Source organism: Amphiura filiformis, chromosome 12, assembly GCF_039555335.1.
Source record: "Amphiura filiformis chromosome 12, Afil_fr2py, whole genome shotgun sequence".
NCBI lineage: Eukaryota > Metazoa > Echinodermata > Ophiuroidea > Amphilepidida > Amphiuridae > Amphiura > Amphiura filiformis.
Genome location: NC_092639.1, coordinates 26,329,568 through 26,387,123, shown reverse-complemented (window position 1 = coordinate 26,387,123; position 57,556 = coordinate 26,329,568). Strand labels below are relative to the sequence as shown.

The 57,556-nt window shown below is 35.8% G+C and overlaps 1 protein-coding gene across 1 annotated transcript; it reads right to left on the bottom strand.

The window, feature by feature from the left end:
* Window positions 1-23,122: 23,122 nt before the first annotated feature.
* On the bottom strand, window positions 23,123-53,357 carry LOC140165992 (uncharacterized). The gene is made up of 2 exons (XM_072189354.1): window positions 52,398-53,357; window positions 23,123-23,906 (listed from the first exon to the last, which is right to left on the bottom strand). Exons 1-2 carry the CDS (start codon window positions 52,932-52,934, stop codon window positions 23,859-23,861), a joined length of 585 nt encoding a protein of 194 aa, XP_072045455.1. The 5' UTR covers window positions 52,935-53,357; the 3' UTR covers window positions 23,123-23,858.
* Between the last annotated feature and the right edge of the window lie 4,199 nt (window positions 53,358-57,556).

Sequence of the window (57,556 nt, the reverse complement as noted above, 5' to 3'; positions counted from 1 at the left end):
TCAGAGCTGGCCATTCAACAGCGGATGCCCTCATTTATGTATCCCGCGTCTCACCAACACCTTAAACAACAGAGAAGAAGCTCGTGTTGTCTGCCTGGACATTAGCAAAGTATTCGACCGAGTTTGGCACCCTGGACTCCTGGAAAAACTCTCTGCTCTTGGCTTCTCTGGAAAGCTGTTAGCATGGTTTACTGACTACCTCTCGAACCACTCCATGAAGGTATTACTGAATGGCAAATCGTCCCGTCTGAAGTGGATCAATGCTGGTGTCTCACAAGGATCCATCCTTGGTCCCCTCCTGTTTATAATATTCATTGATGGTATCTCTCAGAGGCTGACAAATACTTCCATCTTGTATGCTACCTACATCACTGTGAAAGTTAGATGCAGTCCAGAGGCGTGCAGTTCGCATCATCGATCTCCTAGGAGAAGAACTTTCCTCTCTTCAAATTCAGCCTTTGTCTCACCGTAGAGCAGTAGGTGCCACTACTATGTTCCAGTTCAAATTCCAAGATCTAACCTCGTTAGTCATGGGCGGTCTTTCATTACATCTACAGCCCGCACATGGAATGCACTCCCGCCTCACATTCCTGAAATTGTGAAACGGTCCAGCTTCAAAAAGGAGGTTAATAGCTATCTAGGCGCCAACCTGTCAGTTTTATCGTAATGATAACAGCTGTTAATGCCTTGATATGTCTTGACATAAATACAAAAAAAATATCGACAGGTTTTTCTTCTTTCTCGTTCTTACCTTTTTCCTGTACACACTCTCCCATAATACACCCTTCGCACGAATACTGCCTGCAATGATATCTTATATAGACGCCAATTGTAAAAGGTGTTCCCATTCCCGGAATGTGTGGAAAACAAGACAGTATCTCGAACGCGTTACGGTACATTAGTGTTCCCTCCTGCTTCCTTCTCTCTGTCTCTCCATTTCTGTATCTCTCGTCTGAGACAGGCATCCGGGACGGGTCGTCTTGGTCATGCTGTTCGCCATTATATTTATACTATTAGATTTAAATTTACAATAAAACTACTGATGTTTTCAATTATTTAGGCTTACGACGTGTTTTTGTTTTGTTTTGTTTTGTTTTGTTTTGTTTTGTTTTGTTTTGTTTTGTTTTGTTTTGTTTTGTTTTGTTTTGTTTTGTTTTGTTTTGTTGTTGTTGGTGTTTTGCTTTATTTTTTTGCTTGTGTGCGTATTTCATGAACGGTTAAAAGAGAAAAACTCATATCGGCCATTGAAAGCGTTTATCATGTTGATGATAAGTATCACCAGTTTGTAGACCATAATATTTCTGGGTTTATAATACACTTTGCTTTAATACAATGGATTAATTTATTAGTGTTAAGGGAACAACCCAAAAGTTCGATGAAGCCCTATAAACGAAAGTCCTTTCGTTAGAAGGCTAACTGACTACCTCCTCCCCTCTAACGTAAGTGACAAATATCGAAAATTTCAACCCGTATATTCATATAGGATACTGTCAGCCCTGGCCGTCGCTATATGGTGCATGTGGTTGTGGAGGGGGTGCGACAATGCTAGGATATTGATCATGTTTATGGAAGAAACGAATATTGCATTCAATTTTAACATATTTTTCATTCTCTTTTTTGGCACGGAAAAAATAGGACTTGCTGGATTTTCAAATAAAAAGAACGTGGTATGAAACACAAAACGTTTTCGACATCATTCGCCAAAGGTTAGAAAAAGTGGTCAGAAAACGTTTAAATGTCGGGTTATATAAAGGGTATATAAAGGGTAAAAAAAGGGATTTGAAAACATTTTGATAACCTCCTGCAAATATTCTAACATAATGTTCTTTAAACAATATTTAACAATAACTTTTTGAAAACATTTTAGAAATAGTTTTGTAGTATGTTTTCATACATAACGTTTTTTCATGACGGTAAAAATGACGTTTATATAACCAGGAGATGAGACTGCTCAGGTTAAATGTCGGGACCTAGGTCACAATTTGAGAAGAAATGATAGCCTATGCCAAGTTCGAAGTTCCCTAATCGGTCCATGAGTGACCAAACCGTTCCTGGTAAGCCGTATATATACTTCTATTACAGTATATGCAGTCTACATGTTCTTTGTTGACAAGGGGCAGTCTTCAGTGAACAGCTCTCTTTTTCAGAGCCAACAAACCTTTCAATTTTTCTGTAGACAAGGGGCAATCTTCAGTGAACGGCTCTTTTCAGAGCCACCAAAACCTAAGTTAAATTAGCAGATAGGCGAGATCTGCTTAATCTCTGTGGACAAGGGGCAGTCTTCAGTGAACGGCTCTTTTCAGAGCCACCAAACCTTTACAATCAGCAGATAGGCGAGGTCTGCTGGGTTTCTGTAGACAATGGGTAGTCTTCAGTGAACGGCTCTTTTCAGAGCCACCAAAACCTTTTAAATTAGCAGATAGGCGAGATAGTGCTTAATCACTGTTGACAAGCGGCAGTCTTCAGTGAACGGCTCTTTTCAGAGCCACCAAACCTTTAAATTCAGCAGATAGGCGAGGTCTGCTTGTTTCTGTAGACAAGGGATAGTCTTCAGTGAACGGCTCTTTTCAGAGCCACCAAAAACTTTTTAAATTAGCAGATAGGCGAGATCTGCTTGTTCTCTGATGACAAGGGACAGTCTTCAGTGAACGGCTCTTTTCAGAGCCATCAGTAGGCAAGGGGCGGTCTACATGTCTCATTGTCCTGAAGAGGTCAGAGCTACTCCTGACGAAAGCTTGACAGTTCTAAACTTGTCTGACGGCGAACCCGCTAAAAAAAACCACCAATTGTTATGAATTCCCGTCGTAAAAGCCTATCCCACAATTTCCCTGATATAACCCGACATTTAAATGTTATTAAAACGTTTTTACCAAAACCAAAACCCCAAAATATAACATGTTTAAAACGTTTTGTGTTTGCTCGGACAGTTGCTTTAAAAATGAACTTACATGACGTTGCAGGTTGCGAGTACTGCACTCCATATTGATTTGAAATCATTTTGAAGAAGCCACTGTAAAATCTAAATATCGTACTTCGGAAAATACTAAAACTTGAAAATTATATTTTAAATCCTTAAAAAAAGATAACCTTTGACCGATGTTTTAACTACTTTTTACAAACGTAATCGGACTTTCTGACCCCCTCCCCCCCTAACGAAAGGACTTTCGTTTATAGGGCTTCATCGAACTTTTGGGTTGTTCCCTAATTGGTATAATGATAACGCATTCACCATTAACATTGTAACAAAATTGTTTCTTTTCATTATAGCAAAAACAATTTATTCTACTGACGTTCATGGTCCACCCATACACGTGCGCGATAAACGATGTCAGTAATCACACCGTGTGATTTTCACCGCCCATAGCACGATCTGTGGTGGCACGTGAGCCGATAGCCGAGGTTATTTCCATGTTGAATGGTCAGGTCAGCGTTGATCATATCATATCAACAGGCGCGTGCAAGACACGCGCATTTCTAAACATTGGTAACGATTACTTTCAAGTTTTGATCTAAATAGATTGCTGACAGTCAACAGTTTTAACTGTGTCAAAGGCTATTGTGATAGTTTTACACGCATGGTAATCATGTACTTTTTTGCATTCAATTTAAACTGATATTCCGAGTTCATTTACTTTTGCTGAATTTACAGATGAGTAAATGGTAGCTTAATTTGTCCAAAACATTGCCACAAAATGTCCACCTAAACTGTTTTATTATGATTCTGTCTTCGACCGGTCCATGATTGGGAATTATTCATAACAATTAGTCGGGACAAAGTTTGAAAACTCACGAATTTGTCACATCAAATTCAATTTAGTTTGACAATATCGACAATATACTAATATTCTAACATGAATCAAGTGGCCGACCCTTGAAAATGATTAAGCAACATCGACGTTCTTGAGTGGGTTAATAATGTAAAAAGTGGCCTTGATCAGCTAGTATCAAATTGTCAATCCCTTTGGCTATTATTATGAATATACTTGAGTCTTCAGATTGATTTGAAATCACGTGTCGCGTAAACGGAGTTAAACGTAAATTGTAAATGAGGGATATGCGAATCACCTGCAAGGGGAAGAAAAACACCTGCAATCGGTACATGGAACGAGGCGATTGTGAGCGAGATAGACGGCATGCTTCTTGCCCACTGGCCGACCCAGCTTTTGATCCAGTGTGGAAAATAATTAGGAAGCAGTATACAGCGTCTAGGTTTTATTGTATCACGCAATTAATTGAAATAAATAAAATATTTGTTTTAATCCGTTGCCAAATAAAGTAAAATGATAATGTGTCTCTTATAGACTGTTAGATAACACTTAAAAAACCCAATTCAACGCGTTTAGTACTTTACACGTTGAAGCGTTTAAAAAGTATTATTACTAACACCTACAGACCCCACCCTAACACCCGACCCACACGTATAATCACCCCACCCTCACCCAACGCAAAAATCAGTAATAAAAGTATTGCAGAATTTATAAAACATATATGGTGTTGCTGGTAGCGGAAGAGCATGTGTGTAATAAACACGAACGAAGAGTCGTTAGGAACCGCACACCCTTATTTACATCCATTAACATCTCATTGCTTGTTGTAATTATACATGTGTTTCAATAACATTGACTCATAACTAACCATCACTCTCCTTTTTTGTTTTCTTTTCTTTCTTCCAGTGCAATGGGTTTGAGTACGGGGAAAATCATGGTGGATACTACTACTAGTAAATGCTTTCCATGCAGTCGCTGGATGTATCAGATGGAATTGTGTAGTAACAACGACAAACAATCGCTGAAAGCTTGGGTATACCCTAAACTTTGACTAAAACTGTGACTGACTGCTTGACAATTCACTTTGATCATAATTATGGGAAATGTGCATTATTACTTTGTAAATATTATAATATTGTAAATATTTCTAAATGTATTAATATTGATTATGGAAGATTTTATGAATAGACATCTTTCGAAAACATTTGAAGAAGAAAAAGAAGAGGCATTTCACTTCCTATGGGGTAATCAAGGTCATAGAAGACAACATGTAATAAAGCAGATCTTCAGAGATTGAGAACTTTACCTTATACCATGATACTGCATGTTTATGTGTACTAAAATTCGGATATATCACTGCCCAAGGTCTTTTAAGGCCTTCGCTGGTGGTACATTTTATCGAAACAACAGTAAATGGTGACCACGGGCCACAGTCAAAGTTCTTGATGATAATGAAAATACAAAACAATGGAGAGACAATGCGAGATATATCGTTGGAGAGATATCGTTGCTCAAGAGATAAAATTCATTGACAACAATTGCTTCCGGATATTAGAGCCTCAACGATTGCTTAAAGCGTATCTTACTGGAAGACGACATAGAGTGGTCATAAATGGCGTTTACTCTTCTTTGTTTTCAGATGTTTCTGGAGTTCCATAGGGGTTGATTTTAAGGCACCTACTTTTTATTTTGTTCATCAATGACTTGCCCAGTTTTGTCCAAAATGTTTGCCGACGATGCCAAATGTTATTTTGATGTTAAATACACACTTGATTGTGAGTGCTTCGAAAGAGTTTAATTTCTGCCCTTGAAGTGCCAGGTTATAACTTTATCTAGAAAGAAAAAGTCAATTTTATTTTATTTTACTATAGCATGAATGGTACAAGGTTAAATGAAATCACAACCATTAAAGATGTATTAACAAGCACAAAGTGTGAGTCAAAGGATTTGTTTTATTGTATCAGGCAATTAATTGAAATAAATAAAATATTTGTTTTAATCCGTTGCTGAATTTGAGCTTTGTGGGAGACACAATTTTGGCTTTATGCAACACTATTCTGTTATTATCAAATTTATAGGGCTTTGAAGTGATATGTCCTAAACTTCGTCAGCAATTGACATAATTTCTTCACAGCTGAAATACACTTGCAATGTACCAATTTTTTGAACATGGGAAGAGCTTAAAATTTGGCTCTTAAAACTACTACGTACTCAGAAAGTTTGAATGGCCCCCTGAGGTCACATCTTATAAACTTACGGTAAAAAACAACTGCGCGGATTCTTGGTTGTTTTTTATGAACTCACTTTTTTTTGTGTGTACACTACAGTAAGTTTATAACATTTGGCCCAGGGGTGCGTACCACTTTTCAGAGCCATATTTTTTTAAAGCTCCTCCCACTTTCAAAACTGGTAGAGCGCAAGTGCATTTCAGTTCTGACGAACACTTAGTGGTATTCAAATAATTTTCTCCCATAAAAAGTAAGGGTAAATTATGTAGCTTCAACTATATATATCATTCAGAATTGATTTTCTTTCAAGCAAAATTCTACCTTCTACTAAAATCAATTTCTGATTTATAATATAGAGAGTAGAACTTGTATAAAGTTACATGTGTTACAGTCTAGCAGAACTGAAGTTCGAAGGCCGAATTCACCTTTTCGTAGGTCCACTCAAAGTTACACAAACACACTGATCTAAAATTCAAAACAAAATTGTTCATTTCCAAAAATACAGTATGGTCAATGCTTACAGTACATAATAAACCCTTAAAAATCACACGGATCTTACTACAAATAAACACAATCCCCCTCTCAACATTTCGTCATAACATTGTAAGGTTTCGTTTTGTACCAATAAATCTAACTTTGAAATAATTATATGACTGTTTACTAAGTGTTGTGTGAAAATAAGAGATTTCCATGACTTCAGGGCTAAATGAGCCTAAATTGAAGGCAAAAACTGCCCTTTTCAAAAGTCACAAAGTAATCATATGCTTGTCACAAAGGTTAATTCATGGCTTGTTACTATTGGAAAACCCATGTGGTTGAGTGCAGTTAAAACTCCACACCAAGTGAACATTTACTTTAATGTGTATCGATCCTTGGTGCAGAGCTCAGCACAGTGAGTTGTAAGATGGCCAGTTCCATTCCTTGTCCCAATACACATTGCAGTTAACAAGCATAGGCCTACTTCGTGACTTTTGGAAAGGGCAGTTTTTTTCTTCAATTTGGGTTCATTCAACCATGAAGTCACGGACATCTTTTGTTTTCACACAACACTTAATAAACAATCATATAATTATTTCTAAGTAAGTTTTATTGGTACAGAGTTTTACTTTACGATGATATGACAACATTTTCAAAGGGGGACTTATTTCTTGTGATGTGTTTATTACCAGCTTCTTGTTCTTGATACAATATTCTGTTGCGCATCCATTTTACGCGACGCCAGTATCATAGGCGTGCAGCGTTTACCGCTGCCGTGACGCGGCGCAAGTGCTACGCGCTCCGATGCGCTCACGATAGTGGGCGTCTTGGATCGCAATCCAAACGAACTAAGCTAGTTTGGCGCGGATGGCCCCCAGCTATGGCCGACTTAATCCAAATGGAACCTAGACGCTGCATATTAATCTCGCACTGGATCGATAGCTGGGTCGGCCATCGGGCGAGAAGCACGACGTCTAGTACATCGCGCGCGATCGCCGCAATCCATGTAGCGATTGCAGGTGCTTTTCTTCCCCTTGCAGGTGTTTCGCATATCCCGCATTTACAATTTATATTTATCTCCGTTTACAATTTGATACTAGCTGATCAAGGCCACTTGTGGTGTGGTTTCCACATTATTAACCCACTCAAGAACATCGATGTTGCTTAATGATTTTCAAGGGTCGACCACTTGATTCATGTTAGAATAATTTAATGATTTTTAAGTGGTTTGGCAATCCCCGAACATGCCCCGACTTATATTGTCTCACGATATTGTCAAATTGAATTGAATTTGATGTGACAAATTTGTGAGTTTTCAAAATTTGTCCTGACTATTAATTTGTTGAATCCCAAGCATGGATCGGTCGAAGACACAGTTTAGATGGCAATTTTGTGGCAATGTTTTGGGCATATTAAGGATAGCTCCCATTCATTCCTTCGTTTATTTCCATATATAAAAATATACAACTACATCAAAATTATATCAATTACAATAAAGTACAAAAGACACACAATATGGCGGAAAAGGGTATATTATAGGAGAGTTTGTTAAGGAGAATAAAAGACGTTTGTAATGCCATCCCATGTCATAATTACCATCGACACTAGAATCCCTAACATGTTCATTTATTAAAGCATGGTTCTTTGACCCCGATATGTTTCTACATAGATAGAATGATTTATATTATTTTGTTGGATACAAAAACCCATACTCCACAATTTGAGGTCATATTTTGGATCAATCATTGTTAAATGGAGCTTTATGAACTGCGCCGTGGAATATGATGGTATTCTGGTTCATATAATGCGACTCATTATTATAATGACATTCATAGAAGATCCCTGTCATCCACAGGTCCAGAAAAAATTTCTAAATAAGAAATAAATTGAAAGTCGACTTCAGCGCAAGGCGTCTATTGACGAGCTTACGAAAAGAAAAACATGCCTCAGATAATATGCATAGCATTACCCCACTTTACATCATGATCAGAAATGTACGCGATATAATATACATGCATATAGTTGGGATATAATTAGATTGTGCAGAATTAGTTATTGCTATACATTTTGCATTAAATTTTATATTTTCGTATTTCCAGTTATTTAGCATGCATAGACCACAATGACTTCAACGGGTTTGTTCCCTTAGAAAGCTTACAAAAATATGGATAGCTATACCGTATTGCAATTCGAGCGCAGTACCGAGTCAAGAAGATGAGGTTATTTACACGAAGATGTCATAATTATAGCACACTTGACTTGTTTAACTGGATGAGATATATGAGTAAGTCACTGCCATAGGCTCTTATCCATAGTCCCGTCAGCATTACCCTGTTTATATTATATCCCAGCTCCACTGCTCACTTTCAATCCAATAAAATCATGACTTCAAATGAAATGCCGAGGGCACAAAATCGTTCATATGTGACTGGACGCGGCGAATCAGCCGTAAAGTCGGCCCAGGTCAATTTTGTTTTATTTCGTGTTTAGAAAATGTATACCATAAGCTTTAAAATGGTATATCATTTGACTTCAAACGATATCCAAAAGCGGGGTTATGATTTGTTGAACTCTGTTCCTTCGACAAAATTGTATTTTTTATCGGTTCTACATGTGTCTCTTTTTCTATATTTCTGGCAATAAATATCCAACAGTCATAATTGGCGGTCATTTCAAATCATCCCCAAGTCAACGAGGTTCAGAAGTATCCTCTCATTGTTCATTGTTGATTATACATACCTAGACAAAATACAATGCTTTGTTATCTACCACTTGAACAGGATTTAGCCAAAGCAAACAAAGACAAGTACTATTCTATAGAAATAGGTAGAAGCTTATTATCTTCTTCAGCAGTAGTATTATTGATTGATTTAAATAGCGTTTGATAAGATACTTGTCGCAACGAATTGATACACCTATGAATACGACCTCCACATACATTTTACACTTTAACTCAGAATACAATTTGCCGAGTTTACGGCTGATTTATGGCACGCGAGACAAGACAAAAAACGGCGAGACTTAAAAAATGACGTCCAGTTTAAAAAATGACGCCGAGAATAAACAAAATTAACGTCGAGAATGAAATGATAACGTCGAGAATGAAATAATAACGTCGAGTTTTAAAATACAACGTTGAGTTCAAAACGATGACGTTGAGATTGTAATATGTTTGTTATCAAAATATTTAACGGGAACTCTGTTGTGTCTTTTCTGTGTTAAGTACTTCTCCTCCTAAATCTCATAAATTAGCATTAATTCAAAGAATTTGATATGCCTTGTCATGATTTTATTTTTGTAAAATAATTACTAATATAATGAGATGGTTCGAAGTTAATTATGCATTACTAAATACAATTTTAACATAATCATGTTCATTATGTACACAGTCACATACTCATGATTATATTGCTAGACTTATTGCCCGGTCCCGGACTTATTGTTAACATAACCATTATAACGCGAACAATGTATTATAAGTAAGAAGAAAGGGGTTTGCATTTCAAGAACTTTTAAGCAAACATTTCATGTCGTTTAGCGTATCGTTGCATCAAAGATTTTCATATCGCATTACGGTTTCGAGTACAGCCATTGTAATATATAAAATGTTGCTAAAATCAATTGCATATGATATTTATAACTACTATACATCAGACAATTATTGCATGATTCTGCTCGTTACCGGAGCATATATATTGGCGTGCAAAATAAATATAAATTAACAAACAAGACAACAAAGGGTATTCTATAACTTTATTAAACCTTTTATTTTTTTAACATTTATAATTGGTCGTATGTTATCGTAAGCTTTCGCAAAAAAATTAATTTAATCTATGAGTATTTCGTTCATTGCAATAATCATGATATTGCGAATTACTATTCCAAAAGATTGTAAGGGAAAACATTTTAGATGATATTCTATACACAACAAAATGCATGCTTAATTCGCCCAATACATGTTACTGTGCAAATTCTGCATTTTAACTCGAGAAATCACAGAAATATGCATGTTCGATCATAACTAAATAATGCATATGTAAAACCCCTGATATCTCAAGTTAGCTAACTTTATTCCCAGGGCTTAACTTGTATTTGACGTTACTGATTCATAAAAAAAATCTAAAATCGATACAATAAATATATAAACTATTGCTTGGTGTTATAAGAACCATACAGAGAGAAGTATAATGAATCCCTTGAGTTGGCAATCACCTGCTCCAAGTTCCGGGGTTTTTTTTGGCTGCTCTTGGCTTATGCTTCCATGCCAAAGTAGAGATATTTCTCTCTTAAAATAGTCTGTGGCCTGACTACCCTAAAAGTATAATTTGGTTCACCTCAAGTTTGGTAGTGACGTCAATGCTTTTTCGCGGTTGCGCTGTAAGCGTGCCAACAAATCGCCTCTGTACGGGTGCGTGTACACTCAGCGCGTTTAACTTTCCGCGCGCAATTCGATACTGCGGCGAGCTAAAAATACGCACATACGTCAATACCAAACTTCAGATGAACCAAATTATAGCGTTACCCGTGCATGGCCTCTAAGGAGCGTTTTTATTTATTTTTAAACTCTTTACAAGAGTGTTCCTAATAGTACTTCTGTATCGATTGTCGGGAGCAAGAAATTAATCAAGCCTTCAATTCTTAACTAAAACATTTAACAAATGGCTGCATGTTTCTTGTATTGCAAACAGTTCATAAACAAGTCTGAGGCAGTTAGAAAAAACCAAAATGGGTATCAATATCACGGGTATCGTTGTTGTCCGGACAGCCCTTCTCTTAATGGTGTTATTGTAGTCAGAAAAATAACATGCTTAGAAATATCAAAGAAGCATGAAGTGTCCATGACCGAAATGTAATCACATGTACGGAATACGGGAATTTAGTATCATTATTATTAGTGTTTTAATAGTGTTATCATAATAGAATATACTAAACTAACACCCATCGAAACTTTCAAAAAATATCAAGATAAAGTTTTGTACAGTGCCCACCACCACTTGTAAAACAAGCGCTAAAAAAGAAAGGGGTAGTTAGCTGGGCTGGGTCGCTTTATTGGTCCTGTGTTATTGGATGTTTGTGTACATTTGCTGCTTCCAATAACAAGCCAACTTTTTAAGGATATTCATACCATTTCTCGCCTGAATTACGGTAAATTGTGAAATTATGACACCACATAATAACAATTTATGTTATCAAATGTTTTATTTGTGCTATTAATGTAATCTGTGCTTCTTAATAATATAGTTGTGATTTATCGCGAGCAGCTAATACGAGTTCTTTTTTCACTGATGGTAGCTTTCATGGAATGGGCAGGTGGTTCGGTCGCTTGGCTGCACTTGGTTGTGCTTAATCGTAGCACGAGCGACGCATTCGTTAAAATGGGTACGATTTCATAAGAATTTGAATGAATAAGATGAAGGTACAAATCAAACGAAAAGAAAAGAATGAATACAAGTTCAAATACCTTCATGTGAGTATAATTCTAATAACATAAAACAAACAACCAACCAAGAAAACGTTAAGTATAACTAGCGAAATAAAGTGCAATAGATTTTAAGTATTGAATAAGATTTCACCTGCAGTTAAGTAGCGATTCAAAGGTATTGTTGTCGGAGCAATTATATAAAAACCGAACCGCATAATCAATTTGTTTTGTATGAGAAACAAACAACTGAGAGACAAACAAATAACATTTTCAAAGACGTCTCAAATTATCAATAACCGAGTGAGTTGTTTGAAGAGAGTCTGTGTTTTTCATATCTTAACAACAAAGTACTCGTACTATGTACGAATCGCGTCTTTTATGCGAGCTTTTATGACTTTCATAGAGGTTGCGCTTGAATGTACCAAACCAGAAACTTTGAAGAAGCAAAACTTGATGGTCTCCGTGGTCAAGTTAAATCCTCAAACTATTAACTTGTATCAATGTTAAACCTGTGAGTGGGTCACTATTAGGGACGCACCATTAGATTCTCAGGGGGGGGCATGGGAGTTTGGGTCCGGCAGAATTTTTTTTTTTCGCCGCCGAAGGCGGCGGAATTTTTTTTTTCGCCTCCAAGAGCACCGAATTTTTTTTTTTAGCCGCCTTCGGCGGCGAAGTTATTTTTTTTTCAATTTTAATGTACATTTTAATACAAAGTTGGGTGGGTGAAATTTTTTTTTTTTACTCATCAGTGAGGCAAAATTTTTTTTTTTTTTGTCTCACTAGTGGGCAAAGTTTTTTTTTTTCTCACTAGTGGGCAAAGTTTTTTTTTTTAAAAAACTCCCATGCCCCCCTGGAAATCTAATGGTGCGCCCCTTAAACATGCTAAAAGCCAGCTTAGATCTGCCCAAGGCACGTGTCACCATTTTCTTTTCAAAACGGACGTGTCCACTTGTGGCTACAATTTTATGACGGAAGAACATTTCATAAGAGTTAAATGTCTTGAAGGCAAGATATATTCTGCACGTAAAAATCGCATACAGCTGCAACGTTCCTAGCTGCCTATCCAGTCCTCCCTGTCTGTATGGTCTATAACCAACGGATACACCCAGACGCTGTATAGTTAAGTCGTAGGAAAATTTCTTACCAGTAAGTCATTATTCAAAAAGATGAGGATAGAGTTCAATTATTGTAAGAAAGATTAGCCCAGCACCTATACAAGCCAGCTTGTTTTATGAGTTGCTGGGCTCATTTTATCAAATGCACAGGAAACGTATTGGAATGATAGTCTTCTTGAGGCTACTAATTTGAAAAGGCACTAGTTAATACACCAGCGAGTTAAATCAACTTGAGTAACTTGACGCTCTAGTAATTGACTACATGACGACTGTACGGCTAGTTTCGCCGCCTTGTTGCCTCTGGCGCGTTTCTTTAAGATGAGCGAAAATTAAACAAGTTAATGGATTCAAGATAGAAACTGTTTCTTTTCTAGTTTCTTTCAATCAATAGAGTTAACATGAAAGAGATACTTGTCACTTACGGCTTTGCCTGGCTACTTTGAGCACCATCTACGCAGTTAGCATGGTTATTAATTGAAAATCCTTTTCTTTTGCTCCCTAATATTTTCATAAGCTCGAGTGTTAGACAATAATGCTTATTGTAGCTGTTGATCAAAACGGATTAGTTTCTTGAAATGTAAGTTTTTTCATCGCATCTTCCTTGGGCAGTTTTAAACATCACTATTGACAGGTTATTGAATGTGCTTTGTTAGCATCTCACACTTTTTTCTCAAGAATCATAGTTTATTGAGGCTATTAGGCGATCCTTTTAAGTATATTCTTTCACCCCATATTATATACCATTGGAACCATACGTTCTACCTCCCTCCCAATTTGCGGATCCATGCCTAAAGCAGGCTACTCCTTATTTTGATATAAATTATTGTATGTAAGTTTCCTTCGTTTGAAATTTTGAAAGTACATATTGTCTCCTTATTGTGATAATCGTTAATCAATAAATTATTCAATACGTGAGATTAATTACAATGCTTGCTGAAAGACCCATCAACATTAATATGATTACGTAGCATCAGATAACCAACGATATCCTTCAAGAGAACATCATTAATGTCAAAGAAGTTAACATTAAGAATATTTGCCAGATTTTTCAAACAAAGATATGACTGATACGTAGATGATGAGTATAACAGAAGCTTTTTACAGAACCAAGTATAATCTAAGACAATGAAAGAGAACAAGTGAATACAGTACTAAACTTAACTTCGTAAAACAATGTGGTTAGAAATTGTCGACGACTCGTCAGTGGCTACGAAAGACAAGAGTCGCGAGCAGAGGCTACGTCAAGACTTAATGGTATTCATTCGGTTGCCTTAAATAAAATATCAAATTTCAAAGGAAAACACATTTTTGTTTCTTTCCTTCTTTCCCTCTTTCCTTTTCCTTTTCACTGACTTTATTTCTTATATCATTACCTCTTTCTCAGTTTCAAGTGCTTTAATAATGTTAACTCTCACTTTTATATTTATATTTGTGCCGTTATTATTTATTATTCTGCTCTCTCCTCTTTTTGGACAACATTCTCTCTAATCTCTTATTTTTATTTTTGACATTCAACAACCCATTCAAATTTGTTCCTTTCCTGTTATATCTTTATTCATTCCCTCTTATATTTCTTTCTATTTTCTTTCTTCTAAGTTTTCAGTATACAATTTCTCTTAACTTGTCCCCGTCACTTTTATCCAGCCAAACAAAACTATTATAAAAGTTTGCTGAATGCTTTCTGAATTTGCAAATACATAGATCGCTATCTTCTGATAACAAGCCTGCATGTATAATTGCTTTATATGCCACAATTGATTTAGGAAAATATTGGTCATTGATAATGAACTCGTGTGTTTAAGCTTTTAGAATGATAGCGACACAGATAATAAGCAGAAAATAAAAACTTGGTGGCAATGTGGAGCATTCATTTCACGGATGAGTACCATGATCTTCTACCATGTCTACTATTATTGACAAATTCCACGTATTCAACTTATCTCTGATTTGCTCTAGAGATAAATACACACAAAACGTCGTGATTTATCGGCCATTACTAGATTGGACATGTTTGGATGTCACTTCAATTGAGCGCTGACTTTTGTATATTTTCTTGAAAAAGTTGGTCATAAAACGCCATAAGCGTACAAATTCAAATAATGTGAACTCTCTTTACAAGACGCAATTTTTACTGTGGTTGAAACGAAAAGGCTCACATACTGTTCGTACTTTACCAAGACTGTCCAGAAAAAAACTTGAGGTACAGTGCATTTGGTGTCCACAAAGTAGTGTGGACACTAGAGTATTTTTTTCTAAGAATAGAGCAACTTAATGCCGCAGCGATTCGAGTAGGGATCCATGAGGAACTAATGTCATTTGATTATGACAATTGTTGCAGGAGCATCACATTATCTATGGCGCTGTGGGTAGTACTTGAACTCTGACTTAACAAAGATCACCGATCATTTTGTAATTTATTTTGTTATTGTTGATTACGTGGATTACCTGACACAAACAACTCCTAACAACCGAAGAAAGCCTGAAAAGGGCGGTTTATTCCCAGCACCAGAGCCGAGGATTTAGACAGTTATGCAGACATCCTACTCATTAAAAATCTGACTGCGAGATACAATCAAATTAAAGTGATCACCATTTTGAAGCGATATACACATAATTAAACCATCTCATTTTATAATTTCACGATTTCACAGTTTGCCTATTAAAGTATATTTGGTAATACCGTACCAAATTAAGTAAAAAATATGAAAAACGAATGCATACATTTTAAAATCACTAGTTGATTTCTTTTCCTGAGTCATTATAGTTATTGGTAATATTTAGATTTCTGCAAGTAACACGTTATGACAAAAAATGGACAATAAAACACAAATGACCTTCACAAGTTTACTTGAAACTGTTATTATCTTAGTTTTGATTATCGCTTTGGTTACACTAAAAATATTGCTTTGGTAACACTAAAAATAACATATCTACCGAATAAATAAATATTATGGTGCAATGTGGTTTGATACGCCGTTATTACGTTAAACCCAATAAAAATAACAACTTCTATGACTACTGCCATTTTAGTTGATACAACATCCATATTTTTTATCATATCATAAAGTCACCTGTCAAATCTGTCGTCTTGGAAGTTGGGATGAGTTCATTCGGTGGGTATATAAACCGCAACTTGAGAATAGACTAAAGGCTTTACAATGGAGAGACGAAGTAGCATGTATGATGTTGTTATGTGTGGTAAGATAATTATAATGCTTTACTATGGAATCAACGATAATATTAAGGAAGTCGCAGAAAGTATTGTCAAGGTGTTGGGATGCAAGTACCCCAATAAGCACCACTTCATGATACGCTTGATTTAAAGAGATCAAATACATTTTTTATTATATGAGTGATTATTATTTAAAACGTTATCATTTTATGCTCAGCATGATTTCTTTATTTTGTGTGGTTTGAAGCATGTTTTCTCTCCTTTTAATTAGCTACTGGACATTAATGGTGAAGCCAAATGGAAAGAAAAAAGGAGTCATATTAATAACTACAGCTCACGCTTTTTGTCGGCATCAAATAGGTAATACCATATTAGTATCAACCTCCTTTGTAAACATTGTTGTAACAAACATTAATTTGGTGTAATTATCAAACCAAGACAAGAAAGAATAACAAAACATTAACAATATAGATATTATAATACAAAAGGTTCAAATACTAAGGTCGATTGATAACGATCATATCATTTATAAAGCCAAATTAGCTAATTTGTCAAATTTTTGATTTTGACAAATTGATAAAAATTCATAATTGGAATACTGAGTTGAACAGATTATTATTTTTGACAAGGCTCCCAGATAAATCAAACTAACAATTGAAAATATGAAAATGTTTTGCAATGTTGTATTTACATGTTTTCTTTTGTAGTTGAATTGTCTTTTTCATCGCTTTCCAAAAAATCTTTTGTTAAGATTTGTTTACCAATTCATTGCTTATATAAATAGTTATTTATTTTATTTATTCAAATCACTTTATCTATTATTTTTGTGTAATATTTAAAATGGATTGTATTTAATTGTCAAAGGTATAAACATTAGCATATTATTCTATAAGTTACTTGCCGTTTTATTTAACTGTTAATGTTGATTAATGTTAATGATAGATCAACATATTTTTTCGATGTTCATATTTTTGATAACACTTTCTTAAAAGTGTTATCAAAAATATGAACATCGAAAAAATATCAAAAATAGCTTAAAAGTTTTTAAAGCTAAAACATAACATTATAAAGAATGATAAATGTAGTTGTAAAGCGAGTATACACTGTGCTGTTGTAAAGAGGTCCAAAGTGAAGAAACTAAAGTGTATTTTTATCAGCATTTCACGATAAAGAAATATGAATTGACCATATTAACAACGGGATTCTTCACCTCAAAGTTTATAGTCATCAGCACATACAAAACATAAACATGAATTATGTACTGTTTTGCAATTAACTTGCCCCATTAGCACTTAAAACATAACATAAAAGTACTCCTGAATCACAATCTTAGTTGCAAAAAGTTCATTCTCCCGATGGAGGAAATTGACTTAACAGCGGGGTTTTTACCACCTTAATAGTTAAAATGGTAAAGCCTCGCTAATGAAGCGAAGTCACACAGAAATAAGCAAGTCCACAAACACGATTCGAAAACTCGCAATGTTTGTCTTATTCACGTGTCTTAATCAGTTTCATTGCACTTGATTTGGTATTAATGAATCGACTAATAGGATTGCAACCAACTAAGCTCTAACTTTTTTGCAAGGACGTCGTGAATTTGATTTTAAAAATTCACCGTGATAATACACAGATAAATGGTTGTTAAGATTCTTTTTTTAACAAAGCATTTGCTATACAAACTGAATATTATGAAGTAGGTTGCACTCGCCTTATTGGCTCGATATGAACTCACTTGAAACTTTTCGTTCAGTTGAAAATAGATTTCAATGCAAGTTATTTCGGCCGTTTTTTTAATATTATGCAAATGATGCTCTATGCTACACTACAGATGTAATATCAATAGAGCAGATTATGATTCTTTGTAACTCTTATCACCGTGAAAATAAAATAATTCAAACTTTCAAATTCATCTGTAAAAAATAAAAAAAATAAACTCGAGTGCCTGAGAGCAACACTTCTACACTTCTACACAAAACATTAATCATTATCATACTTGTTGCATTGCACTGGTAACAACCTTTAATCGTACTGTCGCAAACAATAATGAAATTAGTGTGCTTATAAGATTTATCTCAGTTTTTCTCCTTTGTGAGTTAACGTGCGTCACATTGTGTTGTGAGATTACCATGATAACGTACATCCAATTTTTATGGCTATATAATAGCATTAAAAACAGGGAAAATATGACACAACATCCAATGGGGGAATAACATAAGACATATAAACAAAGTTAAAAACCCGACGTTTCGAAAAGACAAAACTTTTCTTTCTCAAGGGATAAAATAAGAGACCTGCTCTCAGTATAGTGGAGACCAAAAAAAAAAAAAAATGAAGATAAAAAGCTGCATTGACTGGAGCATTGATTATAACAGCAAAAAATAAAAGAAATCTGAATAACAGTGGAGGCTTCCGTAGACCAACAAATATCAAGGACTTGGTTGTTAGATCATCTCTCAAGATCCCCTCTACGGAAGCTCCTGAATTGGGATTCTCTCCGTGCAACAAATGTGCTGCCTGCAACCACCAACACACCAGAGAGCAGACCAAGCATACGACTGCTGGTGAGACATTCCGCAGCACCATCACTGGAGAAAGATATGATATTCAACACCCTCTCAACTGCCAGTCTACAAATGTCATCTACCTCATCACCTGTAAGAAATGTGGTCAACAATACATCGGTGAAACTAAGAGAGCCCTGAAGACTTTCTTTTATTTTTTGCTGTTATAATCAATGCTCCAGTCAATGCAGCTTTTTATCTTCTTTTTTTGATCAGAGCTGGTCTCCACTATACTGAGAGCAGGTCTCTTATTTTATCCCTTGAGAAAGAAAAGTTTTGTCTTTTCGAAACGTCGGGTTTTTAACTTTGTTTATATGTCTTATGTTATTCCCCCATTGGATGTTGTGTCATATTTTCCCTGTTTTTAATTTTATCCATTGCTAGTGTGACACTATTGTATCCTTTTGGATCCATCCTTTGGTTCCCCGCTGGTCAGTTGGAACAGATTTTCCCTGTTTTTATATATATAATAGCAATTAAAGAACTTTACCGGCTGGTTAAGTCGTAATACACGTGTACCTTAAATCCGGAGTTTTGAATCTTTTAGCCAATTATGGCATATTGTTAACCAATGTAGAGTAATTCTCCCACACTTTTAATCTCCATGTAATTATTTGTGGTTGGTAATGATAATTTGAAAAAGTGACCGTGAAAGACAAATTGTATGTGAAAGTTGTTTTTCCGTTTCCCCATGTTTCCTTATTAGAAATGAATACCATCATAATTTTAAAAAGTATTAATTAATATCTCTGATAAATATCATAACAAGGGGTAAAAGTTAGCGTATATTCTGTTTTGATCTATTCCCTTTGTTCATTTGTCTGGGTTTTTTTTCTTCTTCCTGGTTCGGTTTTTTTTTCTTTCTTCCTTGCTTGTTTTTTCATTTTGATAATCACTTTCATCACTTTCAATCACATTTTAAAATCAATTAAGATCTCAAAAATAATTTACCCCATTTAAGCCGTTTTGAATAGGTGACAATGAATGAACTCGATATAGAAGTAAACACATTCGTCTACAATGCGCAACAAGCTTGTTAAAGTAACAAGCGCGTTTTGTATGAAAGTATGCCGTATATATTATGTCTTACGTTTCTTAAAAAAGGGAGGTTCAGAAGTCACACAAACTTACAACTTTACTCTGAATTACTCTGAATGTATTGTTTGCTAAACCAGGAATATGAATTTACTTGTTATTGTATTATGATTTTGACGATTTTGACTTACTAAAAAGTGAGAAGACACTTTGTAATGGAAATATTTAAAAAGATTGTCTTTTTACAATTTCATAATCAGACTTGGAGAAAGTGATCTATCGATTCATGAGAGGCAACCTAAGATAATGATAATTATAATTACTTGTGTTTAAAAGACGCCAACTCTACCTCTAACCGTATGTCCACACAGAGGTTTCATTTCCATTATTCTTTATCTTTATTATCTAACTCGCAAGTCATACAACGTGTCTATCATATAAATCTAAAGGGTTTTTTTTTTCAAATTAAGAAAACAAAGGTAAGGTATTATAGTACCTTGGTACGGTTCCCACGATTGCTTTTTCTTTATTTATTTTATTTTTCAGCTTTATAAAACTCTTTTGGAATTCGTCACACCGAATAAATTCCTCGTGTGTGGATGGGTTTATGTGCGCTTATGCGAGACCGTGATAAAGACCTCAATTAAGTATAAAAATAGTTTAATTATTGTTGCGTGTACCTTAATGAGTTTGTAGACTTCTTTCAAGGGTAAAGGGATAGTCATACCAAGATAGTTTCTTATTTCTTTTTCTTATTTTTTTCCTCAGTCTGATCTTAGTTTGAATAACAAAAGCATATATCAAATTGGCATAATAAGCTGTGATTTATCAGCCGAGTACTTGGCAACAATTGTCTTAGTTCTAGTGTAACAATCTGTAAGGAAAATAATTACTCATACGTTGTAAATTTAAGACATGAATATATTAATTAATTTATAGGCAGATAAAGATAAAAATGGGAACTAATTTAATTGCGTCTGTGAATAATGTATGATTCAACTTAAATGATTTGACAAATAAAAGGTGTACTTTTGCATTGGTGAAAAGTATTACGAATTTATGAAAAACTCAGTTCTTAAAAAGTAATGGCTCTAGGATATAGAATACATTAATGTACTTATGGTTTTATTAATATATCTGTCTGGTAAGCATCTGTATTTGAATAGGATTATGCTACTCTAATAAATCTGCTGACCCTGACTTTGGTCCTAACATTGGAAACTCAATCATAATATTTCCCCTAAAAAATTATGATAATATACACATGACGTATGACAAATTAAACTTTAGACAACAGAGTAGTCTTCATAATCAATAACTTAATTTTGTTTATTTGATTGATTGATTGGTACCATCATTGGTATTTAAGTACACCGAGCATACGGTTAAAAATATATTTCACACAGCATCAATAACAAGTTTAAAATATAAGAATAGGTGGGACGAACATGTGCATATCCCCTCTAAGATTACCACACCTTTAGATCCAAACGGGAGGGGATATTATATCAACCAACAATTTGTGGACATGCAAACAGAGCCTCCTCATGTGCATTTGTTGGAAGAGACAACATTTGACGCAGACACTAAGGAATAAGCCCAATCGCCATTCTAACTTCCGGTTTTTGAGAGCAGTTTTGGGACACTTTGACCTCTGACATATCGGGGAAATTGACGTACTTATTTTTAATTTACTTATTATTGTCATAATGTTATCATTAAAAATACTTCAATAATTAATTTATGAAATAGTAATATTTTTTATATTTGTTTTAATCATTATAAAACATTTTACATTATATTTTGTACGTAAAAAATCCAATATTTCTGAATTTTCCCAATAGGTCAAAGGACAAAGTGTCCCAAAACTGCAAAAACTGTCCCACAATGTATTGGAAACTTCCAATGCCGATTTGGCTTATTATTGTAAAGACGTGACTCATGGACAAACTATAGAAGTACAGGTTACTGGAAAGGGGAAGACAAGACCTACTGACCCTAAATCACAGCGCAAGTTAATGACTGGGCCACTAAGTGCGAATGTGTATTTTTAGCAAATTTTACATTTTAGTGATATTTCAAGAAATTAAATGCCAAATACAGATCCTTTAGCACACACTTTGTGCTTGTTAATACAGCTTTTTCAACACTCGATGTGAAAACTCAAGCTTTGTCTAGTAAGTATTAACCCTAACACTGACCCATGCTTTTTGGTATCGGAAGTCAGAGAAGATCCGAATTTTTCAATAAGAAGAAGAATTTTGACTTGGCACCCCCTGGGATTCGAACCTTTGACCCCTCGCATGCCAAGCGAACGATCGCGGACCGGTAGCTGCTCGGGTTATTGCTGCCCGGCCAGCAATTCCGTGAGCATATCACACTTCGGGTGATTGCGTCATCGCAGACCCTGGGATGCATGCATGTTATGAATTTTTCATCGTGGTATTTTGTGGTTTTTACTGGTGTTAGGGGTAATGGACACTCTAATCTGGAAAATTACATCTTTTTTAACCCTAACACTGACCCATGCTTTTTGGTATCGGAAGTCAGAGAAGATCCGAATTTTTCAAGAAGAAGAAGAATTTTTGACTTGGCACCCCCGGGATTCGAACCTTTGACCCCTCGCATGCCAAGCGAACGATCGCGGACCGGTAGCTGCTCGGGTTATTGCTGCCCGGCCAGCAATTCCGTGAGCATATCACACTTCGGGTGATTGCGTCATCGCAGACCCTGGGATGCATGCATGTTATGAATTTTTCATCGTGGTATTTTGTGGTTTTTACTGGTGTTAGGGTTAATTAATGCCTACAATTCCGGTCATAAATAGTTGGAACATTTGTGTCAAAGTAGGACTGTTTAAAACCGTATTTCTGTTATACTTGACATACTAAAATATCGATTACTTTGGTCTGAAGTCTGAACCCTTCCCTACTACTACAACCCTCCTACTGCCACACCAATCAATGTTGGGTGTCTCCTGGGGTACATGAACAAATAAAACAACTACTAACATTGATCGGGGAATGGCGGCATATTTAAAAACCCATGTTAAAGTGTTCCAACACTTATGACCGGGATTGTAAGTCTTTAATGCTTGTGATTTGATTCAAACTTTCCATTCGTGCTAAAAAATCATTTGCTTTACTTTTTCTATAAAAGGTAATGACCTGGCATATGAAGAGGAAACTTAATTCTTTTCAAACACTCACAATCATGTGTGTCTTTAGCATTCAAATAATATTTGGCGTCGTCGGCAAGCATGGCAATTATGCATTTTAGAAAATAAAAGGGCGACTCGTTGATGTACAAAACAAAAATGTAAGTGCCTTAAAATCGACCCATTCAGAGTGAATGCCATTTACGACCACTCTCTGTCGGCTTCCAGTTAAATACGCTTTAAACAATAATTTAAATGAGTCTTTTACATTCGGGTTCACATCCCTGTATCAGCAATCCAGAAGCGATTGTCAATGAATTATATCTCCGGAGCACCACCGATATATCTTCGCGTAGTCTCTCCATTGTTTTGTATTTCTATTAAGAACTGTGGCCTGTGGTCGCAATGTATTGTTGTTTCCATAGAATCACGGAATGCTTCGATACAATCATGGAATGTATCATCAGATATAACTGAGTTTCAGTAGACATGTATATAAACATGCAGTATCATGTTATCATGTAGAGGTCTCAATCCCTGATGATCTTACTTATTACATGCTGTCTTGTTTTCTACAGATGCATGTCCATAATAGATTCGATCCTCCAGTCCTCGAATACTCACGCACGGCCGCTCCACGTATCGAATAAGGCAACGTGAAGGATTGTGGGTGAAAAAAGGCGCCGCCATTAGAGGCCAGAAGGATTCAGGCTATGTCCATAAAGTCTTCTATCATCATTACTTACATTTAGAAATATTTACAATATTATGATATTTACAAAGTAATAATGCACATTTCCCATCTGATCAAAGTGAATTGCCAAGCAGTCAAGTTTTAGTCCAAGTTTAACTTTCAGTGATTGTTTGTCGTTGTTACTACATAACTCCATCTGATAAATCCAGCGACTGCATGGTGACCATTTACTAGTAGTAGTATCCGCCATGATTTTCCCCGTACTCAAACCCATTGCACTGAAAGAAATAAAACAAAAGAGAAGAGGAGAGCAACGGGTTAGTTAAGAGTTGAAAAACATGTACATATAAACATCAAACAGACAAAATAATGAGATGCTAATGGATGTAAATATTGGGTGTAGTGGATATCGTCTCTACGTTCGTGTTTATTACACACATGCTCTTTCCATTATCAGCAACACCGTGGTTTATGAATTCTGCAACACTTTTATTACTGAATAAGGCTTGTTCGTTGATAAGGGCGGGTGGTGTTTAATATAAATGTGTGTGGGTGGGTTGCGGTGTGGGTACATGATGGGTTAATGTGCAAGTATCTGTTTGAAATCCATGGTACGAGAGTTTCGTTCTCTTTATTAGGCCTTTTAAACGACCTTAAAGGCATAAACAGAACACTTTTTAAGACTTCAACACAATATATTTTAATATAAACATGTTGTTAATAATTGTTATGAAAAACCCTTGTAAACGAGTTGTAGTGTTAATCGTAATCGACGTGTAAAGTGCTGAAATAAACGCGTTGAAAAAAGGTGTTTGCGGGAATTTTTTACAGTGTACAAGAGACATGTTGTCATATTTGGTAACGGATTAAAACTAATATTTTATTCATTTCAGTTAATTACGTGATACGATAAAACCTAGACGCTGTATACTGCTCCCTAATTATTTCAAGCACTGGATCGGTAGTTGGGTCGGCCAGCGGACGAACTAGAAGCATGCCGTCTATCTCGCTCACGATCGCCTCATTCCATCTACCGATTGCAGGTGCTTTTTCCCTTGCAGGTGATTCGCATATCCTTCATTTACAATTTACATTTAACTTCGTTTACGCGACACGTGATTTCAAATCAATTTGAAGACTCAAGTATATTCATAATAATAGCCAAAGGGATTGACAATTTGATACTAGCTGATCAAGGCCACTTGTGGTGTGATTTCTACATTATTAACCCACTCAAGAACATCGATGTTGCTTAATGAATTTCAAGGGTCGACCACTTGATTCATGTTAGAATAATTTAATGATTTTCCAGTGGTTTAGCAATTCTCAACCATGCCCCGACTTACTTTGTCTCATAATGTTGTCAAATTACAAATTTGTAGAGTTTCAAAAGTTTTCCCGAATAATGTTTTTTTTTTGTAATGTTATGATCATTTCCCAAGCAAAAACAGTCCAAAGAAAGTATCAAAATACAATTGTTGAATATGTAAATTTTGTAGCCATTTTAGGGGACATAACACAATTGTTTCGTTAAAATAAATGGTCAACACATTCTAAAGAATTTCGAATAGATTTCAATTACATAACATCAATTATCACACTTATAATAGCCTTAAAATCTCAGGTTATTATTCAAAAATAAATCTCAAACATTGTTTATGTTGTCTGGAATTAATAATTGCCATAACAATAATTTTTGAAACATTTACAACTGTTGATTGTCTTAATGAAGCTTAATGAGTAAACACGTTAGAAACTAATCAAAAATTTAAAAGACTAATCGTAACCAATATATCGACATACGCGTGTCTTGCACGCGCTTCATGATATGACCAACGCTAACCATTCAACTTTGAAACAATCTCGACCATCAGCCCACGTGCCACTCGTGCTACGGGCGGTGAAAATCATACGGTATTACTGACATCGTTTATCGCGCATGCGTTTGGGTGGACAATAAATGTTAGTAGAATAAATTGTTTTTGCAATAACGAAAAGCAACAATTTTGGTTAAAATTGCAATGTTAAATTAGTTACCATCATACCAATTAACACTAATAAATCAATCCATTGTACAGAAAGTGTAATACAAGCACAGAAATAAGACAGACTATGAAACTTATCATAAGCGCTTTCAATGGCCCATGCGAGTGTAACTCTTTAACCAATTGCCTCGTTTGATGAAACATGCATACAAACAATCTTAGGTAATACCACGTTATGAACGTGAAAACGTTGGTACGCTATCATTGTTCAGTGGATTTATGAACTACGCCGTTGAAAATGACGATATTTTGGCTCATATAATGCGACTCCTATAGTCATGATTGTAATGATATTCATAGGAAATCCCTGTCATCCACAGGTCCGGAAACTGTTTCTGAATAAGAAGTCGGCTTCCGCGCAAGTCGTGTATTGACGAGCTTGCGAAAAAACACCTGCCTATAGATATACGCATAATATTAACCCCCACTTTACATCATGATCAGACATGTAGCCGATATACATGGATAAGATAGTTATAGGATTGTGCAGATATAAAGTCTGCACAAAAAGTAACTCAGCTGTTATAAATACGCCTATAGATTCAGAACTTATAATTGTTTCCACAATATTGTTACATAGAAAGAAGGACGATTTATTTACGCGCATTTTGATACCCCGGTTGTCAAATATCGCTCAATATTAACAACACAGTAGTGCTTTTAAAGAAAAATACCCGAATTTAAAAGTTGCAGTTTACAGCGATCAATGGTTTTTACGCAAGCATTGTGGCACGTAACACCCTCCATTTATCTTCGCGCTGACTTCAAATCAATACAAATAGCTGCAACTTTTAAATTCGGGTAATCTTCTTTAAAAACACTGCTGTGATGTTAATATTGAACAAAATTGGACAAATGGGGTATCAAAATGTGCGTAAATAAATTGTCCTTATTTATATATCTATATATTTATAACAGCTGAGTTACTTTTTTGTGCAGACTTTAGTTATAAACTATGTCGTCATTGCAATACATTTGGAAACAATTTTATTTTCAATTATGTATATTCGTATTTCCAGAAACCACACTATGGTTGTAATGAAGGTGAATATGGAAAGCCTTGTGAGTTTATTTTACGAAAGGTAGTGATATGAAGTGAAAAATTGCAAGCCAACGATTTTACATGTTATATAAGAGCTACTAATATGGTGTTGATTTTTTGTAACAAAAAGACCTGCAGCAGATACCACATCATAATTTTCATCGGTAATATAATGCATTTAGATTCCCGTTTTACAATTAACTTGATATGTTTATAGTGTAAAGAATGAAGGCAATTCGTACAAAAGTTTAGAAGGCGTGTACAGTGGGTTTATTGTCCTTGCAACGCAGAATTCAAGACCAAGAATCGAGTGACAAAATGAGGTAATTATTACACGAAGATGTCGTAATTAATTGCACACTTGACTTGTTTGACTGGATGAGACTTATGATTAAGTCATTACCATGGTCTCTTATACGTGGTCCTGTCAGCTTTGCCCTGCTTATATCCTAGCTCCACTGCTCACTTCCAATCCAATAAAATAATTACACTTCAAATAAATGCCGAGGGCACCAAATTGTTCATATATTTGTTATCAAAATGTTTAAGGTTAAAAGAAACCGGAACTATGTTGAGTCTTTTCTGTGTTAAATACTTCTACTCCTAAATCTCATAAACGAGCATTAATTCTCGCTATTCACAATAAAGGGCGCCGCCAACAGTTTGCGATGTAATCGTGATGTATCATGGGAAAAGGTCGACATCAAGTACGCAATACGAATATTACCATGCTATTACATAGGAACACGTGACAATATTTTTTTAGTTTGTCAAAATAAAATATTGTCACGTGTTCCTATGTGATTTGTAATAGCATGGTAATATTCGTATTGCGCGGACTTGGATGTCGACCTTTTCCCATGATACATCACGATTACATCGCAAACCGCTGGCGGCGCCCTTATTGTGAATAGCGAGAATTAAAAGAATTTGATAATGCTTTGTCATGATTTTGTTTTTGTAAAATGATTATAATAAGCGGATTAGAAGTTAATTGTGCATTACTAAATATAATTTTACCATAATCATGTACATAGTCACATAGTCATGATTATATTCCCAGATTTATTGTTAACATAGCGTGCATGAACAATGCATTATTAGAAGAGAGTAGTTGTCACTTCAAGATTTTTCATGTCGCACTTGAAGTACAAGTGTTGTTAAATCAAACATTTTATATCGTTTGTGTATGGTACATTTAAGGTTTTCATGTCGCGTTGCGGTTTTGAGTACATTCATTGTAACATAAAAGATCTTGTTGTATATAAGATTTCTATGTGCTGAAATATATTATAATTCATTTATTTATTAATATTTCATCAACAGATCAAATAATTATAATGTCGTGCTGTCATCTAAAGTACACGTACAGTTGTATACGCATTGTTATATAAATGATATCATGTTGTGTTAAATTGTGGTAAAAGTACATGTTTTTAATTATTACGTCCCGTTGCCGATACAAATACACGCATTATTAAATGCAAGATTGTCATCTTGTGTTAAAAATGCATGCGTAATACATCAAAGATTACCGTAACAAATAAATATATTACATTAAAGAATTGCATGCGTTGCCGAAATGTTACTTGAAACAAATTAACTATGTGTCCTTTGACAACCAAGACAACAAAGGGCATTCTGATACCTTAAAGTGATTCAAACTTTTACAAGTGTTTGTAATAGACGTTATCCACTTTGCTCATGTGTGACTTCTAACAAAAGTTCCCGTAGTATTCCTCATTCAAACCGATTCAATGCACGACCTGAGTTACCTGCATGACTTTGGCGGGCTATTTTGAAACAGTCATGGTTGCACATGCAGATACTTCTTTTGAAAGTCCTAAACAAGGTATAGCACAAGGTATAGAACACGGATAACATCTATTATATGTTATCGTAAACTTGCATTTAGAAAGAAACTTTCGTAAATTAATTAATCTATAACAAGCGAACGTGTGTGTGCTTTCTTGAAGTCGTCACTTCATTGTCATGGAATTGCGCAATTACTGCTTCGTAAATCTTAAGCTTAACACTTTGAATAAGGAATTATTTAAATAACACAAAATATATAGAAAGAAGTAACATTGGGGATATACACAAACACAACTATTGCTGCTTGTGTTCGCCAGATTATATTATTAATGGTTTGACGTTGCATGATTAATTCGTCCAATACGTAATAAGTAAGTTCGATCATTCTGTACCCCGGAGGCTTCGAGTTAAATATACATTATATAAAAATCCCCTGAAATCTCAAGCTAGCTAACTTTATTCCCAGGGCTTAACTTGTATTTGACGTTACTGGATCAAAAGAAGTTAAATCGATACAATTGCTTGGTTTCCCCAGAAGCCATCCAGAGAAAGGTAAAATTAATCCCTTGAGTTGGCAATCACCTGCTCCGAGTTCCGGTGTTTTTTTTTGGCTGCTATGCTTCGGCCGCTTCGGGATTATTTTCAAGCGTACTGAGCGACTTTGTAGAAAATTGTGTGCTAAGAAGAACCTCATACATTCTGCACGAAAGAGACTGATATGATGAGGCTATAAAAAGGATTGATGATGATAATTACAAAATAGATGATTCCACTTAATAATGTGACTGATTAATTCGGTGTCACTTTATCGGCGCTACTGTATTTTCGTTACAAAATAATATCACAAACAACCATCAATTTACTTTCATAGTGTTTTATATCGCTTGTAACAATTGAAGCAATATTCACAATTAAAATAAATAAATGAGCAATCTTTATAATTTTTTAAAATGTTAAAGTAAAGCCAAGAATTCTCCGCGTTGCGGAAATTCCTCGAAAATCGCCGAATTTGGAGGTAAAGCGGAAACCGCATTTCTGAGGAAAAAAATAAAAAAAAATAAGCAAAAATGACCTCGAAAAAGAAAAAAAATACAATTGAAAAGAAATAAATGAAATGGGTCTTCAAAATTCATCAAAATAAAGTAAAATCTGTCATAGATTTACCGTACAACGCCTGTCCTACCTCCCATTGCAGCCATGATACCCGATCAGTTTATTCTTGGTAAGATTCTTGTGAAATTTTGTTATGTCAGAAATGTGCTAAAATTACAAAGCGGAGAAAAGCTGTTATTTAGCATTTGTAAAGCAGAAAATTCTTGGATTTATGTTAAAGCCATATTGTAATATTTCCATAACAAAATAGATTAGTGATTCTTTTCCATAAAATGATAGTTTTTACTCTCAGATATGCCCCTTTAAAGTTTGAGCATGCTTGTGTGTATCCTGTAAGAGTCGATGTGATTGGTTGTCGCCACAAGACGTAAAGAATGACAACAACGTGTTGTTTGTGAAAGCAACGCGTTTCTTTCAGAAGGCGAAAGCAACGCGTTGCTTTGGGGAAAGCAACGTGTTGCTAAAAGCTCTTTATCTATTGGCTGGCTTAGCAACGCGTTGCTTTCGAAAGCAACGCGTTGTCGTAATACGTAATGGGCCTTTTAGCTTGCCATAGTCGTGATCGTCTCGTACGCCATGTACGTACTGTGTTATGAACATCGCGTACGCGTTCGACTAATATTTCCATCGTAATAATAAACCGTCTTGTTCAGACGGTTTATTCAAAATCTCGAATTTTGACAAAACCACAGCACCTAAAGTCTTGATTTTTACTGGGTACCGTATGTTAGTTTACTAAAGTACATTACAATCGTGTAAAAACAGAATCTAGAAAATATTGAGGGCGTCCTCCTCAGCAATGTTATAATATGGGTTTAAATTAAAGCCAAGAATTCTCCGCGTGCGGAAATTCCGCGAAAATCGCGGAATTTGGAGGTAAAGCGGAACACGCATTTCAGAAAAAAAATATAAAAAAATAAGCAAAAATGACCTAGAAAAAGAAAAAAAATACATCTCTTTTCTCATCATTGGGAAAAAACAACTGAGTCGAAAACAGATTATGCAATCTGACGAAAATACCGTAAGTGGATGGAAAGAAATCTCGCAGTGCTAAAATGCAATAGTCTCTCGTCAGGACAACCATCAAAGCAGCGTTACCCTTGCATGGCATCTGAAGGCACGTGTTTTACTCTTTATATTATCATAATTATTAACGTCCATTATGGTGTAGGATCAGTATATAGGATCGATTGCGTCTTCAACTTAACTAAAACATGAAATATGAAAAGAGGTGTGTTTTTATAAGCAAACAATTCATTAAAAAAAGGCGGAGGCAGTTAGAAAAAACAAAATGAGTATCAATATCATGGATATCATTGCTGTCCAGACAGCCCTTCTCTTAATGGTGTTATTGTAGTCAACAAAACAACATAATACTTTCAAAGAAACATGAAGTGTCCGCCTATTTGGACGCTTGTCTTAATGTAACCACGTGCATGGAAGACTTCGACTATAGTATCATCATTTTATAAGTGTTTTAATAGTGTTATCACAATGTAATATACTAAACTAACACCCTTTGAAACTTTCAAAAAATCAAAAGGTTTATCCCAGTGTCAACCACTTGTAAAACAAGCACTAAAATTGAGCCACTTCAGCTCAAAAGAAATGGGTAGTTGCTGGGCTGGGTCGCTTTATTGGTCCTGTGTTATTGAATGTTTGTGTACCTTTGCTGCTTTCAATAACAAGCCAACTTATTAAGGATATGCATATACCATTTCTCGCCTGAATTACGGCAAATTATGAAATTATGACACCCCATAATAACAGTTTATATTATCAAATGTTTTATTTGTGCTTCTCAATATAATCTGTGCTTCTTAATAATATAGTTGTGATACGAGTTCTTTTTTCACTGATTGTAGCTTTCATACATTGGGTCATGGGCAGGTGCTTCAGACGCTTGGCTGCACTTGGCTGAGCTTAATCGTAGCGCCAGCGACGCATTCGTTAAAATGAGTGCAACTTTATAAAGAGAAAGAAGGAGCAAATCAAACGATAGGAGTCCTACTAGATTTATTTCAGCATCATTTCTAAGTATTAATGCATCAAATGTTCACGTTCCCGCCCGGGTTCCCGCTAACGTTACAATAAGTATGGTAGTGTACAATAAACAATCAATCCAATGAAAAGGTTAGGTATGGCAAGGGGAATAAATGCTATATTAAGGTACAAGTGTTCAGTTGTAATTTCAGTGTACTATTTATAGATTTAAAAAAACACCTACCCGTAGTGTTTTGAGGCTCTTGTGTATGAAAAACAAACAAAACAAATAAACACAAAAATAACATTTAATGACGTGTCATATCATTAATAAACATCATGGGTGTTTCATTTCGTTCTCTAAAAGAGGAAAACAATTGAAATGTTTGGAGAAAGTAATAGCCTATATGTTATGAAACGGCAAAGAACACGTCTAATGTACGATATACGTTTTTTAAGACTTCTAAGGGTGCGCTTTTGTTAATATATCATATTCATATACCCGAAACTTTTGGAGAAAACAGAACTTGGGTTTCTCGCTGGATACGTTTAGTCCTCAAAGTATTGACTTGCTTGCTCTAATTTTATACTTAGATTTAGTGAGTGGGTCACTATTAATCGCCAGCTTAGACCTGCCCAAAGGACGTGTGGCATTTTTTCCTTTTTCAAAAGAGAGCTGTCCACTCTTTGTTAAAATTTATGATGAAAGAACATTTCATAAGAGTTTAATGTCTTGAAGGCAGGGCATAATCGTGCACGTGAAGATCGTATGCAGCTGCAACGGCCTATCCACCCCTCCTTGTCTATATGTGGTCTATAACCAACGGTCAAAAACAAGAGACAACATCGGTGCGGGTACAATTTCCACCAAATATTATCCATAAAAGATGAGGATATAGTTTAGCCCAGCACCTATAAGCCGGCTTGTTTTATATCGTTGATGGACTCATTTTATCAAATGCACAGGAAACGTATTGGAGTGATAGTCTTCTTGAGGCTATTGCTTTAAAAAGGCAATATTTAATACACCAGCGAGTTAAATCAACTTGAGTAACTTGACGCTGAATAATTGACTACATGACAATATTGTGAGGCTACTTTTACCGCCTTGCTGCCTCTGGCGCGCTTCTGTAAGATACGCGAAAAATTAAACAAGTTAACGGATGTAAGTTCGAAACTGTTTCTTTTCTAGTTTCTTTCAATCAACAGAGTTAACATGAAAGAGATACTTGTCACTTACGGCTTTGCCTGGCTACTTTGACCACCATCTTTTTTTTTTTTTGCTCTCCTAATAATGTATTTTCGTAAGCTCGAGTGTCAGACAATAATGCTTATTGTACCTGTTGATCAAAATGGATTAATTTCATGAAATGTCATTTTTCTATCTTTTCAAGTTTCTCCCTCACATGTTCCTTGGGCATTTTAAGACAACACTGTTTGACGGGTTATTGAATGTGCTTTATGGTGTCTCAAGAATCGAATTTTATTGAGGCTATTAGGCGATCCTTATATTATATACCAATGGAACCAAAAGTTTTACCTCCTCTCTAATTTGCGGATCCACGCCTAAAGCAGCTTACTCTTTTTTTTTTTTTTCTTTTCTTTTTTTTGATATAAATCATTGTAGGGTTTCTTCTTTTGAAGTTATGTCCTGCTGTTACAAACTGAATGAACCTATTGTCTTCTTATTGTGATAATCGTTAATCAATTAATTATTCAATACTTTAAATTATTTAACGATCCATTAAAATTAATGTAGCACCAGAGAGCCGATCTCTTACAAAAGCACATAAGCAGAAGATGATGAGAAGGGCAGGGGATTTATTTATAAAACAAAGAACAATGAAAAACGATATAAATGATGAATAAATTATTAAACAAAAAGGTTAGTAACTTTTTGATGAGTCGTCAAAGGATGCGAAAAAACCAACCATGCAAACATTTTATACTCATCATTATTTGAATAGCAATGCATACAAATTTGCAAACCTATTTTCTGTCTTTCCTTAACTGCTTTTAATATTCTTAAGCTATTTGTACTTTATTTCCAAGTGTTTTAATTCTCAGTTCATATTTTTCCATTAATTATTTCTCTTCCCTCTCATCATAAAATGTTCCCTCATTAATTGTCCCGTCTTTCCTCTTGTCTACAACGTTCTCTCTAATCTCTTATTCTTAATTTTTACATTCTTCAACCCATTCGATCTTCCCCCTTTTCAGCCATGTCAGTCTAAGGGACCGATCGTTATTTACGACAGGGGGGAATGGGTGTTTCACGGCAAAAATATCGACAAAAAATTTCGCGTTCCCCCCTCGCGTCCGCAAAAACATTTCGCGTTCCCCTTGTTTTCCCAATTTTCTCCATTTAAAATTTAACAATCCCCCTCCTGGTTCAACTAAAATTTCAGGTTCCCCCTCAAGACCACAAAAAATTTCGTGTTCCCCCTAAATTTACCCATCCCCCCCTGCCATAAATAACGATCGCTCCCTAAGTTGAATCCTTTATTAATTCACTCTTATACGTCGTTCCTCCTAAGTTTTCAGTATACGTTTCAATCTCTTCGTTCCCTCTATTCTCTCTAAGTGGTGTCCGTCCACATCTTTGGGCCGCACCGTCACTTTGTCCAGCGAAACAAAATTAATAACTAGAGGCAAATGGTGGTCATAGACCACAAACCTAGCTGGGGCATGTTGGTGTTGTGGAGGTATCTGACCCCTGCAAAATGTTCCAAAAATGTTCCCCTGTCATGAGGTTTGTTGTCACCGAGTTTTGAGTCCTGTACTCCTCACAGATGTCCAGAAAATGCAATTCTAAGATTTGACCCAGATGACCTTTGACCAGACCCCTGCAAGATGTTCCATAATTCACCCCTGGTCATGAGTTGTCACCGAGTTTGAGCCCTGTACCTCTTACAGATGTCCAGATAACGCAATTCTAAGATTTGGCCCCAGAACTTAGTGATGTCTTTTGAGCTGACCCGTGCAAAATGTTCCAATATGTTCCCCAGGTCAATTGCAAATCCACAGTAGGGTTGCAAATATACCATATGTCACTCGGAGTGCGACAATTTGTACAGATAAATTTATCACAGGTATTTTTTTATTAATTTGACCATTCGTCTGCATATTACCAAATATAACCCATTTTGGGCTACCGTTTTTCCGCGAAGGTCATTTATGTCGACAAATTGTTCACAAATCCACAGTAGGGTTGCAAATATACCATATGTCACTCGTAGTGCGACAATTTGTACAGATAAATTTATCACAGGTATTTTTCTATTAATTTGGCCATTCGTCTGCATATTACCAAAAATAACGCATTTTGGGCCACCGTTTCTCCGCGAACATCATTATGTCGACAAATTGTTCGCAAATCCACCACAGGGTTGCAAATATACCATACGTCACTCAGAGTGCGACAATGTGTACAGATAAATTTATCACAGGTATTTTTCTATTAATTTGACCATTCGTCTGCATATTACCAAATATAACCCATTTTGGGCTACCGTTTTTCCGCGAAGGTCATTTATGTCGACAAATTGTTTGCCAATCCACAGTAGGGTTGCAAATATACCATATGTCACTCGTAGTGTGACAATTTGTACAGATAAATTTATCACAGCTATTTTTCTATTAATTTGGCCATTCGTCTGCATATTACCAAAAATAACGCATTTTGGGCCACCTTTTCTCCGCGAACATCATTATGTCGACAAATTGTTCGCAAATCCACCACAGGGTTGCAAATATACTATACGTCACTCGGAGTGCGACAATGTGTACAGATAAATTTATCACAGGTATTTTTCTATTAATTTGACCATTCGTCTGCATATTATGAAATATAACCCATTTTGGGCTGCCGTTTCTCCGGGAAGGTCATTTATGTCGACAAATTGTTCGCAAATCCACCGGTTACTTTTAAGGATATTAATACATGGCATAAAATGTGACAATTTATCAAAATAATTTTATAATGAACGCTTTTATGGATATTTGCCAATACAATATACCGTACATCTGACATGTACATGGTATATTAGGTATGCTAGGTGAATTCAAATTTGCCATCAAACTGCATCATTTTATATATCAAATTAAAGCTCTTGAGTCTTGAGTAAACAAAGCCAAAACTGAAAACCTTTTTTTCATAGCACTTTCCGTAGCAAAGTTACATCTTGTCAAAGATTGACTTTCATCAAAAAGATTCAGCTAGCAAAATTCCCCAAAACGGCATTTCGGGGGTGTTTCTAGATCTTAGTCTCATTATGATAGCAGCTTTTTTTTAATGGAACTGCTATCAAAATCCTCTAAAATTCCTTGTGCGATTGTCTTATCACCATAAAAAATCATATATTTGGGTCAAGTGAAGTACAGAAAACATATTTATGTAGGTTTCCTTCTTCGGCCAGTTGTTTTAAATTTCTATGTAAATATGCACATAGATGAACTCCTGGATGGGGCAGCTTTAATTAGCATGAGGCCACATTGATATGTAAATAGCGTATTGTTATTTAAATTTGTGCCCAGACGTATTGAGGGCGACAGTCATGTTACCCAGACGGAGAATGGCTGCATATGCCAGGCATGTCAATTTGCTGAGTGAAGGCTGATAATCACCTTTCTGTATAGGTAATAAGCTAGTATATTTCGTGTACCAGTTGGTTATAACAAAAAATTAGTATCATATTAAATATATTAAATGTATAAACTTTGAAATTTACATGAATTTGAAAAGCAGAGCTTCGAAATCTAGCTAAGTCAGGTGATGTGAAATTCTGCTGCGTGACCCCCTCTGCGTGGTAGAATTATATTCATAAAACATTGAATTTAACAGATATCATGGGCAGCCAACCACGATTTATCAGCATTTAAAATATATGTTAATTAACAAAGATAAATAATAAAGAGTACAAATGGCAATTAACTAGTAAACAAGCCTGAAATCTTAAAATGTTGCCACGTGATTTCCCGAACACATGATATTTCAACATGTGACCACTATTCAGATTTACCGTAAATATTTGGAGTATGCTTGCACATCATGCACATACACTGTGCATTTCTTTACCTCCGTATAAAATCAATAATTCATGCTGGGAGCCAAGTAACATTGTCTACTCAGTGCAGATTGGTATTTTATTTTACTTGAGAGCATAATAGAAATACATAAGACGAATAAGGCGCCATGATGGAAGGTCAGGTCGGGTATCAAAGGTTATTATAACTTAAATACTACTTGTATTTCCCACATTGCCTCTGTCACATATTTCCTTCATATTATTGCCAGCAAGTCCTAATTTTGACTTTGCAAATTGCAAAATGTCATTTCATATCAAATTAGTAGACTTTCTTTGAAAAAAACATATCACTGGTGCCTGATGGGAATACCCGTCCGCCATTTCATTAAACTGAATCGTTTTCGCCTGGTTTGTGCCCAGATGTATTGGGGGCGCGCTATACTCTCATTGAACAGGCAAAGTTCGCAAAACTAACAACGTTGTTATTTGCGAAACTCAATTAACATGATCCAAGGGGTCGAACATGAATTATTCATAACGAGCTATAACGGATCGATAACTGGCCTCACTTTCTAGCTAGTAAACCAGCTGAATTTTTCATAGATTTTGCGTTGCTAATAGAACAACCGTGAATTTAGTGTCACCCCTTGATTTGCATTTTGTCGGCGAATTTGGCTGACTAGCAAATGTGTTAACTAAGGTTTGCCTGGGATGAGTACATCATCAGGTTGTAGTAAGCTACAAATTTCTAATGTTTGAGGACTTGTTCTCATTGCTTACCTGTGTTTTCACATCATATTTTGTGGTCAAAATGATTACAAATGTGTAATTTGCCCGGGGTAATTTGCAATCATTTCCGACGGCTAAGTAAGATGGCCTTGAACAGGGATCTCTGATTTGAATGCACACTAACCAGGGCCGTGACACTCGTATTCAATCCCTGTATATCAGTAAGCTTAAAGACGAAATACCTAGGGGAACTGGGGAAAAGTGGAAAAAAATTTTTGTCCAGCCCAAACAGGATTACGAAGCAAGGCAAGGCAAAACTTATTAAGGTTTACAAGATACATATTTGGTGCATACGCACCGATATGAACCTCGCGCCAATCAGGCCGTCTTCACGTACTAGAGGTAAAGTTTGACATATCAGATATCGCACGACTCTGTGGTATATTTGGTTAACAAGATAGAGGGTTAAATGCACAAAGTGCTATATCTCATTAACCAATGATCCTACAGAGATGTGAGCACTGACTTTTTGTTCTTTATGACCAGAGGAAAAGTTTGACATATCGCACGACTCTGTGGGATATTTGGTTAAAAAGATAGATTGTTAAGTACACAAAGTACAAAAAGTGACTATATCTCATTTACCAATGATCCTACAGAGATGTGACCACTAACTTTTTGTTCTTTATGACCAGAGGAAAAGTTTGACATATCGCACGACTCTGTGGGATATTTGGTTAAAAAGATAGAGGGTTTGGAGCACAAAGTACAAAAAAGGGACGAAAACTCATTAACCAATGATCCTACAGAGATGTGACCACTGACTTTTTTGTTCCTTATGACCAGAGGAAAAGTTTGACATATCGCACAACTCTGTGGGATATTTGGTTAAAAAGATAGAGGGTTAAGTACACAAAGTACAAAAAGTCACTATATCTCATTAACCAATGATCCTACAGAGATGTGACCACTGACTTTTTCGTTCTTTATGACCAGAGGAAAAGTTTGACATATCGCACGACTCTGTGGGATATTTGGTTAAAAAGATAGAGGGGTAAGTACACAAAGTACAAAAAAGTGACTATATCTCATTAACCAATGATCCTACAGAGATGTGACCACTGACTTTTTGTTCCTTATGACCAGAGGAAAAGTTTGACATATCGCACAACTCTGTGGGATATTTGGTTAAAAAGATAGAGGGTTTGGTGCATAAAGTACAAAAAGTGACTATATCTCATTAACCAATGATCCTACAGAGATGTGACCACTGACTTTTTGTTCCTTATGACCAGAGGAAAAGTTTGACATATCGCACAACTCTGTGGGATATTTGGTTAAAAAGATAGAGGGTTTGGTGCATAAAGTACAAAAACATGTGCAATTTCACTTAGTTGCCAGCGGAAGAAAACGGGAAGATTACAGTGGTTTGTTGCCAGCGGAAGAACCCGAACGATTACAATACCTAGCTGGGGGGTGTAAACCCCCCAGCTAGGTAAAAAATAAAACCTTGTTGAATGATTTGCCGAATTTGCCAATACATAGATCGCTATCTTATGATAAATAACAAGCCTGTATAATTGCTCTAAATGCCACAATTGATTTAGGAAAATATTGGTCATTGATAATGAACTCTTGTGTTTAAGCTTTTAGAAAGATAGCGACACAGATAGTGTTGTTCTGGAAACAAACTTGGTGGCAATGTTAAGCATTCATTTCATGGATGAGAACCATTGATCTTCTACTATTATTGGCAAAGGCCACGTATTCAACTTATCTCTGATTTGCTCCAGAGATAAACACACAAAAACGTCGTGATTTCTCAGCTATGATTATAGATTGGATGTTCACGTCACTTCGACTGAGCGTTGACATTTGTATACTTTCTTGAAAATAGTTAGTCATAAAACGCCTTGCGCGTAAATATTACAATTCAAACAATTTAGACTCTCTTTACACGCCGGAATTTGACCTGCATTGATTCGCATCCATAAATTTGTGACATCCATAATGTACAGGTCATATTCAACTAAATGAAGAGGTCAAAATTGAATTGACGATGAACTATGCCTAAATGTTACTAAATCACAATATCGAGTGACAATATGAAGAACTATAACCTCTCTGAAAAGGGAGCTACATTTGATGACCGGTACCAATTGGCTAAAAAGCTTGGGGTCTCTTGTTTTTAAGTTGATAATTGGTCAATTCATTTTAATAAACATAAGTTTGTAATGACAGTTGTAAAGAATTTATTCACAATGAAGAAAAGTTACGTAACCATGTTATCAGCGGGATTCTTCACCTCAAAGTTTATAGTTATCGACACATCCAAAATGAAATATAAATGATGCACTATTTTTTGCAATTAATTGGGTCAATTATTGGTAAATTGTGCTTTACAAATCCACTTGCTTACTCACGTTTTTAGACGTTTCATCAGTAATGTGATGAACCAGCACATTACTGATGAAGTCTTCAGAAGGAAGATGAAACGTCTAAAAACGTGAGTAAGCAAGTGGATTTGTAAAGCACAATTTACCAATAATTGATATCTAACAATCCTGATGAACTTATTCAAGGAATTAATTGGGTCCTTTAGCACTAAAACGAAAAACACCCAAGAATTGTAAACTTAGTTGTACAAAGTTCATTCTACAATGAAGGAGATTGACTCAACAGCGGGTTATAAGTTAATATTTTAAAGCCTCGCTAATGAAGCGAAGTCCACAAACACGATTCGAAAACTCGCAATGTTTGTCTTATGCACGTGTCTAAATCAGTTTCATCGCACTTGATTTGGTATTAATGAATCGACTAATAGGATTGAAACCAACTAAGCTCGACGTTTTTTTTTAAATTTCTTTACGCAAGGACGTCGTAAATCTGATTTTAAAAATCATCGTGATAATAAAGGAGTATTTTTCAACAAAGCATTTGCTATATACAAATTGAATATTAGTTTATGAGATTCAATTAAAACGTTATATGAACCTTGTCTATCTATACGGTACAGATTCCATGCAAAGTAGTAAGTTTGTTCCACTTGCCCGAACTACTCAATATGAACTCACTTGTAAGCGTTCGTTAAGTTGAAAAAAAAATCTTTTTGCAAAATAAACGTAAAAGGTTTCATGAAATCATCATGATAATACACAGATAAAGGAGTATTAGATTTTTCAACAAAGCATTTGCTATACAAACTGAATATTATTTTAGGGGATTTAATTAAAAGGTTATGTGAACCTTATCTATCTATAAAAATTAGAAAGTAGAAAGGTTGTTCCACTTGTCCGAACCACTCAATATGAATTCACTTGTAAGCGTTCATTAAGTTGAATACATTATTTCTTTTTTCAAAATAAACGTAAAAGATTTCAATACATTAGTCACCTTTTCTGGCGTTTTTCTAAATATTATGCAAACGTTGATTATGCTACAATTGTGAAAACAATACACACCAAGAATATCTGAACCTTATTTATCTATACAAATTACATGCAAAGTAGTAAGTATGTTCCACTTGCCAAAACGACTCAACTAATGATTACATTAAAACTTTCAAAATTATCTTTGACAAAAATACAATTTGACAAGAGTGCCTGAAAGCAATTTGTCTACACGAAACATTAATCAATATCATCATTGTTGCGGTGCACGGGTAACACCCTTTAATCGTACTGTCGCAAGCAATAACGCAATTAGCGTGCTCTTTCCATACACTGCCACGCCGTTTGCCTATACGCTGTATGTATTCTGTACAACTAAATGAAAAGGCTTCCAATGAACAAGAGTTGCAGTTGAACTTTAATGAAGCCATAGCTTTTAAACAGGTCGCGTGTCTAACTTGGAGAAAGACTCCTCTTTTTAAACTGACTTTTGACGGTTTTGGTTTTGAAATCACTACAGGCGGTCTACTTTCTTCAGCCATCAAAAGAGATAAATACCCTTTTCAAATTCTCGGACCAACAGCGTTGATCAACTTGATCTAACAATCTTTCCCTCAGGACTTAGGTATTGTCTAGAGTAAACCAGTTTAGTGACCACTCGCGTGTTCATACCCTGCTTTAATGCACCTCAAATAATCTTTTTAGTAATTTTTCTATGGAAGTTAAAAACTTGATGCGTTCAGTTTGGTGATGAAAATTAATACCGTACTATGACTTTGGAACAAAAAAACGGTACATAGTTTATTCCCTTGGGCGACTTGTAAATGCATCATCTGAAGGGGGAAACACTTGTTCAGTAGGATTTTTAAATGTAAGGATTGCTCCAGTTTCCAAGTATAATGTTGAAAAAGTATAATGTTTCCGGAAATGTTGAAAATGAGCTCTCAAATTGAGGATTTCTGATTTTAAACTATTTTTCTGCTGGATTTTTTTTCCTTTGGGCACTTAAAAAGTCCGGATTTCCAACAGTCACAGCTGGACAAAAAGTCCGGATATCCGAACTCCTCTATAGGGGGTGTGCATCTATTTTCTGGAATAGCCCATTTCAGCATAGTATGTATATAGTATTTACCGGCAACGTGTACATGTACTTACATCCATTATAACTATTACTAAAACAGGCTCCACTGAATCAAAGACAGATAAACGCCATAGATATCCTGCCCTACAGACCCCCTACCCCACACACACACACTCACAAACACACACACACACACTGCGTCCGTCGCTCACATCCCTCTTTCCATTCAACTACTAACAATTCCATCCCTTCACGCACATCCACCCACACGATCATCCAAACACCATCACCCACCCATCCATCTACCCATAAACCATGCATGTACAACCCCATACGCACTCCATATCCACCCCGGGGGAACATGTGTAAGTAGGGATGTGATGAGGGTGTGGTGTATGTGTTAGGGTGGGATACGTGTGTATTTTATTGGACAGTGGTGGATGGGGTAGGATGGTGAGGTTTGAGGGTATTTTGACACATGGATGGAAGGATACCAAACATGATTTGTTTATACAAAATTGTTTAGAAAAAAAAATTAATAAAAATTCACTGTGGCAGCTTTCTTTTGTGCACCTATCATCCATTGTAACAGTGCCTACAACTGATATGATAGACGGGTAAACTACTCACGTGTCATATTGTCATACCAATCATTATAACGTATTCTAAGCAGGTGGTAATAATAATATTGTTCATTTATCGCAGTGATAATTTTGTACTATTACTATTATGAATATGAAATGTCCAATGCCAACGGACTAAAAATTCCAATTTCGTGAGAGTTCAAAGTTTTAAGATAATATGCATCTTCATACTCTTACTAAGTATAACAAAGAATTTTGCTTGAAAGGAAATCTAATTCTTATCACATATAACTTCTAAAATATCCCAAATTTACCCCCTTGTATGCACAGTTTAAAGAATGTTGTTTTTGATGTACAAATCAAAAATCATGTGTCTTTGGGTATACGGATGTGTAGGCAGTGTGGAGTCGCTTAGGGTGGGGTGGGTATAGGGGTGTGCTAATATTGTGGTGGTGCAAGAGCATTATGTGTAATTTAACATGATTACTGTGTAAGGCTCCTGACTAGAAAAGGTTTGCATATGATGAAATACAACACAATGGAATTCATCCGACCTACTTAGCCACTTAGCGGAGTGCTTCATTTTATATAAACTTTAGATCGGCTTTTGTAACTTTGAGGTGGATGATGGGACTATATCAACTCTTCTTCGTTATCATTGGTTATGGGATAGTAAACACAAAACAGCCACTAATTGGTGAAGAGAATCGACGATCCGTTGCAATTGATCCAACTGCAGTGCCCAGTGCGCGTCTGACGGTGTTCTCCCGTATACATTTCACCTGACTCTCCCCGTTCTACCTCCGATTCCCACATGCAATTTAAAAAATCAAATTAACTTCTGTTATGGATCACTGCTGATTATTTAAATCATCTTTTTGTAGATCTTAAAGACATTGTTATTTTGTAAGAGTAATTGGCTATCTCATCTGTTTCTTTTGTGAGTTAACGTATGTTAATTTACTGTGTGCCAATATAATAGCAATTAAAGAACTTTACCGGTGGTTAGGTCATAATACGCGTGTACCTTATATCCGGATTTTTGAATCTTTTAACCAATTCAGTCTATTGTGGTATATTTTAAAACCAATTTAGAGTATATTTATAATTCTCCCACACTATCTCTTTCTAATTATTTATGGTTGGCCATGTATTATTTTGAAAAGGTAATTAGCCTATTTGAAAGACAAAGTGAAAGTTGTTTTTCGATTTCATAAGTTTTACTTTCGTTACATATTTTCTCTAATGTTGCTTTGTTGTTTTAATTCTAAATAAAAAATAATGTTATTTTTCCGTTTTCATGAACAATTTCTACGAAGTATATATTTATCAATGTTAATATCTTTGTTCAATATCATGACAAAGGGAAGATGTTTTGTATTCTATTCATTGTTGTAAGTTATAATCTTTCTTTCGTTCTTTCATTCTTTCTTTCTTTCTTTCTCTTTTCTTTTGCAATATATAATAAATATAGTTTTCTTCTTTTTCTGTCTCTTGTTGCACCCTTTTTTTTGTTACTTATTTTTCTGAGGTTATCTGTGTTATTATGTTGTTCTTTTCAACTGTGCAAGCAAAGTCGTCTTTCCGTTTCCCGAAATATCGTGTCTAATAGAATGAATTTGCATCAATCTTAACGAATAAGCATGCCTTTGTAAATATGACATGTAAACTGAAACTTAACCTTTACCAAGCGACGCAAACCAGCACGGTCGCGTGTTGGCCTCATCAAATTTACATGATAAAGGTAAATACCCATAATCATAATCATGTTAACTTTATCGAATGAGTCCAGCAGTTTCATCATATACATAAAGAAAAAACGCGTGCATATATTTTGATAATCACTTCCATCACATTTTAAAATCAATTAAGATCCTAAAAATAATTTACCAGATTTAAACCGTCTTAAATATGTGACAATGAGTGAACACGATATAGGAAACATATTCGTCGACAATGCGCAACAAGCTTTTTGAGTCACTAGCGCGTGCTGTATGAAAGTATGCCGCAGGGAGGATATCGCCAATCCCCGCTGGAATTACAATAACGCGTATATCTCAGGTCTTGCGTTCCTTAAAAAAAGGATTCAGAAGTTCCCAAACTTGCAACTTTACTTTAAATGTATTGTTTTGCTAAACCAGGATTACGTCTTTGCTGCTTGTTATTGTATTATGATTTTGACGTCCGTTGGCTTTAATCTATAGCAGATAATAACAAAAGGACAGTAACTTTTGAAACATTATTTCGTTAAAAAGCGCGTGTGCCCTGCGGAATGTGTGTATACACGGGGCCTGTAAACAAGATAAACCACAACGCAGTAAACAGAAATCTTTGATTGACAAAGTTTGGTCGTGCAGTCAAGCATCTTGTTGTTTTACCCGCCCTAACCATTCAAAACGTGGACATTTTCTTCCATTTTAACGATGCCTAGAGGTCTTTTTGGTATGCTTAAATTCGCATTAGCTTAAAATAATAGAGTACTAATCCCTTTGACCTATATTTGATCTTTTCAATTTCCCTTTTTTGTTTTCTACGTGCGTCTTGATCATCTATTTCTAAAATAGAGTAAGACAATATCTCTACCAAGAGACACGAAAAAGACACTGTATGGCTGAACATTCAAAATGATAATTTGATAAGTACCAAGTGAACTCCAGATTGAAGTGGGTATGATCAGTATGCTCTGTGCAAATAGGAATGTTAGATAGCCAAATGTAAAACTCTCACCAAACATTCTGATTTTACCGGGCTGTCTGACATACTACTGCATTACAATGAACATGACTTTGACATGGAACACAATGCATTCCTACGGAAGTAAATAAGGGCCATGTGGGTTCGCTTTGTAACGCAAGAAGTCAGGAGCTTGTGATCACAAATCCCGACTTCTTGTGTTCCTGACTTAGCCAGTTTGAAAAAAAAAGAGATAGTAAATATATAAAAATAGTTATAGAAATAGTTAAGACAACTCAGGATCTCAAGAACTAATGAAATCTGTTCAATTTTCACGGCGTTAGTATTTTAATTGTAAGGAGTTGTCTTAACAATTTCTTTATTTTTATATCTTTACTATCTAAGTCGGAATTTGTGATCACAAGATCCTGACTTCTTGCGTTACTAAGCGAACCCACATGGCCCTTAGTTACTTCCGTACATTCCTTGTACGTAATGTCAGTTTAAGGCATTGGTTGCTATCATAAGCTTTAAAAAAGAAAAAATGTAGTTATTAGCCTAATGTAACACTATTTACATACTCATAAATATGAGCGCTATAACTTGTTAAATTAGGTATTTATTTCAGCATGATTGGATCACAAGTACCATGGTCTTCACTCTTTTGAACCCGGTGCTCTTTGGCACGTGCTGTTGAGCGAGCCATCAAGCCATAAATTCCACTCAAAGCCCATGCTCAATTTCAAAGTTATCAAATCTTTTTAATATCCTACCAACCCATATTTATTTTTTTGATTTGTTAGGTGTGCTGCTTTATCTCCACGGGTTAGGGGACAAAGATATGGGTAACGTGTTAAACCAATTTTCCTCTCTTTCTTTTAACATATCAAGGACATGCAAGATCCAAAGTATTGCACTTGGTATAATATTATCATGATTATTGTGCAAGAGGACACATTGTTGGTTACTCACGTGCCTACCTTCGTCCCAAAACCATGGAATGGGCCATCTGCTATTGGAAATAAAAGATTGTCTTTTTACAATTTCATAATCAGACTTAGAGAAAGTTCTCTATCCATTCATGACAGGCAAAGTAAGAGAATAATAACCATAATTATAACAATAATTATATTTAAAAGACGCCAGTTCTGTCTCTCATATTCTTTCCACACACACAAAGGTTTTCCATTATTGTTTATCTTTATTATAATATCTCGCAACTTTTAAAAGTCATATAACGTGCCTATCATATAAATCTTTTTGTAGAATATCTGTATATTAATGTTTTTCTTCCCAATTAAAAGAAAACAAAGGTATAATACCTTGGCACGGTTCCCACGATTGCTTTGTGTTTATTTATCTTAGTTTTATCTTTATAAAACTCTATTGGAATTCGTCACACCGAATAAATCCCTGGTGCGTGGATGGGTTTATGTGCGCTTATGCGAGACCGTGATAAAGACCTCAATTACGTATAAAAATCGTTTAATTATCGTTGCATGTACCTTAATGAGTTCGTAGGTAAATGATTTTCTTTCAAGGTGAAGGTCCGTTGTTACTATAAAGTCTCTCAAAAGAGGTTTTTTGTGTCGAGCGCAGCTGAAATCTAGGAGATAACGCTGACGAAACTTCGGCCAGGCACAAGTGATAGCTAGTTGGGGGTATTATAACAGGACAGGCGATAAAAGACCTTGTTACAGTCGGTTCCGATCAGGGTAACGCCCGATTGTCGGCTACACTTACACTTGCCTGTCAACCCCTGTCAACTAACAATCGGGCGTTACCCTGATCGGAACCCACTGTAACAAGGTATTTTATCATGGGTCATCTGCCCAACTCGCTTTAAATAATTGTGCACCATTAGGTGGCTTTTGAGCAACCAATCGTACCCATTGAGTTCTCCTAAAAGGCGACGGATAGTACCAAAACTATTTTATTATTAAACATAGATCAGCAATTGTTATCAAGTTATAACATCGTCGGACGCATCACATACTGGTCTATCTCGAAAAACACGCATTTCGAGAAAATCGCAATTGAAAATCTTCGTATTAAGTGGCATATTTTCTAAGCACCATGTGGCCTGTACACAAAGCTGAAAGATGAAGGTCAGCCAAATCCAATGGTATTTGGTACTTAGTCTAGTTAGGTCAGATGGTTCACAACTATGATAGTAAAAAAATCAGGTGACCTCCCTGGGGGAAATTCCATGACCCCCCTAAAATTGGCCCTCTTTTGACCTGCCTCAGAATTGATATAGCTTAAAAATGCCCAACATTTAACATCATGAAAATGTACTTTGAAATAACCTGGGTCTGACAGAAAGTTGAACATATTGGAATTGAACCATGCTTTATAAGATGATCTATTCAGAAAAAAATAATTCTTTTGATATAATTACGTAAAATCATGGTGGAATTTGGGCAAAAACAGGATTTTTCATAATTTTGAAAGTAGCGAAAAAAGAACATTTTCAAATCACATTTTCTGCTATATTCAGGCTAACATTGGATCAAACCTTTTGGATAATATAACCAACATGTTGTACTTCTGAAATATGTTTAAATTAGCGTGGTACCTTTTTGCTATACTGCAGGGGAGTTTGTTGATTTTGGTGGATTTTCCGTTATTTGCTTGTTTTTTTGTAGACTTAATTAACGTTTTCCAATGTATAAACGTACTAATTATTTTACATTCACAATACGGCTTCAATTCTCAACCAAGGTTATTATTGATTTGAGTTTGATAACTATTTTCATGTGGATTTTGCTCTTTTATTATAGTGGAATTTGTTAATTTTCATGGAATTTGCATATGAATCTCCCTGCAAACTAATGATATGAAACTAGGGTTTCCTAGATTGATATGATAATTATTTTGATTGCTGATTTTAGAAATATTGTTTCCAATAACAGAATGTGTTTGTTTTGTGTTAATGGAATTTGTTTTTTCCAAGGAATTTGTGTCTTTTAACATATTTTCAAAAGTGGAATTTGCAACCAACATTACACTGTTTAGGTAATAAATCATATTTTAAATAAAATAGACTAATCTTTAGTTAAAAAAACATTTATAACAAAACAAACACCACACCATACTTCATATTATCTACTACCAATGCAATGGAATTTTCATTTCTTTTCAAAGGCGAATTTACCAAATAACAAGTACAGGTACTTTAAGCATGGTCTAAAATTGAATGTGAATATGTACATGTAATGATGTACCGGTACGTTTACAATATCTCAATATCTCATTGAGCGTGAAACTCACGCATTCAGGGACTTTATCAGGTGTCAGGTCTATTGCCATTTGGTCTAATACCATTTGGTCTAATACCCATTTTATCTACAGACTTGACATTTAGTACCGTATGGAATATTTTCTCACAAAATTCAAGGACTGGGCTGGAATTTCGGACTTTATGCAAAATTGTTCTGTTATTGTCCAATGAACTCACGCTGCTTCTTTGTGTACAGTAAGATTATAACATTTATCTGGCCCCAGGGGGCCATTCAAACTTTCTGAGTGCGTACAACTTTTAAGAGCTCCTCCCACTTTCAAAACGGGTAAATTACAAGTGCATTTCAGTTCTGATGAACACTTATTGGTATTAAGGTTCAGTAAACATCACCTTAAACCTCAATAAATTTGACAATAATGTTGCTCAAATTCAGAAATTTTACCCCCACAAAAATCCAATTCAGTCTCCTTAAACCGCCATTTTAGACTAATTCACTACATTATGAGCGCCATAATGTAAACTAATGGAATTTGGAAAGCACATTTTCTGTCAAAAAAAATATGTTACACCATCTCCCGACACACCCCAATTAATATTTAGTCTGTGCGGTTTATGCATACCCCTTCCAGACCAGTCTTGGAATTTTGCAACAAAATATTCCATACTAAATATCAAATCTGTATATACAAAAGGTAGAGTACCAGAAAGGCTAATTACCACGTCTAATAATCATATAGTCTATAGTCATTTAGTATAATATTGTTTGGTCCAATAACCAGTAGGTCTACTGACCATATAGACTAATAACCATTTGGTCTAATATTTTATTATGAACAATTTGGCATAATTACCTTCTGATCTAATAACTGTTTGGTCTATTACCGTATGGTCTAATAACCAGTTAGTCTAATACTATGTCGTGCATTTGCCAAAAAATTTGTCTACAACTGGTTACGGGCTGTAAATATATGTAAATGAGACGAGCATGTGTATAAACATACTACATTCATCAAAACTTATGCATTATTCCTCGGAATTCTCAGAATTAATATTGTTTATTATTGTTTATAATGTACCAAGAAGAAGAAGACATGCGGCCTGCATGTATTGAAAGTGACATTTTGCCGGGCTATTTGTTCTTCTTTTCCGGTCTTTACAAGGTATATAAATAATATAACCGACACTAGGCTCATCATGCATCACCTGGGGGTGCCACAGGCATGGGACATGGGCCAGTACGAGTTACCTGCAACTCCAAACATTAAAACGAAATAGGTTTGCCTGTTTACGTCATTTGCATAGAGTTGGAATACTACATGTATTATAGGCCTGTTTATATAATCCCTGTTTAATATGAAACAAGCAAAGGCATCCTGCTTTTTTATACGACCACGGTAACCCCGGTCTATGACCTCATCATGTGTAGTAGCATCATTGCCTCTACATAGCCTCACATGTGCTATTAGACCAATCGGTTAGTAGACCAATTAATTAGTAGACTAAATGCTTGTTAGACCAAATGGTTTGTATACCAAAAGGGTAATATTAGACCAAATGGCTATTAGACTTAATGGTTATAGACCAGATGGGTATTAGACCAAATGGTTCATTGGAATAAATGGTTTTAGACTTTATGGTTATTAGGGACCGTTCACAAACACTTGTTGGGAGGGTGGGCTGATGCAAAAAGGGTGGGGGCCTGAAAAATGTTGATCCTCCTGGGCGGGCCTTGAAAAAAATGACCACAAATTTTCCCGGGAAAATTGAATTTATATGCTTTTCTATGGGGTTGACCCATATTTCATGTCAAAAAGGGGGGCTGAAATTTTTGAGGTCTGTAAAGGCGGGCCCCGAAAAATCTACCGGAAGTTCTGCGGAGGGGCGCAGGAGCTCCACTGGTGGATGACGTACATAACTCCCTAACAAGTGTTTTTGAACGGTCCCTTAGACTATTGGGTTTTGGTCGAAATGGTAAATAGGACCAAATGGTTATTGTACCAAATGATAATGGGACCAAGTGGATGTAGTAAAATCTAACAAATTCTCACACACCAAATTTAATTTATTAGGGATTCATTCATGAAAACTACGCTTATACCAGAACATTTTGTGATACTGTACTATTTCTTCATCATAAACCATTATTTCTCCAACTGAAATCCTCACGCAAATCAGCCAGTCCTAAACGCTGGGCCATATCGCCGTTGTTTAGTCTCAAACAATCAAGCGCGCCGTAAGGTAGCGCGTATGTATGTATAGGTATATATGAATGTAAATTATTGACCAAATACAGCCAAAAATGGGATATTTCGACATTAAAAAGTCACTTCTAGGTAAAAACTTGTACTCAGTTGTTATTAATAATCTACATACTGATGTTATATAATATTTTCTTTCTGAATAATACAGATTGTAAATAGTATTAGACAATATTAATATGCTCATTTTGATTTTGTTGATTTACGAACTAATGCAAAATGCAATATTTTAAAGACCCCTCAAAAAAAATTGGAAAAAGATACCACAACAGAGAAAGCATTTTTCTTTAGGCAAAGGATGGGAAATGTTTATCTAAAAAGGTCATATCAAACTCAGCCTGAATAAAGGCAATAATTAAGTTAGAAATTTGGTAAAATTTGCATTTTTTCTCATTTTCGACATTTTGAAAATATGGCTATATTGAGTTTATGAAAAATCCACCTTAATGAAATTGCTGGCTTCTGCAAATTTGTGAGGAGATTCACCAATATATGTATTTTCAATACCAATTTGTTTGGGACCTGTTGAATTATGGAGTTTCCTACAATATTTCCTGGAAATTGATGAAAAACTGCTTTTTAAAACATATTTTAGGTGATTTTGGAGCGATTTTTAGGGGGTGGTCATATTTTTTAATGGGGGGCTCCAGAGAATTTTTTAGTGTTGTGATTGAAAAGTGTTATCAAAACCTATCAATGTCCCAAAATATTATTAATGGCGGCCGACCTTCATCTTTCACGTCTGCAGGAAATTAGAAAATATGCCACTTAAGTTAACCTTTCTATAATTTAATTATACTATGGATTTTAATGAAAGTGGTTTTAAATTAAAGCATATACTTAACAAATTTATTTAAGTGGAATTTTGAATTATATTTATGTATGCAGTATTGCTTAAAACTACACTAAAGTTGTAGTTCTGTATGTGAAATAGTTAATTTCCCGATATCGTATTTAAAATTCGTTTCATACTGGTCTATCTTGGGGGCTATCTCGATTTCGCGAACAAAGATGTGACTTTAGACGCATCACATACTGGTCTATCTCGAAATAGACCAGTATGTAATGCACTTTCAATACGATATCGGGAAATTAACGATTTCACATACAGAACTACAACTTAAGTGTAGTTTTAAGCAATATTACATACGTAAATATAATTAAAGATTCCACTTAAATAAATCTGCTAAGTGTATGCTTTAATTTAAAACCACTTTCATGAAAATCCGTAGTCTAATTAAATAATAGAAAGGTAAACTTAATACGAAGATTTTCAATTGCGATTTTCTAGAAATGCGTGTTTTTTTCGAGATAGATCAGTATGTGAAAATACGTATTTTGAAAAAATCATAGATAGTTTAAATTAAACATTTTATAACTAATTATCTAGGAAAAATTGAGGTCTGTAATTTGTTGTATTTGAAGAGCTCCGTAAAAAAGAACTATATACCAATTTTCTCAAAAAAGTCAAAAATTCAAGATAGACCAGTATGTGATGCACCCGACGACATGTTACTTTTCTATAAGGATCAATAGTATGGACTTATGAGGTGACGCGTGAGAGTATACCATTATAGCTATTTTATGTTACGGAATGCTCGTATTGGGATTTTAGCGGTTACCGATCGACTCACTTGTGCTGATTTGTTTTCTGATTAAATTTATCCCTGAGAATAAGAAATAATTCTTCATAACACACTTGCAATACTTAATTTTAACATTTAACATCTAGAATAAGCCTAAAGAATAAATCTTGACAGTTCCTTAAAGAAAGTTTAATGCTTACCACAACAGCTGGCTCAGGATACGGCGTCCACTCGGTATAACCCTGATGAGGCGGTGCATGCTGTAAGGGAATAGTCATACCAAGATTGTCAAGTTCTTCCAATCTATGTTGCCTATTTGCTTCTTCATCCAACGTTTCCTTGAGATGCATGATGTAATTAATAGCCGTTATAAGTGTCTTAACCTTGGACAGTTTCTTATTTCTAGGTTCTGTCGGGATTTTTCTCCTGAGTCTGATAAAACCTTCGTTGACTAGCGACACTCGTCTGCGTTCCCGGGCGTTTCTTCTCTGCACGAGATGCGGTTCTTTATCCTTTGCTTGTACGGCGGCTTTACTGCTAGAAGATGAATTTGATGAACCGGAATTTTCTCCTCTCGTGCGCCCGTTAGCTCTTCTCCGTGTACGGAGTAGTCCTGATTTTTGTCCCTGTGTAGTGTTTTGGCGTTTTGGTATAGGTTTGTCGCAAGAACCATCACTGCTACCAGGCGATGATAACATCATGTCCGAGAGATTCCCGCTAGATGATTCCGATGCCATGTCATCAACGATTTTGCCACGGAATGGTATAAAAAAAAACTCGAACTTTTTTCAATGAACAGCAATGACTTCTCTGTGCTTCAATGCTTAATGAGCAACGTCGTCTGGTGATTGTATGTTAAGTATAGTTAGGATGGGCAGAACGTATGGTTTTGTTCCAGTAGTGCAATTTGAAGTCAACACCGTGAAAACCGCATAGATTGTTAGTTTTTCTTTCGTTGTGTTGATAGAGAGAACTGGCCAAGATTGCAGCACACGTTCAGTAAAATGGTGAATTAGCTTCAGAGATCAACCATGACGGAGGCACGTGCCGTGCCGATCTTTAAACTGTCTAAACCTGAGAAACTAACAGTCCGGTCTACCCTCTCGAATAAGATATATTAAAATCTCACCGCACAAGTGTCACTGATACTAGTAAGTCATCTAAATGTGCAAGCGTTTTGTTTAATGGTTGACTATCAGATAGATACAGCGTATTGCATCTAATCCCGCGGCGGTATTTTTCCAGATTTAAACGAATTAATTACACAATTATTTTATTGTTATATATCCACACCTCCGTTGATTGGTTTAACCAATAGCGCGTCTTCTAACTCACCCGTCTCTTTATCATGTCCATCAGCTCACCAAATTATGCTAATAACGTTATCATGTCTCAAACGTCACCACACTGGTGAATATATAAGTTAATATTTCCTTTTTGTGCCTGCTGAGTATACAAAATGAGCACCTCGTACTTGAAGCTGAAGTATCTCATTAATTATTCATATCGTGTTAACTACATGGTTTTTACCAAAACAGTGCCATAGTCGAACGCCAGCACGCGTAACTCGTAGTATTGTACTGTTATTCCCTAAACTAATGCGACTTTCATTTATCTCTATTAGTGGTTTATCCCACTTCATCATTTTTGCTAGACTTTGAGGAATTTGATAAGTTTGTGCCTGAGGCTCAACGGGGTGCAAAAAAGAAGTAGCGCGCAAGCGCGAAGGGGTTGTGCAAGGGGCTGTGACACTTCTAAATCGTGCTGAATCATGCGGAAACCAGTCACTGGCGGCAAAATATAGAGCAACTTTAACTCAAGGCGCATATACCACAAGAAGAACTGTTTTCAAATAAAAGACGGGATCATCTAATTGGGCAAGACAAAACAACCTCTCAACAAGAATACGGGTTTAATTGATAACTTGTTCACATCTTTATTGATATACATTTTTCTTTGAATAGACACGGTAAGGAAAAGTAGCGTCTTTTCCAATGAAAATAAGACCTGCCTATGGGCACTACTTTTCCTACACTTTGACTCGAGTATCTGTTAACTACTTAAAAAGTGTAACCCTCCCTTGCAAACGACCATTTTGATTTTAAACTGTGTAAAAATGTTTTTAAAAATATCCGGAAAAATTTAATATTTTTATGTTATATCTGAAGCACCATTCAGATAATTCTATTCTTGGTTGTTAAAAAGCCTTTGATAGAGAAGAAAATTAGGTCGAATGCAATTTTATATCATGTACACGTGAAGTCGTTTAGAAATGATGATAAAATCCAAGGATTATCCACCACATTGGAACCAGGCATATTTTATCTTTCTTCTAAGCTTAATTGCGATGTGGTTTGATCTTAGTTTGAATAACAAAGGCATATTCAAACTTTATGTTTTAAGGCGGAAGTCCAATGACGTCTCAATCTTGTATCAAATTGACATAATAAGCTGTGATTTATCGGCCGAGTACTTGGCAACAATTGTCTTAGTTCTAGTGTAACAATCTGTAAGGAAATCAATTACTCATACGTTGTTAATTTAAGACATGAATATATTAATTAATAAAGATAAAAATGGAAACTAATATTTAATTGTGTCGGAGAATAATGTATGATTCAACTGAAATGATTTGACAAATAAAAGGTGTACTTTTGCATTGGTGAAAAGTATTACGAATTTATGAAAAAATCAATACTTAAAAAACAATGGCTCTAGGATATAGAATACATTAATGTACTTATGGTTTTATTAATATATCTGTCTGGTAAGCATTTGTATTTGAATAGGATTATGCTACTGTAATAAATCAGCTGACCCTGAATTTGGTCCTAACATTGGAAACTCAATCATAATATTTCCCCTAAATAGGATTAACAGTAACTGCTCACTGAAAAAACCCAATGTAAAACATATTGCAATATGACAACTAAACTCTATCCTATTAAAATCATTTTTGAAGTGAGTTGGGATGAGGCTGTGAGACACGAAGTACTCCATTAAATGAAAACACTTTTGCTGAAAGTCTCTGCAATATTAAAGCACCCACCCATTTCTAACTAATTTCAAGACAAATTTTCATAACAGTTTAAAGCAACAGAAAAAATATTGTTACCTTTCAAAGGTATGGCTACATTAGTATTATAAGTGATGAAAAATGAAAAGTGCCTCTTACTTACTGGGGGTAGCACTGGTTACGTGCTCATGATAATGACAATCCAACTCCCTAAACCACCGCTCATCGCGGCGCTCGCGCTTCGCGCTCGCAATTGGGGCACCGCGGTCAGAGGAACGGAGCCAGTTCTAACTGGGGTTGTTCCCTGTGCATTAAAACACTCAAATAAACACTCAAATAAGCACCCAAATGACCTTGGCTAGTTTCAGGTTCATCCCTGCGATTATTTCAGCGGGAACAAATATGACCTAACACCTTTCAAAGATAAGGTGGGCTAGTCTCAGGTTCATCCCTGCGCACAATGCAGCGGGATCGGGAACAAATATGACCTACTCCTTACCAGGGTATGGTGGGCTAATCTTAGATTCATCCATGTTCTCATTTTAATGGGAACAAATAATTATGACCTACCACCTTATCCAGGGTAAGGTAGGCTAATCTTAGGTTCATCCCTGCACTCAATTCAGCTGGAACAAATATGACCGACCACCTTATCAAGGGTTGGATTTATCCCTGCGCTCATTTCAGCGAGAAGAAATATGATATACAACCTTATCCACGGAAAGGGTGGGCTTATCTTAGGTTGATCCCTGCTCTCATTTCAACAGGGACAAATATGGCCTACCACCTTATCCAAGGTAAGGTGGGCTAATCTTAGGTTCATCCCTGCGCTCATTTCAAAGCGAAGACATGGATATACCACCTTATCCAGGGTAAGATGGGCTAAACTTCATTCCTGCGCTCATTTCAACGGGAACAAATATGACCAACCACCTTTTCCAAGGTAATGTGGGTCGATCTCAGGTTCATCCCTGCGCTCAGCGAAAGGTACCTTATGTAGGGTGCTACATGTGTCTGATTCCGCTTGTTGCTGGTAATAGATATTTAAGTAGCAGCTAATTCAAAACATCCCCAAATTAACAAGGCTCAGGAAGTCCTCCATTGTTAACGATTTGCTAATACACTCTAGTCAATATACAATGCTTTGTAACCCTCCTCAGTCCAATCAAATCAATCAATAGATCTATAACAATTCTATGACATAGTTCAAGTTTCATTGTACTCTTTAACAATAGGATTATATTGATTATTGATTGGTGTGCTTGACTAGCAATGAGATACATGTAGCATCCTACTTAAGATACATTTTGCTGCTTAGGTTTAATTCAGCCGGAACAAATATGACCTAACACCTTATCCAGGGAAAGGTGGGCTAATCTTAGGTTCATACCCTGCGCTCATTTCCGCGGAAACAAATATGACCTAACCATTTATCCAAGGTGAGGTGGGCTAATCTTAGATTCATCCCTGCTTTCAATTTAGCGGGAACAAATATGACCTAACCATTTATCCCAGGTGAGGTGGGTTAATCTTAGATTCATTCCTGCTTTCAATTTAGCGGGAACAAATATTAACCTACCGCCACATCCAAGGTAAAGTGGGCTAATCTTAGGTTCATACCCTGTGCTCAATTCAGCGGGAACAAATATGACCAACCACCTTATCCAGAGTAAGGTGGGCTAATCTTAGGTTCATACCCTGCGCTCATTTCATCGGGAACAAATATGACCTAGCTATTTATCCAGGGTAAGGTGGGCTAATCTTAGGTTCATACCCTGCGCTCATTTCCGCGGAAACAAATATGACCTAACCATTTATCCAAGGTGAGGTGGGCTAATGTTAGATTCATCCCTGCTTTCAATTTAGCGGGAACAAATATGACCTAACCATTTATCCCAGGTGAGGTGGGTTAATCTTAGATTCATTCCTGCTTTCAATTTAGCGGGAACAAATATTAACCTACCGCCACATCCAAGGTAAAGTGGGCTAATCTTAGGTTCATACCCTGTGCTCAATTCAGCGGGAACAAATATGACCAACCACCTTATCCAGAGTAAGGTGGGCTAATCTTAGGTTCATACCCTGCGCTCATTTCATCGGGAACAAATATGACCTAGCCATTTATCCAGGGTAAGGTGGGCTAATCTTAGGTTCATCCCTGCGCTCAATTCAGCGGGAACAAATATGACCAAATCATTTATCCGGGGTATGGTGGGCTAATCTTAGGTTCATACCCTGCGCTCATTTCAGCGGGAACAAATATGACCTAACCATTTATCCAGGGTAAGGAGGGCTAATCTTAGGTTCATCCCTGCGCTCAATTCAGCGGGAACAAATATGACC

Bases quoted from the DNA above. Each gene is read 5' to 3' on its own strand.
- LOC140165992 (XM_072189354.1), bottom strand. From the start codon at position 52,934: ATGGCATCGGAATCATCTAGCGGGAATCTCTCGGACATGATGTTATCA. The intron at 23,907-52,397 runs GTAAGCATTAAA...TATTTCTTTCAG, and splicing joins ATCCTGAGCCAGCTGTTGTG to TGCAATGGGTTTGAGTACGG.